The following is a 72,089-nucleotide window of genomic DNA, read 5'->3' on the forward strand; positions in this document are numbered from 1 at the left end:
ACGCCCAAGGCAACCTCTGCTAGGCCGCAAACCTTTTAACCGAACTTAAAATTTCTGAAGCAGAAAGCATACAGGCAGAAAAACCTTGCAGCTCACAGGAAACAATGGCGAATAAGTCATCTATCAAGGGACTGATAAAGTTTAAATGATTTGGTGGTGCATAAAGAAAAAACAAAAACTTGAGGGGACGGAGAATCCACTCAAACGTCCCTCAGGAAACGGGATGTTTACCGAGTAAACAAGCTGTAGCCACACATACACCTGCTACTCCCAGAAGCGGCCAGGGGCCACTATCGCCACCTTCTGGCCACATCCGGGCACTTCTCTACAAACTCGTGACGTTCCGACGTCGGAACCGTTGGGTTTATTTGAAACACACGCACAACCAATCAGTCGGCGCCTACGGGGAGGTGGGCGGAGAGCAGCGGCCAATCACCGCCCCTCTGGAGACTCCAGCCTATGGGAAGGAGGTTGACATCACGCGCCAATCGGCATGGCTTTTAGAGAGAGCGACTCAGTTTTTGAATTGGCCGTGGCCGCCGCGGGCAAGGAATGGCGGTAACGGTGAGGAAGACCGGTGCTTGAAAAGGTGGAACTTCCAGGGCGTCTTTTGAGAGGGGTGAGGGCTCAGTGGGCATAGGTGTGGGTGGCGGAGGTGGGAGCGGGCCGGCATCTTCGGAGCAGTGGGCCGCTCTGCGTGGGTACCACGGCCCCGCCCCGGTGATCGCGAATTCCCGAGCGCCCAGCCCCGGCTTCCCGGCTCAGGGAACCGCCCCGCCGCCATCCCAGCAGCGGGGCCGGGACGCGGAGTCGGGGCCCGAAGTCCACCAGGTTGCAGTGCATCGTCGCCACCCACCGGGTTGGATATTTTTTCCCGAAAGTTTCTGGGCCAAGGGGGTAGTTTTTGGGAAGGGGCGGGGGGGGTCTTGGCATGCTGCAGTGGCGGCCGGCGGCTGCGGCCCTTGGTGGTTTATCTCAGATTACTTAGTGGTTTCACTCTTGGATTCTTCTTGCCGTCTTCTCTGTGAGAAGTTCAGTTTTTGGTATTTACGTAAAAAAAAAAAAAAAAAAGCCAGCCCCTTCCGGCACCCCATCCCGCGTACAAATTTGTACGTCTTAGTGATTAAAGGTGCAGCCTTTGGAATCAGCCTGGGTTTGAAGCCTTGTTTTGCCACAAACAGTATGGCTTGGGGGGTGTTAATCTCTCTGCTCTAGACTTTAGCTGTAAAATGATCTACTACTACTACTTGCTTCTTAGGATTGTTGCAAAGATAAGTAAATAAAAGTAAAAGGTTCAGAACAATGTCTAAAGTTTTAGAACAATGCCACGTATTAAGCGTTAAATAAGTTATTTATTAATCGCAGTGTTATATAATGGTAATACTAATGTTACTGTCAGTAACACCAGCATATTCAGAATGGCATTTAGCTCCTCCACCCTGAAAGATGATTGCTTAAAAAAATAAGCAAAAGGAAACTTAAAGTGAATATTTGTTTAAATAGTAGAATTTACCTTTGTGATGAAAAGAAGTATGTGTTTTAGTGTATTTAGTCAGAAGTCCTTGAGTATGTTCTCAAATGAGAAATGATCTGTATGGATTTGTGAACACTGATCCTACTGTGTTTATTTTAAAAGTGCAGAATACATGAATGTGAAAAAGTGGTTAGTGTATTTCAGTTTGTAGTCAGATTGTTATGTCATTAGTTTACCATGCAGCTCTTTTTGTGTTAAATTTTAAAGCTGTTTTGACAATAAATTGACCATATACAGTATCATCAGAGACAATTTTAATTTTTAATCACTTACCTGTTTTGATGGTCTTTAAATACAGGCATAGGTGAAAAATGCAACCTCATATGATATTTTTATTTATTGAAGTCTCCCTCCTCCTCTATTCCTTAAAGCAGGTTAATTCATCCCTTAATTTTCTTTTTTAACATTTTTTTAAAGGGACTTTGAGTGAAAGCCAGTTTAGAGCCTTTCTTTTTGGCTGTAAACAGTTCAGTGTAAGTGAAGTAAACAGCAAAAAGAAAAAGGGGGAGGGGGGCGCTGATATTATTTATTATTGCTTCTAAATGAAGGCTTTTATTGACAACTATTGGAGCACTCCCTTGGAGAGCCTTAGAATAATGATTGACATGGATGTATGGTAAGAGAGTAAGAAATGTCCACATTGTGAATATTATATGAGAATTAATCATTGTCACTCATTTTAAGATATCATCTATTCAGTTTTCATCACAGTAGGATCTGAGTTGTGCCATTATCTCTTTTACTGATGTGGAAACTGAGACTTAACCTACTAAGTGCAGAACTGAGACAGGAAGCTCAGTTTCTTGACTTTGTGCACCTAATAATTAGGCTTAGGTCTGTTATTTTTAGTTTGTACATCTTCACACTATTTGGTATCACCATGCAGAAATGATGCTGATTATACTTAAACTATTACTTTGCTAGAAACCTGATGGAAGTTACTTGTATATTTTTTTAATCTGAAAAAGTAGGAAAGGGTAAATTAGATCAGGCATGTACCTCCAGTTAAGGTGGGGCTTCTTCTTTATATTTGCCCAATATTCTGAAAATTTATTTCAAGATAATCTTACATGAAAACCCCAGTTTGAACTGATAAAAATCTATTCAACTTTTTCTTTATTCCTTGCTTGTTTAGCTTTTCAACTCTTAAGTCCTGGAAATTTAAAAACAAACACGATTTTCTTTCATAGTCCAGAGTCATATTGACACTTGTTCATTGTCTCATGAAATCTTTTAGAGGAGAAACATTTGAAAAGTAATATGAAAATACAGATAAGGGAACAGTCCAGATATACTTGAGAGGTTTGGAGAAATCCACAGAGGATAAATCGAGAGTGATGGGTCAGATGAAAGATACACTAGGTGGAGAATTAAGCACTATTGAATGCAAGTACATGCGGAGTAAATTGTGATCTGTGTTTGAAAAATCCTGAGAAATGCATTCTGGCTGGTGCATACAGTATATGTGGACTGGGGGAATTATAGAAGATGAAGCTAAATAGGTATGTTAGGACCAGCGTGTAGACTGGATGGTAAACTTGAACTTGATTGTATAGGGAGCAGTGGTTGTGGAAGTTCTAAGCAGGGAAATAATATGGTCACGTTTGTTTTTAGAACCATACCCTGAAAATTATGTGGAGAGTGATCTCTGAAGAAACTGGTGTTAGCGAAACTTATTTGGAACTGTTGTATTTGACCAAGGGGCCACTGTGGCATTGGCCATACGAAAGTGGGCCAGGACCCAGAGATACAGAGATGCTTGAGGGATTGATAGGAATTTTGGGACAGCAAATGAGGTAAAGGAAAGAGGATGGATCCAGTTTTTGACTGGGGTTATTTGGGGGAGGGGTGATGGAGGTATTATAAATGAATATAGGAAGAGAAGTAGGTTGATTGAGGGCAAAGATGTGGAGGAGGGAGGTAAATAGTATTTAGAGTACCTTTTGAGTAGTTTTTGAGTGTTAGGTAATATTCTGGGTACTTTCAATAAAGCATTATTTTTACTATATCCCTATGAGTCAAGTATAGTATCTTTACAGAAGAGGAAGCTGAGGCTCAGAGAAGTTGTGTGACTTAATTACCTTACTTAATTACCTCAGAGAAGTTGAATTAAGTTCGGGATTAAGAAAAATGGGTAATGATACTTTTGATAAATTCTAGGTATAATGCTTGTTTTTGCCCAACGACTATGTTGGTTTCATATGTCTTTATTCACATTTTATTTTCTCAGCCATCATAGAGGAGTACGAACAATGGCTGATAACAGTGTATTAACATCCACTGCTGGGAGGACAAGCTTGGCGGACTCTTCCGTTTTTGATTCTAAAGTTACTGAAACTTCTAAGGAAGACTTATTTATTGGATCTACTTCCTATGTTGAAGGTAAACATGTTATCTGCTTTAAAATACCAAGTCACTATTTTAATCCTAAACTTTCTGATTAGTGACTTTCTTATGATTTAACTGTAATACTGTTCAGCTAGAGTACAGGTACTGAGTAAACATTTGTTAACAGAAACTCTTTACACTAGATTTTTTATTATTGTTTGGATAAATGCTTCCCAGCTTTAGAGGGGAAGGTATCTTGTTGTTGGATATTGCTTTTCTGTATGTGAGGGCCATCCAGCTGCGACACTGCTAGCTAGAATATGTTCAGTTATGACTGGTCGGGTGAAGAGCTACTTCTTCCCTTCCTACTGTGGAAATGGATCTTTCCTAAAGTTCCATGACCTGTTGAGGAGGGTGACTACGCAAGATGGTGAATGCTTTCTTTGGTTAGGAGGAGTGCTGATGCTTGTATACTTTGCTACAGTGCATTTTCTCTTCTAAAATGATACATGGTCAAATTTTAAAAATAAGCTTGGAATTAAGTCATTTTAATTTCAGGGAATGTTATATCTCAAAGATGGAAAACATTCCAGATATAGCCAGAAAAGGGGTTAAGAACTGCTGATTTTGGTGTTCGTGACTAATAAAAATGTTTTATTTAACATTTTTAATTTTAATAGAAGAAATGCCTCAGGTTGAAACAAGAGTGATATTGGTTCAAGAAGCTGGAAAACAGGAAGAACTTATAAAAGCCTTAAAGGTATGGAGTTTTAGTTTTGAGTTTTTCTTTAAAAAGGCTATTTTTCTTCCATCAGTGTGTAAATAATTTTATAGTGTTCTTAATCTCACACCTAAGTCTCTTTTCCACAGACTATTAAAATAATGGAAGTCCCTGTTATAAAGATAAAAGAAAGTTGTCCTGGAAAATCGGATGAAAAATTAATAAAAAGTATTGTTAATATGGTAGGTCAAGCATTTCATTGCATGTGGCATGCTGCACTTCCTTTGATTTATTCATATATTCCACTTGTGGTGATTGGACCTAAATTATGTACAAGGTATACTTTGAGCACTTTGAAACTAGATCAATAGAAACTATTTTATATTTATTTTTAAAATCTGGGTGTTTCTGAAACCCCAAACTGTAATATATTATAAGTAATGAAATCCTTGTAAAGTAATTTGGCATTGTTAAATTTAAGTGACATTCTATGTGTTTAGGGAGATCTGGTACTTTTCTTGAAACTCTTTAGTTTCTTTTTTCTCAATATATTTATTCTAAATTCTTGCTTTATTTTCAGAATTACAAATCACAATAATTGAGTCATGAGAGAATTTGTCAGCATATAAAATATATCTAATTCTCTATATCAGCTTTATTAGCTTGTGAGAGGGCTGCCATAAGAAAATACTACGGACTGACTGGCTTAACAACAGAAATATATTTTCTCACTTTCCTGGAGGCTAAAGTCCAAGACCAAGGTGTCAGCCTGTTAAACTTCTCTTGAGGCTTCCTTCACTGACTTGGAGATGTCTGCCACCTTCTTGCTGTATCTTCACATGACCCATCTTCTGTGCATGCATGTCTCTGGTGCTCTTCTGTGTATCCAAATTTTCTGCTCTTAAAAGGACACCAGTCAGATTGGATTAGGGTCTGCCCATGTGACCTCATTTAACTTTACCTCTTGAGAGGCCCTATCTCCAAATGTAGTCACATTCTGAGGTACAGGGACGTTAACGACTTCAACGTGAATTTTGGGGATACACAATTCAGCCCTCCACATTAGCCTAGTAGATAAAACCCAAATAATTTACTGACCTATTTGACTTTTCTTTTAAATTGTTCTTTTCTTTTTATGCAAGAGTCATAAATATTTAAATATCTTCATTCTGTTTTGTATATGGACAGTACAAAGTGTTAAACAGTAACTTGCCTTTTTATATCCTGTTTGCCATGCTGCATCTGCCTACATATTTTGTATCTTTCTCTTATTTCCCTCATATCTAGTGAAATGATTAACTCCATCCTTTTTGTGGATGTTACATGCCATAGTATTTTTTCTATTTTTCTGAAGATAATTTGTGTAGGAAGAACCATATGTATGGCATCATTTTCTTGGTCAGAATAAAAAGCCAAAGTACATTCTGGTTATCTTTCTAATGTAGTCTATTAAAATTGGTGTACTTAAACAATTCATCATTCTTACTTTATATGCATACTAGATGATTTATAATGACTACCAAGTCATGTCAAAACTTATGTCTTTAAAATAATCATCTTCCGAATTTAAGATCTTGATGTGGTTGGAGATACATTTATATGAAAACAAATAAGTAAAGAAATATGGCTTCACTATTAAGTACAGTGCTCATTGTATGATTTAAAACTTAAGTTTCTACAAATATAAAAATGAGAATGTTGATACTGAATTGATTTTTAGGTCTTATTTAGAGAGATACATAATTTTATAATGTAAATTTTATTTCTTATAACTATGAAAAAAAACAAGGAAATTAAAGTGCCATTTGTAAAGATGGAATCAATTGAAGAATTTAAAAGTTTGGATTCTCCAGAATTTGAAAATGTATTCATAGTCATGGACTTCGAGGATTCTGTCTTTAATGAGTTATACAAGACTGATTGTAGAGTTATTGGACCACCAGTAGTATTAAACTGTGCCCAGAAAGGAGAGGTAAGAAAGAAGATATGCTTATTATGACTTTTCAAGGTTAAATTTGTAATGAATTTTTATGCAGAAAAATCCTGTTAACTATTGAGAGTGTACATACATAAACTTTAATTTTCTTCCACACAGCAGATATCACAATTCCACTTTTATCAGTTACTGCATAATTTAAAATTAGAGAAATTATTTCAGCTTTTTGTTTTTAAATAGCATTTCAGTGTAAGAGTTGTAGTAGAGTTAATCCCTATTCTTTGGTTTCATTACTTTGTTTTGACATTCTTAAGCTTGCTTTATTAACTTAAAATTGCTTGGATTGTTGTGCTTCTTTTGTTATAGATACTAGTAATGAGCACATGATAATCTTTAATTTTCTGTTCTGATTCAGAAGTGTTGCTTTCAAAAACCAAATAAACTTTTTATAGGCCAAAATTATGAAAAAGAATATTCTTGCATAATAGTTGGAGTTAAATATATATCTACTATATTTTTTAACAATTCTCTTTCATATATGTGTAGACAGATAAAATCATTTGTAAAATTATTTACTATCTCCATTTTTTTAGCTCACAAATTGGAATCTTATTTGGTTCCGTATATGTATTATTCGTATTTATTAGAAAATATCTTTGATCTCTTTTAATTTTAAGCATTTACAATAATGTATGGAAGTCTTTCCTTATAGACAATACTTTATATGTGTCTAAGTACATTCTGGGACTAAAGGTTTGGATATAAGTATGTTTTATTTGCCAATAGTGAAGTGTGTTTAGGTTGTGTGTATCAAATACGATTTGGGAGTCATGGGAAATTTTTTATTGTGAAACTGGTTTTTCACTTTTTTTTGTTGCATTTTGAAAGATGCAAGTATATCTTTGGATTGGGAAAGTTGGCAAGAGGGGCAAATATGTTTAGCTTGAGAAAGATGTGTTCTGTTTTTACTATAAAAAGATCTCATAGGTTTAAAATTGTTGTGTCCTTCAGCCTTTGCCATTTGCATGTCGACCACTCTATTGTGCAAGCATGATGAATCTAGTACTATGTTTTACTGGATTCAGGAAGAAAGAAGAACTAGTAAGTATTTTAAAATATTCTATTCAAAGAATATTTTTTCCTAGCAAAATAAATTTACATTAGCTTTTTTTTTTGGGTAGTTATATCATGGTTTTATTTTAAAAATATTGAAGGAGAAATAACTATGAATATACCAGGTCTTAAATTTTGTGAAGAAACACTCTGAAGAACCTTGTAAAGAGACAAATGTTTTGTCTAGGATGGCTGGTATGTGAATTAGAATTATTTCATGATTATCTAGTCTGTTTAAACTGTCTTTTTGTTAAGTATCATATCAGCCATGTTATTTGAAGGTTTTGTTTATACATCGCAGTTTTTTATTATACAGGCCCAGCCTTAAAGCATTCTCAGTGCTCTAGAGAATTTCATAGAAACTTCTTTCTTTAATCAATAAAATTTTTTATGTTGGAGCTAATGGAGTATTTTTGTAATTTTGTGGGAAGAATCTTGGTGTGATGTAACCTGGTATTAAAAAAGTAATATATTTAGGCCATATGAAAGCCAGTTGTTAACTTAGTTTTGTGTGATCATCTTTTCTGGCATATCTCTCTGTGCCAGTAAATGAAATGAATATTTAATTTTTTTTGGCATAAAGTTTATATTTTTATAAAATTCTTGTAAGTACCTTATAAATAGAAAGTATTCAGTAAATGCTAAATGAATTGTAAGCATAGTTTAAAATTTTGTTCAAGTTAGTCATAAAGTCACTGTTGTTTACTTTTTTCTTTTGAGGTCAGATTGGTGACATTGGTTCATCACATGGGTGGAGTTATTCGAAAAGACTTTAATTCAAAAGTTACACATTTGGTGGCAAATTGTACACAAGGAGAAAAATTCAGAGTATGTAAACTTTGGTATTTTTGTGTTATTTCAATATAGCATTACTGGGGTATGGATTTAATAATAGTACTCTTACCTATCTATTCTGCAGTTTATTGAGGATCAGAAATTCAATTTTTGCTGTATGTACATGTAATAAAAATTTTAAACCATAGGAGTGTGGTCCCTTAGGAGGCACTGGAACTTGAGTTAGGTATTGAAAGATGAGTAAGATTGTGGAGGCTGGTAGGTGGATAGCATTTTAGGCAGATGAATAATATTAGCAAAGATTACTGTATGAGCATTGGTGAATAAGGGGGTCAGAAGGTGATGAGAGCAGATATTTCTCCTATATAAGTGGTCTTTATAAAAAGAGAACTATGATCTTATAAAATAGTTCTAGGATTTAACTTGTGAAAATTATCGAAGAACAGGAGAAAGTACTTTTCATCACGATTAAAATTTTAGTTTAAAATTACACTTGAGTATATTAGGAAGAGTTTATCACTTTGTTCCCACCCTCCATCAGTGTCCTTATGTAGCAAATGGTAATTTTTGGATAATGTTGAATTCCTGGAAAATATACTTAAAATTCATATCTAAGGTTTTAGTGATTTAATTATGTTTTCTCTTAGTCCTGTCTTAGGGGTTAGTACTTCCAAGGAGGTAAACGCAAAGAGAAATAGAATATGAGAACAATGAACTTAATCAGCTTCAGAGATGCGTTTATTAAAAAAAAAAAGTGAAATGGTTTGGGCATCATCAAACTTACTTCAAAGTTATTTTAACCCAGATTGTATGATGGAAAGACCATTCTTTTTCTGTTAATTGTTCTTTATATTTTGTTATAAAGCAGATGAATAATAATCTAAGACTGTGGGGAAAAAAGTATGTATAATTGCTTCTAATGTCCATGGATGCATTTATTTAAGGTAAAAATTTATCGTGATTCATGTTTATATTTTTAGATAGCTGTGAGCTTGGGTACTCCAATTATGAAGCCAGAGTGGATTTATAAAGCTTGGGAAAGGCGGAATGAACAGTAAGTGTTTAGAAATTCAGTCGTTAATTATGTAAATTAATCGTATTTATGTTATGTGTTATAAAGATAAACCCATGTGCTCAAAATTCATAGATAATATATAAAAAATTAATCCAGTCTTTGTTTAGCTTAGGGGATAAAGTCTAGCAAGAGCAAAGTTATATAAAAAAATTAAAAAAAACTGAAAATAGAAAGACACTTATGGTATTGTTGGACTTTGTGAAATAATTTTGATTATTAAAAACATTCTAAAATTATTAGGTAACAGCGTAATGCGTCTGGATGTTTGGGTTGTGCTATATTTTTTCTTATTTTATGTTTGGTTACATTTTAAGTATTAATTGCATTCCAATCTCATAATTCCTTGCTGTTGTATTTCATTACTACTTAACATTTCATGAAACTATAGAATCCCTTGAATATATATAAAGTTTCATGTACAGAGCAGGGATTTGGGTTTTATAAGGATTACCCATGATTAAACTTTGTCAGAAGTTACTTATGCGATGACTGAGGACACATCAATTTTTTTTAACTGAAGTTTTTATGAGTATATCAGGACCAAATGCAAAATATTTGCAGTAAATGGATTATGCTAAAACCTTGAGAATTACTGTAGATTTGTAAATTGATACATCTAAATTATTGAATTTAAGTCAAGCTGGTTTTAGAAGAATGTATTTTGTTTTTAGGGATTTCTGTGCATCAGTTGATGACTTTAGAAATGAATTTAAAGTTCCTCCGTTTCAAGATTGTATTTTAAGTTTCTTGGGATTTTCAGATGAAGAGAAAACCAATATGGAAGAAATGACTGAAATGCAAGGTAGAATTTAGCATAATTTAAAGGTTATATATATTTTGTTCCCCACTCCTGCTTGATTACTTCCTGCTGAATATGCCTCTTTAAAAATTTGAGCCTGGAGATAAATAGTTGGGCTTACTTATGCTTCTGTTCATTCCTCTTTAGGAGGTAAGCATTTACCAGTTGGAGATGAAAGATGCACTCATCTTATAGTTGAAGAGAGTATAGTAAAAGAACTTCCATTTGAACCTTTGAAGAAGCTTTATGTTGTCAAGCAAGAGGCGAGTAATTCTAGAATGAGATTGTTTTTTAAAAAAATATTACTAATTGTTTTTCTGATGAGGTAAATTTTTAATTGAAATATTCTTTTCTTTCCTCTAGTGGTTCTGGGGAAGCATTCAAATGGATGCCCGAGCTGGAGAAACTATGTATTTATATGAAAAGGTATGCTTTTTGTCTCTTAGTCACTTGTTTTGTGAACTTACTTGTATAAAGATGACACTTTCTGTCCCAAAAGAACATAGTTTAAATAGCATATGGATCATCTTTTATGTCATGTTTAGGAGGTTCAGAATAATTAAACACTTGGATACTGAGTAATAGTCTTAGTCTATAGAGATTTAATGTATTGAATATTATTTTAATCTAATGTATGTCATTCTGTGCTAATTCTTGGTGAAACCATTAAGAATAATTACATCTCCGTCTTCAAACACTTAGGACCTTATAGGAAAGAGAGATATGCAAACAGTTAACAGTGCAGGGTGAAATGTGCTATAACTAAGTAATGTATGTGTTGTAACTTAGTTTCACTATGAGGGACTCAGGCAGAATTGGAAAGAGCAAATAAATGTGGAAGTTGAGCCAACTTCCTAGGCTAACCTGGTAAAGGCATTCAAGTTAAAGAGCAAGTGAGAGAGGGCATGAAAGGTTGAAAGTACACTAAAATTGCAAGTAGTTTAGTATGGCTTTAGAAAAGAGTATGGGAAAGAAGGCCAATAGATAAAGCTGACTAGGTAGGCAGAATCAATCTTCTAATATGTTAGAAGAATTTGGATTTATCCTGTAAGTTTTGGAAGCCATTGAAGAATATTAAGGGGGGGTGTCATTGCAAAAAATGATTGTAGTAGAAGGAATATAAACAAGGAAAATCGAGCCTTCATGCTGGATCTTGGTGAAGAGTGGTATCATTAACCAAAATGTGACATCAAAGTATAGAAGCAGCTGTCTTTAAGGGAAGATTTACTTCAGTTTGGGATTTAATAATTTTGAATGGAACACTGAAGGTGAGGTGTGGATTTACTGTGTTTTATAAAGTCTTAATATGTACTCTGTTGTGTACTCTTTGGACTCTTTCATCCTCAATGTAAAGTTCTTAACATAAAATTTTAAAAATATGCCTTAGAGTTCAGGAGGGTGCTCTTAAAATCAAGTGGTGTTTGAACAGTACTGGAGAGCATTATGTCCAGGCATAGTGCTAAATGCCACGGATATAGTGAACAAAATATTAATGGTCCCTGCCCTCCTAGAGTTTATGGCCTAATGGGGAGTAGACAGTAAACAAGCTTATAGATGAATATGTAATGGTAAAAGTGCTATGGAGAAAAATAATTAGGTGTTTGGGGTTAGACAGTTACAATGGTCTTTTGTCTGTTATATTTTATGAAGCTTCTGAATTACCTGGAAGAATATATAGTTGTAAAATTACTGTGCAAAATTCAGATTTTGTTAGACTTATAAATATATTTTTCTTTTGTCCCTGTCTCAGTAAAGAACCACGGAAGTTAAATTGAGCTTTTGTGCTTTTGATTGCAGGCTAATACACCTGAGCTAAAGAAATCAGTGTCACTGCTTTCTCTAAATACCCCAAACAGCAATCGCAAAAGACGTCGTTTAAAAGAGACACTTGCTCAACTTTCAAGAGATACAGACATATCACCTTTTCCTCCCCGTAAGCGCCCGTCAGCTGAACATTCCCTTTCTATAGGGTCACTTCTAGATATCTCCAACACGCCAGAATCTAGCATTAATTATGGAGGTAATTCACATTTTAAAAAATTGATCTTTAGAATTTAATGGAATGGAATATGCATTAGAATATTGATAAATCCCTACTGCAGTGAATATAAGACTGTTTTTAATCACCTTTGTTCTAGCTGAGGAGAAAAGGCACATGAAAATGTTTCCATTTAATGATTGCTTGCTATATGCTAAGTGTTTACATATTTTGTGTATTTGTAAGATAGGTTTTATTGCCTCTATTTTACAGATGACTAGACTGAGGTTAGAGAAGTAAAACTTCTCTAGGGTCACACATCTAGAAAGTGGTAGAGCTATTCAAAGAGCAAATTCTTGATACAAAAGAATCACAGATGTCATGAGTTATGGAAAAAAAAATCGGTATAATGAAGTCGGAGGAAGGTGAATTTACTTTCTCAGCTGATACAGGAAGGCACCTACAATTAACTCTTCTCCCTTGATCATCAATTTTCCCTCTATTTTTGTTTTTCATTCTGCATACACATACGTTGTGTTGTCTAGTTTATGAAACAATCAGAGCCTTCCCTTGACCCCATGACGCTCTCCACTTGTTATCCCATTTCTCTCTTCCCTTTCACATAAGTACTCTTCAAAGAATTACCTTGATCCATTGTCTCATTTCCTTGTTTTTCATTTTCCTTTCAATCTATTCCAGTTGAACTTTAGCCCCTACTACATGAAATTGCTCTTGCTGGGGAGACTGACAGTTTTTATGCAAAAACAGCATTCAACATGAGCAGCTAGTTATTCTTTCTTGGACACATTTTCTTGGACACATTTTTTTATTTTTCATTTCTCATTCTCCTTGACCTAACTTCTCTCTCCAGCTGTAAATGTGGAATGTTACTTCTGAGTCATTTCTTCTCTATTGAATTCTTCCTATACGATCTCTTATGATTCCGTGGCTTCTGTATACATAGATGACTCCCAAATTTGAGGTTTTCCCTGTCCAACTTTATACTTGACACCTCCTTGTTCATGTCTAATACACATCCTAAACTTAAGATAATCAAATTAAAACTCTTGTTTCTATCACTCCCAACTCTATTCCTTTGCCACTCTTCCTTAATCAGGCTTTTCTGTAAAAAGAATCTCTTAGACAATTGTAATGGTCCCGTAAATGGTCTCCCTGTATTCATTTTTGCCTTTCTACATGCGGCACTTAGAGAGGTCTCTAAAAACATATAAATTAGTTCATGATGTTCCTCTGCATAAAGTCATTCAGTGGCTTTGTATTACCATAGCTTTCAAGTTCCTATGTAATTCTTCCTCAACTACTGCTAACCTCATGTGACGTTGTCCTCCAGTAACACTCTCTGAGTGTCAACCACAGTATCTTTGTTGCTCTTCACGTTTTTCTTCTACAGAACCTTATACTTGCTCTCTCTGTCTTAAAGAAATCTTATGGGTTCTCTGTAAAGTCAAGTCCCTGACCCACCACTCTTTCCTACCAACCCATTACCTGGTGGTTGTCTTCAGTAGTAGTTATCAATGTTAGAAATGGTTTGTTTACTCATTTATTTTATTTGCTTCATCAGAATGTAAGCTTGAAGAGAACAGGAGCATTGTCTGTGTTATCTCTGCTTTATCCCCAGTGCCTAGTATAGAGTAGGTACTCATTAAATATTCATGGAAGGAGTTGAAAGTCCATTTAAGGTAGGCCCAGAAAGCTGAGGTGGATTTGAGATGATAAGAGGAGCAAGAATACAGATAACAGTACACAGACTGAGTTGTTAGGGAATAGTGAGTAGGTCAGTTTGCTTGAACTATGGTGGGACAGTAATAGTCAAATTAGAACAGTTAATTGGGGACTAATATTAGAGGGCTTTGAAATCATACTGGCATATCTGAACTGTATATTGTCATCAGCAAGGAACTTCAGAAACTAGAGCAGCAGTGTAATTCATTAAGTAATTTGTACTGTATTAATTCTGAAGAATGATTAGAAGTAAGGCAGTTTAGAAATAGCCTGACCATGAAGTACTCTATAGTGGCTTTGTCCACAAGGTAATAAGGCCCTAGACCTGGGTTGATGATGTTTGGAAAGAAAAGTAAGAAGCACTGGGGAAATACTGATAGAACGGAGTGATAGAAAGGGAATAAGAGGAGATGATGGCAAAGTATTAAATAGAGGAAATGCTACCTTAGCAAAAATAGAAAGTTTATATTTTGGAGGAAGACAGTACAGTTTTAGAGAAAATCCAGGTTAAATTGAGGCAGAAATGTCCAGTAGGCATTAGGAAAAGCTGAACCAGCTGCTTGGGTGGGGGGTTATGATTAAATAGTAGATCTGAGAATTTACATGTTTTGTGATCATGATGGAGATAATGGACATGAGATGGTAAGAGGTCATGATCATAAAGGACAAAGCTTGGATGTGAAGTTGAGGGGAGAGAAGAAAATGAATCACTAAAGAAAACAGACATGACAACTATACTCATACATGAGATATTCTGTATGGTAGAATTCCCAGTTTGTAGATCACTGCCTAGATAATAATTAATAATTTAATTAGATCAGTTTAAGTCAGTTTTTTCCCCTAACGTATCCTGTAATGGCAAAGACTCCTGGGTCTGGTGAAAGTAGCCTGAAATAATGTGCGGTGTGTGGGAAATTCTTTGAAGTCTTTTTTCTTTTTAAAACATTCAAAACTCTACAGTACACGTGGTTGTTTTACTAATGCTTAAGCTTATTTGTCACTGAGTAAAACTGATATGCTGGGACTATATATTATCTTTTTTCATGTCATTCTATTGTATGTTATACATTCCTTTTTCTATTGAGAAACTTGCTATTAGGTATGAGGTATTCTTACCTAATTGTTAGTAAGGAAATGTATTTTAAGCTGTTATGAAATTTCATTTAAAATTTTTTTCTTGAAATACATATAAATATACTAATACATCCTCCCTGCCCTTTGGATTAGACTGGGTGTTTTCTATAAAGATACTTAGAACTAATAGAGAATTTGCAGGTAATGTTTGTTTTGGGTTTTTTTTTTTTCTTTTGTCTTTTTGTTTTGAAGGAGCCTCTCTCTCCCCCTCTCTCCCTGTCTCTCTCTCTCTCTCTCTCCCTGTCTCTCTCTCTCTATATATATATATGAAAAATTTTCCATTATTGTAATTGTGTAATCATAACAACTTTTCCCTCCTTTTTTAGCTTAAAGATTTTTCTATGATGTCTATTGTGCTTTTTAGTAAAAGAAAAAAGTTCTTTTTTCTGGCCTTGAGTGCAATTCAGCATCACACACTGTTATGTTATCTCTCTCTAGTCTCTTACCTGAAACAGTTCTTTCTTCAGTCTTTCTTCGTTTTTAATGACTGTGGCATTTTTGAAGAGTACATGATTATCATTTTTTTCTGGCCTTTTCTGTGAGGAAGTTCTACTTTAATGAAAATTTGTATGATGATATATTTGTAAGAGTAGATATCCTTCCCTTTTTTCTGTTAAACCTGTAGTGTTATACCTGACTTCCATTTTAAATCTTTCTTCCTTTTTATCTTTTAGAAACACCAAAGTCTTGTACTAAGTCTTCTAAAAATTCCACTCCAGTTCCTTCAAAGCAGTCAGCCAGGTGGCAAGTTGCAAAAGAGCTCTATCAGACTGAAAGTAATTATGTAAATATATTGGCTACAATTATTCAGGTAAGACTTTGGTTGCAAAATGATCTGTTTTCCAGAGTTCATAAGTAAAAAATCTGAGGTGTTTTTTTTTTAATAAGAAAATTATATAAGCATAGAAATGGAACATAGATATTAAAAATGAAAATGTATAATAAAAACTGCTGTTAGGAAAATACCATAATAGTAATAGTAGCTTTTATTCATGCAGAAATAGCATGATTTTTTAAATAGTGACTTTAAAGAGAGAAAGATCCTCAGTAAAAGATCTTAGAGGGGACTGAGTTTAATTCAGAATTTTGCATGTTTCATATCAAGATACTGCATTTATATATGAAAGTGGTAGATAACTTTTCATGAAAGTATGTGTTCCAGAGTCTAGAGTTCTAGAGTTAGTACTGTATATACGTGAAAAAGCAAGTAGCAATGAAGCATAACAACATGGATGTCAGTAATTTTTTTTTAGTAATCCTTTCATGTGTCAAGTTTTCTTAAAGTATGCAGTAGTCATAAATGTTCATTCATTGCTTACTAATATTAAAATGTACTATGAAAAGTTAATTCTGAGGAAAAACAATTCTAGTGAATCCTTGTAGGATAAGATTGAAGAAGATAATAAGGAATATATCAAAATTCAAGGTTCTGAAAGACATAATAATAGGAGCATTATTTTGGAATTTGTAGGAAGAAGGAATAAATTGTTCTAGGTAATGAAGGAGACAGTTTGTCAGGAAAATAAAGTTGATACCACCAAGCTTGTTTTTGAATAGAAAAAGGATTGGGAGATCTGATTGGGGTTTAATTTTTAACTGACCTCTTTTTGAATTCTTAATATAACTCATTAGGGTCCAATGTAATAGCCTTTAGTTGCTTGTACCATTGATAAAATACATGAATAAGAAATGGAAAGACTTCTTTCTTGGTAGTCATGGAGAGGTTATTCTTCACAGTTAATTTGTTTAGCAGTAGTCAAAGTTTTATGAGGCCCTCTGCTGTATTAAACTTTACTTGTTTTAAGTCAGCTCTGCTCTTCTTCCTCAAGGGGAATCATCCTACAAGAGTTTCTTGTTGAAGTTTTTATAGTCAGCCAAAATGTGGCTGAGTAGCAGAAAATCGCCTTGGCATATACTGTTCATGTACTTTGGTAGCATTTATTACCTAGAAATGAAAATCCTTGTAGGCCATGCTAATGCATTGGAGTTTTCAAATTTTAATTTGCATATCAATTAAATTCACTAAAACTTCTTTTTAAAAAGCACTTGTAATTATTACACTGTAGACAAAGTTTCATACCACTGTGCATAGTAAAAACTCACCTGTTTACTTAAAATATTATGGTCTATTTTGTAAATAAATTCAAAATACCTAATCTTTATTAAAAAAATATTTTGGTCTAAATTCATGATAGTGTTTTCTTTAGGGCTAATGTGTCCTTTTTTTTTTTCTTTTTTGACTTGAAATAATTTGATTTTAACTTAGCTCCCAAATTAAGACAATATTCAGTAGTGACTTCATTTATTCTATATAGTACTTAGGTGCCTACTAATATAAAGTATTATTCCAGGTGTTAAAAGAGGATTCACATTTTAAAGGAGCTTAGACTGGAAGAGGAGATAAAACGTACACACTTAAACATTAGTACGAAGTGGAAAGTTAGGAGTATCACGAGGGAGGTTTAGTTAAGATATTTGGAGATTTGTATGGTGAGAATTTTACTTTTCTTCCAGCTTAGGCAAGGTGTTGGGCTAGAATTTTCAGTGGGTTGAACACTGGAAAAAGTATCACGGAAAAAGAAGGTAAAAATTGAAGTGAGTTTTAAAGCATGATTATGATCAGTGCATGCAAAGAATATGAGTGGGAAGTGTGTTTGAGATTGTTCCAACAATACAAACAATGGAAGATACGTATCATTTAAGGTATTACAGGGTAGTCTAGGGGGATTAGACTTTTGGGTGGGTGAGTTAAGGAGACAAGGCGAGGGGTTGAGGTACGGATACGGTGAGAGTTGAGATAAGACTGCCTGTGTTAGACTGGAGAAGGCCTTTGTACAGTGTGCTGTGTAACTATAGAAGAATTTTTGATGGGAAGGGAAAGATGTTGTGTGACTTGTATTTTAGAAAGTCACTTGGCACACTGAAGGAGATATTGAGGAAGGGGAAATTGTGGAGGCAAGGAGGTTAATTTGGATGTTATTTCAGCAGTCTTGGTTTGGGATTTTGAAAACCTGAACTTCTTAGGATAGTCTCAGTGGAAATGAAAAGAGGATAGATTTCAGAAATGTTGGAAAGGTAGAATCAATAGTTTCTGGCTAATTTTATTTGGGAAATTAAAGCAAACATAGTAGAACTGTTTAGATAGTGTGTCTTCAGACTGCTGAGAGGTTTTAATGAATCTTGATGTATTTTGGTTGTCTGAATATTTTGTTTAGGATTTTAGGATTTTCAAATGTTGACTAGATAAACGAATGCTTATAAATGGTTCCAGATATCTTTGAAATCTCTGTTGTGTTTTTTCCCATTCGCATTCCTTTACCCCTCCTCAGATATTATTATTATCTAGCATTTTGTGCTTATCATTCTTCTTATAGATCTATCACATGTGTAGGAAATCAAACTATGTAAATGTAACAGTATTTATATATTTTCTAGTGTTGCTTTTTTGCTTAATAGAAATGTTCTTGGGATGCATCTGTGTCATTGCGCATAGCAGTAATTCATTTTCCTTAGTGAATATATCAGCTTATTTAACTTATTTTTAATGGACATTGAATTTAAGTTTTAGTGTTTTGTTGCTGGTTTTTTTTGTTTTCTTTTGTTTTGTTTTTTTTTTAAACTATTACTAAAGTAGTGCTGCTGTGAATATTCTTATTCATTGCTCCTTAAGAAAATATTCTGGGCAAAATCCTGGAATTTCTGGGTCATAGGTTAAACACACTTTTAAGTTTACTGAAAGTTGTTAGTATGTTGAAAACTAGCTTTTGTGTTGGTCTTCTTACCCTTTGAGGCTTTTGTAGGTGAAAATTAGCTTATATTGGTTTAGGCAAATGTCTTTGGGACAAAAGTTGGTTTTAGTACTCTACTTTACTTTGACTTAGATTTTGACCTTACTTTCTTGTCACCTTGTTGTTGTACTTAGAATGAGGTTTTTCTTCAGTATTTTAATTGTTTTCAGCAGGTTAAGTTCACTATACTTGAAGAAATGGAAGGCCTAAATATATATGTATTTTGGGATGGATGGAGATAAACAAGTCTAGAATTGTAGTCGTTCTTAAAAATAGGAACAGTTCATAATCTTAACATAGTTTCTTACTATTTATAATGTAATTTTTTTATCTTTTTCTTTTTTTCCTCTTCCATTCATTCCCTCTTGTCCTTTGTGCTATTGTTACTCGTTTTACTTCTGTATATGTTAAGAACCCAATAGTACATTATTATTTTTACTTTAGTCAAATAACTTTAGTCAAATAGTCAATTAGCTATTTAAAATTTAAGTAAAATTTTTATCTTAAATTATACAGTTTTTACTTGTCTTTTTCTTTGATGTACATTTATGTGAATTTTAACACATGTGAAAATTTGTATAACCACCACTACAATCAGGATATAAAACATTTCCATCTCCCCAAAAAACTCCTGGTACTGTTTTTTTTTATGTCACACCCTTTTCTCCTTCCAACTCCTGGTAACCAATGATCTCTTCTCCATCGCTATAATTTTGTCTTTGAAAATGTCATATAAATGGAATCATATAGTATATAACCTACTAAGCCTGGCTTCTTTCAGCCTTTGAGTTTCATCTAACTTGTATGTATCAGTAGTTTGATCCTTTTTATTGCTGAGTAGTATGCCATTGTATGGATGTACCACAGTTACCTATTCACTTATTAAAGGATATTTGAGTTGTTTCCCATTTGAGTGGTTATGAATAGAGCTGTTACCAACATTTGTGTACAAGTTTTAGGTGCATATGTTTGCATTTCTCTTGGGTAAACACCTAGGAGTAGGATTGTTGGATCATATGGTACATATGTTTGACTTTAAAAGAAACTGCCCAACCTTTTTCCAAAGGGGCTATACAATTTTGCACTTCCACCAGCAATATGTGAGAGTTCCAGCTGCTCATGTCCTCACCATTGCTTAGCAGTATTTTTAGCCTTTCAAATAGGTAGGTAGTTGTATCAATGTGGCTTTAATTTACATTTCCAAAATGACTAATGATATTGACTATCTATCCTTGTCCTTATTTGACATTTGTGTATCTTTTTTATTGAAATAACTATTCAAGATTTTGCCTATTTTTAATTGGGTTGTTTCTTTCCTGAGTTTTGAGAATTCTTTATATATTTTAGATACTAGTCCTTTGTCAGATAGGTGATTTGCAAATATTTTTTCCTAGTCTATAGCCTGTATTCTCATGTCTTCTGATAAATTCATCAAAATTAAACACATTTTTATCATTTTTTTTGTCTTATGCATCATGCTTTTGATTTCATATTTAAACACTCTTTACCCAAGTCACAAGATTTTCTCCTAGGTTTTCTAAATATTTCATAGTTTTAGGTTTTTCCTTTAGATCTGTGATCCATTTTGAGTTAATTTTTGTATAAGGGTTATATTTAGGCTGAGGTTCTTTTTTTTGCCAATGGCAGGTGGTGTTTTAGTGCTATTTGTTGGATAGCTGGCCATTTTCCACTGGATTGCTTTTGCACCTTTGTCAAAAATTACTTGGCCATATTTGCATGGGTTTGTTTCTAGACTCTATTCTGTTCTGTTGGTCTTGAATGTTTCTCTCTTTACCAGTACAACACAGTCTTGAGTACTGCAGCTTTATAGTAAGAAGTTCTTTGCCTTTCTACATAAATTTTTAGAATAAGGTTTTCTTCAATCTACAAAAAGTCATGGCATTTTTCATAGACATTGGGGTAGATTCATAAGTCTGTTTTGGGGGGAGAATTGACATTTTTACTGTGTTGGCAGTCCATGACCATATGTCTTATTTATTTAGGTCTTCTTTGATTTCTTTCATGAACATTCTGTAGTTTTCAGCATCATGTACGTGATTTATTATATTTATGCTTAAGTATTTTAATTTTTATTGTAAATGATACTGCTTATAGATTTTGGTTTCAATTTGTACATTACTGGTACATAGAAATACAATTTTTGCAGTGTGCATGCATGTGTGTGTGCATGCATGCATGTGGGTGCTGACTTGGTATCCTTTGACCTTGCTAAATTCACTTACTAGTTGTAGGAGGTTTTTTCCCTTTTATTTTTTTAAGATTAATGCAAGTAGCAACATAGATACAAACAGATCTTCTGGTTTCAAATCCAGTCTCTTTCCTCTAAGCCAACTTTTTTGGCCACCATTTCAAAATATGTTACTTGTATGAAGTATATGTCTGGAAATAACTTATTGCTTTCTTCCTTAGTGACTTGAATAAAAAAATAGAAATTACTCTGTATCATACTAACAATTTTAATGATTTCTAGAACTGTGTGATAAACTGTTTTTAGATTCTAACATAACATTTTATTATAAGAGTATATACATACATACACAGATATATAGATAAGTAGGATAAAATAGAATAGAAAATGTTATGAGAAAAGATTTCAAATTTAGGGAGAAGTATTTTTTTTAATTACTCTTTTCTTTTTCATTAAATCTTATCTCCTTTATCACTGTCTGTTAGATTTAAAAGATTTTTTTTCATTTTCCACAATCTACCTAAACTAGTCTTTTTTTTTTTTTTTTTTTCTTTTAACTTTCTAGTTATTTCAAGTACCATTGGAAGAGGAAGGACAACGTGGTGGACCTATCCTTGCACCAGAAGAGATTAAGACTATTTTTGGTAGTATTCCAGATATCTTTGATGTGCACACTAAGATAAAGGTAAATTTGTATATGTTATGTTGGTGGTAATTCTTTTTTGATTGTGTATATTTATTATGATTTTTCAGATACTTCTGGTTAGCTAATTAAGTTTCACATTTAAAATTTCTTCATTATGCTGTACACCAGAAATTGACACAATATTGTAAACCGACTATACTTCAATAAAAATATATATTTAAAAATTTTCTTATTCTTTCATTTATTCCCTTGAATCATTTTCCCTTGGCTCTAGTACCTTATTAATGTTTGTTGTTTGCCTGTTTTTTGATTTTGATTAATCTGAAAACAAGGAATTTAGACCTTATGAAGTCTTTTCTATAGAGACATGTAGTTGCTAGTACTATTTTTTTTTTCCTACTGTTTTTCCTCTTGGGTTATGTATGTTTGGTTTGCTTTGATTTTTTTTGAAAAACTATGAAGGTGGAAGGGACTTAGAAATCATTTCATTCATTTCTCTTTTCATACATGGTCAGATAAATGCTGAAACCATATAAGAAAATGCTATCCTCTTTTTAATAATTTTCCTTTGATGAGGGGGTCCCTGATTTCCAGGTATCAGTCTCTCATAGTAAAGTAATTTTGGGGCAGGTTTCACTTAACTCTTAAAAGTAGTTTAGTTTTATTTCCATTTATTTTTCTTGTGTGGTGCCTGGTCAGAATTGATCAGTTTTCTTCTCAGAACAATCCATATTAATGGATATTATTCCATATTGTAATAAAAAGATCAATCTGAATTACACAATGTTTTCAAACAAATACATTCACTTTTGATTTTTATTGCACAGTATAGACAAAATATAAGATATGTAAGTTAATAAAAATGCAGTTTATCAAATGTTTATATTTTTTATTTTATCAAAATCCATTATTATATTTCACCTATTTCTAAATTTACAAGTAATTTTGAAGGAATCTTTATTTTCTTAGCTATAGAACCTCAAACTAGTTTATCCTTATTTCCAGTTAGGATTCTGAATATTTGAAGAGGAAAATTTTCTTGAAATGATCTTTTTTCTCATAAGAAATACTAAGAGGCATAGAGGTAGAGTGGAAAGACAAGCAGGTTTTCATCTATGTGTTTACCCCCAATTTGTAGATCATTTTGTGTTGGCTAGTCTGGGTGTGCAAGTTACCTTCCAATATAAAATGTTAAGTGCTTTTTATATGTATGGGATCATAATCTCAACTCAGAAGATCATGTTCTCTAGTTCACTGAAGCTTTTTAAAAAATAATTAATTTCTTATTGAATAAAGGAGTCTTTAAATTCTATACTGCTTTACAATTTTCAAAAGTTACACACATGATTTCACATAATCCCATAATAACCTTCCCCCACCTCTGCCTTTACATTGCCTTCCCCGCTTCCCTCTCCCCACTGGTAATCATTGGTAGTTTGTTTTCTGTATATGTGAGTCTGCTTCTTTTTTTGTTTTATTCACTAGTGATTCACTGGAGCTTTGAAAATGATTATCACCCTTTAGTTATTATAATGCATAACAAAAATTTTTAAGATTCTTCTATAAACTTGGATTACCAATATTTCAATGAGTAGTTATTTTCTGGCTGATTTCAGGTTTGTCATACATGTAAAAATTTTAAAGCCTGTATTTTCTTTTTTTTCCTGCCATGAAATCAATGTGTGCTGTCAAATATTTATTTGTGAAATCAGGAGAAAGGGAAAAAGGAGTTGAAAATACCTATAATCCCATCACTGAAATGCTCCTAAAATTTTGTTTTATTTCTTTCTTTTTTATTGATAGCATTTTTTTCTTTTCTTCTTTTAAATGTAATCCACTATCAATTACTCCCACATCCATTGAACACTACCAAGAAGGTGAATATAATTGTCTGTATTTTATAGATGTGAAACAGCTACATACAGAGATTAAATGATTTTTCTGAAGTCATTCATCTAATAAATGCTGGATACAGGATTTGAGTCCTTTTTTTTTTGTCTAACTTCAGATTCTGTACTCCTTAACCTTAATGTTGTCTTGCTTTCCCCCTCCCTTTTTTAATGAGATAAAATTGACAGGTAACATTGTATTAGTTGTAGGTATACAAAGTAATTGTTTGATACATGTATATATTTCAAAGTGATCACAGTAAGTTTAGTTAACATCTACCTCCACACATAGTTAAAATTTTTCTTTTTTTGTGATGAGAACTTTTTAAGATTACTCTCTTAGCAACTTTCAAAAATGTAACACAGTATTATTAACTACAGTCACCATGCTCTACATTATGTCCGTAGGACTTATTTTTCTCATAACGGGAAGTTTATACCTCTTGACTGCCATTACCCATTTTACCCATCTTCCTCCCCCATATCTCTGGCAACTACCAATCTGTTCTCTGTATCTATGAGTTTGGTTTTTTTTTAGATTCCACATATAAGTGAGATCATATAGTATTTGTCTTTCTCTGAATTATCTCACTTAGCATAAAGCCCTCAAGGTCTGTCCATATGGTCACAAATGTCAGGATTGCCTTCTTTTTAATGGCTAAATAATATTTCATTGTATAATACCACATTTGCTTTATCTATTCATCCATTCATGCACACTTGGGTTGTTTCCATGTCTTGGCTATTACTAATGCTATATTGCTTCTTGATGCTATGTATATAAATACACATATATATACATATACATATATATTTTACTCAATTATATTTGATTGACAATGTTGTGGTAGTTTCTGGTATACAGCAAAGTGATATATATATATATATATATGTATATGTATATATATATATTCTTTCTCAGATTCTTTTCCATTATAGGTTATTACAAGATATTGCATATAGTTCCCTGTGCTATACAGAGGGTCCTTGTTTATCTTTTTGTATATAGTAGTGTGTATATATTAATCCCAAAATCCTAGTTTCTGTCTCCCCTGCCCCTTTGGTAACTGTAAGCTTGTCTTCTATGTCTCTGAGTCTGTTTCTGTTTTGTAAATAAGTTCATTTGTATCATTTTTTTTTTAGATAACACATATAAGTGATATCAAATGATATTTGTCTTCCTCTAACTTACGTCCATGTTGTTGTAAATGGCATTATTTCATTCTTTTTTGTGGCTGAGTGATATTCCATTGTATATACATACCACATCTTTACCCATTCATCTGTTGATGGACATTTAGGTTGTTTCCATATCTTGGCTATTGTAATAGTGTTGCTGTGAACATTGAGCTGCATGTATCTTTTCGGGTTTTCTATGGATATATTCCCAGGAGTGGATCATATGGTAACTTTATTTTTAGTTTTTTAAGGAACCTCCATGCAGTTCTCCATAGTGGCTGCACCAGTTTACATTCCTATCAACAGTGAAGAAGTGTTCCTTTTTCTCCACACCCTCTACAGTATTTATTATTTGTACACTTTTTAATGGTGTCTATTCTGACTGGTGAGAGGTGGTACCCTATTGTAGTTTTGATTTGCATTTCTCTGATAATTAGCAATATTGAGCATTTTTTCATGTGCCTGTTGGCTGTCTGTATATCTTCTTGGAGAAATGCATTTAGGTCTTTTGCCCATGTTTGGATTGGACTATGTGTATTTTTTTTTTTTTTGGGGGGGGCTATTAAGTTATATGAGCTGTTTGTATATTTTGGAAATTAATCCCTTGTTGGTTGCATTGTTGACATATTTTTCCCCATTTTGTAAGTTATCTTTTTGTTTTGTCTGTGATTTCCTTTGCTATGCAAAAGCATTTAAGTTTTGTTAGATCCCATTTGTTTATTTTTGTTTTTATTTCCATTTCTCTATGAGACTGGTCCAAAAACACATTGCTGTGATTTATGTCAGAGCGTGTTTTGCCTATGTTTTTCTCTGGGAGTTTTAGAGTATCTCATCTTACATTTAGGTCTTTTATCCATTTAGAGCTTATTTTTATGTATGGTGTCTTTAATCCATTTAGAGCTTATTTTTACGTGTGGTGTTAGAAAGTGTTCTAATTTCTTTCTTTTGCAGGTAGCTATCCAGTTTTCCCAGCACCACTTACTGAAGAGACTGTCTTTTCTCCATTGTATATTGCCTCATTTGTTGTAGATTAATTGACTTTAAGTGTGTGGGTTTATTTCTGGGCTTTCTGTCCTGTTCCACTGAGCTGTATATCTGTTTTTGTGCCTAAAGATACTACCAGAAAACTACTAGAGCTCATCAATGAATTTGGTAAAGTTGTAGGATACAAAATTAATATACAGAAATCTGTTACCTTTCTATACACTACCAAAGAAATATCAGAAAGAGAAATTAAGGAAACCATCTCATCGACCATTGCATCAAAAAGCATAACATATCTGGGAATAAACCTACCTAAGGAGTTAATTAAGAGACTTGTACTCCATAAACTATAAGATGCTGGTGAAAAAGTTGAAGACAACACAAACAGTTAGAAAGATAAACTGTGTTCTTGGATTGGAAGAATCAATATTGTTAAAATGACCATACTACCCAAGGCAGTCTACAGATTAAATGCAAGCCCTATCAAATTACTGCTTGCATTTTTCACAGAACTAGAACAAAAATGTTTTAAAAATTTGGATGGAGACACAAAAGACCCTGAGTAGCCAAAACAATATTGAGAAAACAGAGCAGAGCTGGGGAAATCACACTCTTTGACTTTAGACTATACTACTAAGCTATAGTAATCAAAATAGTATGGTATTGGCACAAAAACAGATATATTCTTTTAGTATTTAGTGAATAATCTGTGTAAATGTGGCTTACATTTGTGCAGTTTTTCATATCATCTCATTAATACAGTATTCCGAAGAAGTACTGATGTCTGTTTTATAGCATTGCATAGTGGTTACAGATAAGGACTGTGCCCACAGTAGATCTGGATTTGAAGTAAGGTAACCTTAAGTGCTTCAGTTTTTTTATCTATAAAGTGGGAATAGTAGTATGTGACTCATGGGTGGTTGTGAAATTTTTATTCTCAGTTTTTGCATTTTTATAAGTCACTAAGCATAGTGCCTATCACTGAGCATTCAATAAATAACAATGGCAATTTATGTTAGTAATAAACTAAATTCAGAAAGTAAGTAAACTAATGTTCAAAAGTTTTGTGAAGGATTGAAATAGTTTTTTACCCACCATGTTTGCAACTACTGTCTGGCACTTAGATTTCTGTCAGTAAATATTTGCTGAATAATGGTCATTCTACTTTTAAACGTCTGAATCAGGACTGGAACTCAGTGTATTTTCTCATCTTATATATTATGTGGACACCTTTGGTCTAATTCTTTATTTGCCTCCAACTTTTAGCATGCTAATATTTAAATTAAAATGAGAATTTTTGAGATTGATATGAACATCTTTTCCTACATGTGAATTTTTCCTTTTCGGAACTAATCAACGTTAGTCCTTGATGTGCCACTGCCTGCTGTTTTTCGGAACTATGACGAAACAAGAGAGGGAGGGAGGAATTGGAGGGAGTACATTTTCTTTCTGTGTTTATGGTTTGTTAATTTAGCGTAAGTCTCAAAGTACCTTGTACTTACTCAGGGAAAGGTGTATAGTGGGGAATCTGATACCTTGGTGTTCAGTGAGCTAAGTGAAAAAGAAACCCGTCTTGTATAAAAGTAGATGGTAACAGTACAAAAGAAATCTTAACCAGGAGGAAGAGAAGGAAAGAGCTTAGCTTTCTTACTCCAATCTGTTTACAACTTCCTTTACTTTTCTAATAGGCTTTGGGAGCTAGGCTCTATGACTTAGAACTATAGAGTTCTCTTATGGCCATGGCTAGGAGGTAAAGTTGAGAGCATCCTATGGAGAATTGTGTATGGATAAGAAGGAGATATGTGCCAGTGTCTGTCAACCATATTCCCATAGAAACATTGTAAGAAAATAGTGGCACTATGAATAACGCTCTTGGAGGCTCGCCTCGCCTGCCAACCTGACTCTCCATTTCTAATGGGTAGAAACTGGTATAGAGCAGGCAGAATGACATGGGATCTGAAGTCAGACAAGCCTGAGTATGAATAGCGGTTCATTTGGGGCAAATTTGCATGTGATTTGGGGCAAATTAAACTCTCTAAGCCTTAGTTCCTTTATTATTTAGTCCCTAAGCTAACGGTTGATTAAGACAGAAATCTTTATTTCATCAACAGGCACCAGGACTTAAAGGTTGACCAGAAACAGTAGACTTTTTCAGGGTGCCTAAAGGTTATTTTGCTTTCTGAAAGCAATGTTCTTAGGTAAGGATATACAGCCGTCCTGTAGTTACACTTTGGAAATGTGCCACTAGATTATATTGGCAGAGCTGTAAGTTTTTCTCTTTTGCATCACAGTTTCCCAGATGATCTTCCATATTTTATATTAAATACATAGGAAAATATAGTTAATAATAGCTTATGGAGCACTACTATCTGTTAGGGATTCTAAGTGCTATATAAGTATTAAGTAATTTAATTTTTTATGGGGTAGGAGTCATTACTATCCTCATTTTTCCGAATAGAAAATTGAGACACTTATTGAGTTAGGTAAAATTGAGTTAGGTAACTTGGCAAAGGGCACAGAACTAACAAGGCCTAGAGCCAGTATTTAAAACCAGCTAGTCAGTGCCAGAATTCATTATACTATATTGTTCCAAGGTTAGTCTTACTTATAGTCCTTTTCTTCCTTTTGTTGTCTTTCAAGTGCAATTTTAGATAGTTAAATCTAGTTCTTGAGTCTGTGGGCTGTTAAATTATTCTTGCCTGAGTTCACCTTTATGCTACTGGAAGTAATTTTTTCCCCTTTTGATTTTTCTGAATCTACAGAGTGTAGGAAGGATAGTGGTTCTTAAATTATTTGGTCTCAAATAATTCTTAAAAATTATTGAGGTACTTATGTTTATGTGGGTTTTATCTATTGGTACTAAATGTATTTGAAATTAGAATAGAAAATTTTAAAAATATTTTTTAAGATACATCAGTTTTTTCTTTAATAGCTTTATTGAGGTATACTTTACGTCTTTAAATTCACCTTTTTAAAATAATATGATTCAGTGATTTTAATAACTTTATCAAGTGATGCCATCACCATAAATCTATTTTAGAACATTTTCACCTTCCCCATTAAGATCCTTCATGCCCATTTATAATTAATTCCCAATGTTAGCCCCAGGTCCTCCAGGCAGTCACTAATCTACATTTTATCTTACGACTTTGCCTTTTCTGGACATTTCATATAAATGCAAATATACATTATATGGTGTCTTAGGCCTGGCTTCTCTCAGAAAATACTTAGCGTATTTTTGAATTTCATCTGTGATGTAGCATGTTAGTACTTTGTTCCTTTGTATGGCCAGATAATAGTCCATTGTATGGCTATGCCACATTTCTTTATCCTTTCACCAATTGATGGAAGTTTAGGTTGTTTCCAGTTTTTGGCTATTATTAATAATCCTGCTGTGAACGTTGTGTGCAAACCTTTGTGTGGGCATGCTTTCATTCTCTTCCATAGATATTTAGGAGTAGAATTGCTGGGACATATTAGTATTCTTAGATTTAAAATTTTTGAGAAATTTTTTACATCATTTTATATTCTCACCAGTAATGTATGAGGGTTCAGATTTCTCCACATTCTAGCCAATACTTATTCTTCTTTCTTTTTTTTTTTTTTTTAATAGCCATTCTAGGATGTGAAGTGGTTTTGATTTGCATTTCCCTAATGATTAATGAAGCTGAGCATCTTTTCATGTGCTTATTAGCCATTTGTATATTATGTCTGTGAAATGTATACTTAGATCAGGTGCCCATTTTTTGATTGGGTATTGTCTTAGTGAGTTGTAAGGGTTCTCTATAAATTCTAGATGCAAGTCCTTTATCAGCTATGTGTTTTGCAGATATTTCTTCCCAATCTGTTTTTTCTTGTCATTGCATTTTTTAAATGATGTCTTTTGAAGAACCAAAATTTTTAATTTTGCTTAAGTCCAATTTTTCCATTTTTTTAAAGTATAATATGCTTTTAGTATCATATCTTAGAAATTTTTGCCTAACCCAAGGTTTTGAAGATTTTGTCCTATGTTTTCTTCTTAAAGTTGTATTGTTTTAGCTCTTACAGATATCTTGAATTCATTTTTGGCTGAGGTGAGGGTTTAAGTTAATCTTTTTGTATGTGGATATCCCAATTTTTAAAACATATATTAATACACTTAAAGTAGTAATGACTTAACATATGGTAGCATAAATAACATTCTTTGTGAAAAATACCTAATTTCTAAAAAAAATAGTGAGAAGAGTGATGTTGATTTATGTTTTTATTGTCTGGCTTAATAGAAGAATATTTCTCATGTCTGCTCTTAACTCAGTCTGTTGCAGTGTCACATACCACGTAGTCTCTAGAAAACTCTGTAGTATGGTTGAGAGAGAATTAGAGTGAAAATGTCAAATAATGCCTTAGTATTGTAATAAAAATAGTTTAACTCATGGATCCCACTAAAAAGGTGTGTTGGAGGTTCTGCATATAACACTTTGAGAACCTTTGGTACAAGTTTATTGATTAAAATCTATTTAAAGTCACTTTTAGAATTTCAGTTAAAGCATATCATTTGGCATCTCACTATCATCTGATCTGTGTTTTATTACCTGATAAAGCTTTTAAATGTCTTCTAAATTTTTACAAATATGTAGTGTTAGGATGATGATTGAGAAATTTTATAGACTGGGGATTAGCAAACTATGGTCAATGGATGAAATCTAGCCAGTTTTAGGATTTTGGTGAAGTTTTGCTTGTTTTGGTGAAGAAAGTTTTATTGATATACAGGCACACTCAGTCATTTTTGTATTGTCTGTGGCTGCTTCCACTCTGAGTACTTGTGACAGAAACTATATGGCCCACAAGCTGTAAACTTAGTACTTACCATCTAGCCCTTTAAGTTTGCTGATCCCTATTATAGATTACAGTTTGGGTTTTTTTGTTTGTTTTTTGCTCTGTTTTTCTCATTTTTGTTGTGGGCCACTGGGGAGGGGCCTCTCCTTGTCCAAGAAGGTGCTCTCAGTTTCTTCAGCCACTCCAAGCTTGGGCCCTAGGGGTCCTGGGGGTGGCTGGGCACATCAGGCGTGTTCCTATTGTCTTGGAGGGGCACTGGGTAGTTGCAAGGTGTGGCCTCGTTGATCATGATGGTGTACTTTGCGTAGGGGCTGAGTGTGGGCAGAATTATAGTGAGGCCCCCCATGGTGAAGGATGCCATCAGCAGCAGCTCCTTGTCCTCAGCATTCTTGAAGGCAGGGATTCTCGCAGCCCTCTTGGTCTTGGTAGCAGTGGCGGCAACGGCAGGGGCGCAGAGCACCTAGATTACAGTTTCTGATGGCTGAAGTTAAGTAAGATGCTTCAGCAGCAGGATTGAAAGTAGTTTTCTATAATGTCATGTCAATCAGCTTTATAGTTAATAATAATTAGGAAAAATATTGAACTATCACATCATACTGGGAAGTTAGGCTTAGTCTTACTTGACACTCTTTATATTTTCTTAATTATTTTTCAAAGGATATTTTCCTCATAGTCAAAAAGTTATTTAATATCTTGTTGAGGAGAAAGAATGTTATTAATTGTTTTTCACATGAAATCAAGATACTTTGTAAAGTGTGTCTTTCAAATGAATCTTTAAGAGATTGTCAAATTCAATCTTAAATGTTTCCATTTGTGGTTTTTCAGGATGATCTTGAAGACCTTATTGTTAATTGGGATGAGAGCAAAAGCATTGGTGATATCTTTCTTAAATATGTAAGTATTTTATTTCTTTCTTAGGTTTTCAAGTTAGAGTGTCATCTCATCAAGGACTGGCAAGGAATGAAAGTTACATTTAAAATGTGAGAGCTTTTAAAACTTTGACATAGTTGTGTTTGTAAAATATATTGAAAGTGTTCTGGTCTTCTGAAACGTGCTTTCTATATGCTGTCTAACATTTTCTTGACAGCTCAGGTCATCATTAGGAACACTAATTGTACTATGCTACAATCATTTTACTATATATCATGTTATTTGCCCTTCATATATAGCCACAGGGTAATGGTTTTTTTCTTTGAAATTTTCAATGATTGAGTTTTTATTTTTCTCTTTCCTTGTTGATACCACTTTTTTGTGTCATTGTATCTGCTCTGCATAAAAACTTCCAATGAACTGTTTCTTCTCTAGGATAAGAACAACATAGCTTAAGTTTATCAAATAAAGTATATTAATTTTGAATGAGATGCTGTGAATAGAATTCAAAAATTTCTTTCAGTCTCTTTGAATAGGATTTACAGTTTTCAGTGCCTTGGGTTCTTACACATTTACTTCTGTTTCCTGAGGCCTCCTAACTTTCATCCTTACTGTATAGTCCTTAGATGTTTTTTTCTGGTTGGTTGAGAATTCCAAATGTGCAAATTATTGTCTCATATCTTTTTGATACATGTTAGTCTTCTCAGTTAAGATATTTTCCCTTTTTTTTGTTTTCATTTTTGGGTAATAAAAGTTCATCTTTTAATGATTGTTTGGATCCTTCAATAAATAATAGCATATTCTTGGGCTGCATAGATCAACTTTAATTATTATATTCGGAATTTATAGCAGTTTTAAAAATTTGCCATATTTATATCAGTAAAATAAGCTTTGATATACTTTTGTTTCTTTCTGGATCTTTATTTGCTTTTCAGGTTTTAGGCTCTGTGTACCAGTTGGTGCATTGTTTAGTAATTTACTCACTAGTGAGAAGTTTATAAAATGCATTTCTGTATTTAACTTGAGAGGAAACTTACTTTAATCTTTTCTTTCACATTCAGTATGTCAGATTTTGATTATTGATTATTCAACTTTAAGTTTTGTTGACTAAGGGTAACGTGCATTACAAATTAATGTTGGTTTTCTTTTTTCTTGTTCCTAGTCAAAAGATTTGGTAAAAACCTACCCTCCTTTTGTGAACTTTTTTGAAATGAGCAAGGAAACAATTATTAAATGTGAAAAACAGAAACCTAGATTTCATGCTTTTCTGAAGGTAATGTACGTTTCTTTCTAATAAAATTCTGAGAATACTTTTCTGAAGGAGTTCATTAAAATTATACTTGTAAAAATGTGTCCATGTAAGAACACCTTAATGTTATCTGCTAACTTTTTCTTTACCTGAGAGGGACACTGATGTTGAGCTTTGGAAGTTTTGACATGCCTAGGTAGCAGGGTCTCAGAGGCCGTTGAGTGAATAAGAATAATGTTGTCTCTGGGTGTTTGTTTGTTTTTTAAGTTATGCATGTTTTAGTTCTCAAACACCTCTAAAAATTTTCCAATGAGATATTTTTGTTTCACTTTTAGTGATTTTTTTCTTACCAATGCCTTACTTTGTTTTTTTTGATACCAGCATAATTAATATTTTAAATTTGTTTTTTTCTTTTGAATGATGTAGACTTAAGAGAAACTTAAAGTAGAATATATATGAGTGGTTAGAGGAACACACTTTCTGTTTAAGATGTTAATTCTTGGCTTGCCTGGAGGCTCCTTCAGGGCTTGAGAGATTATTAAACCACAGTAACCTGCCAGAGATCAACTGCCACCACTCCTCTCCTATTAGTTCTTATCAGGTCACAAGTAATAAAGTGTAATCACATAAACATAGAGTGTCTCATCTTTGCAGAAAACCTTTAAAAAATTTTTTGTAATTCCTTTCAGATAAACCAAGCTAAACCAGAGTGTGGACGGCAAAGCCTTGTTGAACTTCTCATCCGACCAGTACAGCGGTTACCCAGTGTGGCGTTACTTTTAAATGGTACTTCTCTGATCTGTTTTCTGGCAATTTTGGATGTTCTTAGGGAATTGTTTTGTCATAAAAAATTTGAAAAATTTCTCATTTTCAAAGTGTTCTTAGATTTCAGCTTTAAAACTTATATTTTTACATAGAAAATATCTTTAATAAGGATAATCTGAATAATCACTGGTGCTACAAAAATTCAATCTGGCCAAAAATGCTTTATTTATTTGTTCTGATGTCAATTAGATTGACTGGTATTGTACTGTTTGTCTCTTCCCTAAAAGTCTTCTTACATTTCTTTGTGTCCCTAATTCAAAATCAGTTTACATCCACATAAACATGAAATTTACCTACAAAATCACAAGATGAGAGATGATTAGTATGTCTCAAGTTATTTAGTCCTTTTCTGTATCTTAATAAAGTTCTTTATGCTTGACCTTATGCTTTTTTTTCTTGCATTGTGCAGAATACTCTTCAAACATACATCCATTTATTCTAAAACTTAAACTATAGATACCAATGAAAGGGATTTTCATAGCAAAGATATGTTACAAATAAATTTTGCCCACATGTGAAGAAAAGCATATTTATATGCTTTTACATTTACCTGACTAAAGTAGTGAATAACTTTAGGACAGTGTCAATTTTTATATTTTTAAAATTTAAGTATGGAAATGAAATTATAAACAATAGTGCAATAAAGCATTTTAAAGGTCCCCGAACCTTAACTACAGTAGTATGTGTAGCAGACAAGGAGGCTAATTTTGTGACTGTTTAATGTATTATTGTCTTTAAAATATATTGGAAAAAAAAATATATTGGTTAAACTGTGAGTTATGATAGTAACTACAAAAATTGACAATTTTTGTTCTCTTTGAGGTTATCTCATGTAGTTTAGAATTACTAGTATACAAAATAGTTCCTCCAGTCTTTAAAAGCTTTTGTGTTTTAAGATTATAAGGAGAATATATGAAGAAACAAATGTTTAACTTGACGAAGCAGTGTATTTTTTCTTAAATTTGTTTATCTTAATTATTGTTTCATTAAGTACTTGTAGGAATCCATCAAATGTTGTCATGATTCAATGAACTTGATTTCTAAGCCTTTCTCATCATTCCACTTAAAAGATTAGGTGGAAATGGTATTAGGGAACCATTAGGTAGAAGATTATAAACAACCTAGGTAAGAAGAGTTGAAGTGTATGCATCTCATGAACCTGTAAATGAAACAAAACCTTATCTTGAGGACACCAGCTGCTCCCTGCGATGGAGCCATGGTCCCTGATATGAAATATAGCATATATAATGATTTCTTAGTGCACTGAAGATCATGTGTTTTCATTCAGCACTTTGGAGAGAGTTTGAAGAATCTAGGAATCCCCAAGCTTTACTAAAAGGGAATTGAAATAGCAATGTAAGAAAATCTGTGTTAAATATTCTGAAAATTTAGTCAGTGAAAAAAACGTGGACACTTTAATACATGTTTAAGAAGAGAGCTCTTAAGGGAACATTGTGTAAAACTTTTTTTAAAGTAAAAGTTAGATTTTGTTTTTTAATTAATCAGTCTATTTCTATCAAAGTGGATTGCAGTTTTGTTATAGATGGAAAAAAATCACTGAATTTTTTTAATCTCAGAGAAAACATTTTATCTTTACAGATCTTAAGAAGCATACAGCTGAAGAAAATCCTGACAAAAGCACTCTAGAAAAAGCCATTGGATCACTAAAGGAAGTAATGACGTAAGTACATTATTTCAATTTTTAATCGTTTCTCAGATTTAGAATGGAATTGATAGAACAATTAGAATCATAAGTGGAGGGAAAAATATCAGTAGCAAAATTCTGTAAAATAGTATTTAAATTATTTTTTAGTAGTATAATTTATACTCAAATGTTAGAAATATAGTTGAGTGCAATGATTAATCAAAAACATTTATTTCTGAAAGTATTAAACTATTATACACAGAGTAACAATGGTTTAGAAATTTGAAAATACTGTAAATGCACTAATGGACATTTTCTTCATACACCTCCAGTCATAGCTTGTTTTTGTCTTCATATTCATATCACCTGCCCAAATGTAACTTGGGAATTTGACCATGATGAAGTAAAAAGAAAAGATTTATAATACTTTTCTGGTGTTAACTTAGACTTTTTTTATTTCTTACTTTGAATTCTATGGAATTAAGTTGATGGCGTTGGTTGGAGACATATTGAAAGTATAAACTCAGTGAAATTTATTAGGGGAACTTGATTGTTAAACTTGGGTTGTTTACTGTAGGTCTAACTTGGAGCCATAGATCAGAAATGATTTTTTCTAACTACCGTGATCAGAATTGAAAACTCTGTTGCTGTTAATTGTTTAGCTTCGTAAGGGGCAAGGACATTTCACTTCTTTGAGCTTTACATATCAACATATTTAATAGATTTAATTAAATGATTTCTGAGACTCCATAAGGTGCCTTTATGTGAAATAGAGTTTCTTAAAATACTTGCAAAGGAGCTCCTAGAGAGAAACCTTACTAGGTCTAGAGAGAAGCTGCAGCAGTAGAACAGTGCTCAAATTGGTGAGTACCTGCTTCTGTTGCTGCTGAAAGCATGAGGCTTATGTTTTAGTTTTTGCTTATGTTCATATTTTATATGTTAATCAACCAGCCTTTATGCTCTTGGTTTGTTATTTTGGGATTGGGATGATAGTCTGTTTCAACACTTCATGGTTTAACATACTTAGACACACGTTATCTACCTTGATCCTTTCCACAAATGATGAATTAGGCAGTCAGTGTTAACATATTTTCACAAAAGAGAAAAGCTTTTAGTTTTGTTAGTTTTTCTCTATTATTTTTATAATCTCTATTTCATTCATTTTCACTTTAATCATTATGATTTCCTTTTTTCTGCTTGCTTTAGATTGTTTGCTCTTCTTTTTTCCCCCGACTACCTTAAAGTAGACAGTTAAGATATTGATTTGAGATCTTTATTATATATTTTTATAACTATAAATTTCTCTTTAAGCACTGCTTTAGTTGTATATCCCATAAATTTTGTGTTTTTGTTTATCTCAAAGTATTTTCAAATTTCCTTTGTAATTACTTCTTGACCCATTGGTTATTTTGGTGTGTGTTGGTTAATTCCCATATGTTTGTGAATTTTCAAAGATTCTTTTTGTTACTAACTTATAATTTCACTTCATTGTTTCTGGAAAATATACTTTGTATTATTTTAATCCTTTCAAACTTTTTGAGGCTTGTTTTATGGCTTAACCTGGAGAATGTTCCATGTACATTTGAGAAAAATGTATTTTGCTCTTGTCTGGTGGAGTATTTTCAACATTTTACTTTTCAGCCTATTTATGTCTTTGTATGTAAAGTGTATCTTTTGTAGACAGTATACAGTTGGGCTTGCATTGTTTCCTGTCTCATAGGAATTGACTTCTAGTGATTTGAGAAACCTTTGTTTCTTTACACTTTGACAGTTTTTCAAGTTATTTCAGGCAGAGTATGTTTTTTTCTTCCTTATTCTATCTTGTCTGGAAGCAGTAAGTAGTCTTAGTTTTTATTTCCTTGAAATGATTAACATATGACTTGGGAATGACTTGCATAAAACCTTAACTGAACTTACAGTTAAAACTTATGTTAGCCTGAAGTTTATACCAGTGTAATGTATTTTAGGGAGTGTATAGTGAATATAGTTAAAAAAAGATTATAGTAAGAAGTAAAGCAAAACATTTTTCTGAAGGATTGTATGAAATTTTTTTAATGTAGTGGGATACTTTTAGGGAATATTTTAACTGATACAGTTACCAGTTAAAGACAGACTCACATGGAAGGACTTTTTTTGTGACATGAGATGTATGTATATGCAGTTTTCATAGTCTGTTGTTTTAAAAGTAACCTCATTAATTTTTCAGGCATATTAATGAGGATAAGAGAAAAACAGAAGCTCAAAAGCAAATTTTCGATGTTGTTTATGAAGTAGATGGATGCCCAGTAAGTATTTATTTTTGATGACTGTCAATTTATTTTCTTTTTCTTGTTACAGTTGGCCCTTGAACAACTTAGTAGGTTAGGGGCACCAACACCCCAGCACAGCAGAAAATCTGTGTGTAAGTTTACAGTTGGCCTGTGCTTTCTGTGGTTCCACATTCATAGATTCAACCAACTGTGGATTGTGTTGTGCTGTAGTGCTTGTTTATTTAAAAAAATCTGTGTGTAAATGGACCAGCACAGTTCAAACTTGTGTTGTTCAAGGGTCAACTGTATTTAGATTCTGTAGTTTTATTATAAACAGAATCTCAGGACAACTTTCTTTTAAATTATTTAACTTTTAAAAAAAATTACTTGCTATAAAGTAATCTCTTCTATTAATATTTTCAATCTATTTAGGCTAATCTTTTATCTTCTCACCGAAGCTTAGTCCAGAGAGTTGAAACAGTTTCTCTAGGTGAGCACCCCTGTGACAGAGGAGAACAAGTAACTCTCTTTCTCTTCAATGACTGCCTGGAGGTAAAGTTGGGCTTAATATAGTGTAATAAATAACACTGCTGTTTTGTGTGACTTCACTGAATGTTTAAAACCAAGTACAGTATTGATTGAAGTACAATGGGTTTAAATTAAGTGATTAAAATAAGTTTAAAGTAAAGTGAACTTAAATAATCACATTCTTTGGTCTAATACTGTTAACAGAATGCTTTTAGGAGAAGGCCTAATATTAAGAATCATAATTTTTTATGATTTCAAGTCTTAAGTCACAATGAAAATTTAGTTTATTTCCATGTAAATAAGTGCTTAGGTCAAGAATTTTAGGAACTTCCTGTATCTGCATGTATTTCTTCAAGATTTACAAAATAATTATTAGTTCTTTCTGAAATTTAAGTAGATTTCTCTGGCAAAGGAGAAATCAGAGGGAGATAACTTGGTTATTTAACATAATGAATTATAATCCCCTGATTTCTTCCTTAAGTCTGCAGTTTTTACAGTGATGGAGTGGTCAGTTTATCAGATGGGGTACAATGATTCTACTTCTAAAATTTTTAACTATCTCAGTTAAAGTTTTTCCCTATATTACCCCATGGGAGATTGAATTACGTTTATGTGCTTTTCTAACCCTTTTCTTCCATTCCTTTAGTAGTGTTTTTTAAGAAACAACTAGACAGTCTAATTGGGGAATATAAAGGAGTAAATTTTCCTTTATCCCAGAAATGAGACTTGTTCATTTTGATAAAGCAGTCGTTAACCTGGAAATTAATTTAACATTTCTGTTATTTGGTAACTTTTTGTTGCTTTCATTAAAGTGATTTGTTGGGTTGCCTTTTTCTTTAAAATCTATACTTCCTTTTACTCTTTTCCACTTCACTTCTCTTCTAGTGCGATTTTCTTATATCATGTATATCAGTATTTAATGTATAAAATACAAGGGAATCTTAGAGAACAAGCCAAGCACTGTTACAGCTGCAATAAAATCACCAAAAATTTCACTTGTATTTTATTGTTATGAGGTTAGTGAAGAATAGTATTTCCATTTGGTCAATATTGTCACAAAACACAAAAGTAAAGACAGTGAAAATACTGTACACAATTGACCATACCCTGAACCGAGATAGTTATAAAAAATGATGAGGCAGTTAATTCTGCACTACTTGTCTCCCCCATAATGAGAGCTGTAGCCTGCTCTGCTTTTGAGAATGGGGCTAGGTGGAGTCAATTTTTGCTCATATTTTATCTGAATCTGGATTATACTGTTACACTGAGTGACATTTAATTGCTCAGTACTTCTATTTGTTGGCTTCCATTAAAGCTTTTTTAGGTTTCTCCTGTTGAAGTCCCTAGGTCAGCTGGCTCCATTCATCTAAATGGGTTAGGTTATCTGTATTTCCTTTGTTAATTCATTCTGGTCTTTATCCTCTTAATCCTTAGAGAGTTGTGGCTTACTTAAAAAATTTTTTTTCTTACATCCCTTCAAATTCTATGAAGTCTTCTATAACTGGCTCATTGACTTACTTTCCACTTTAATTGCTGCTGTTGGTCATTCCTTGTAGTTTCCAAGTCCATTATATGATACCCTGGCCTTTCACGTCCTTTACCTTCCTGAATTCAGTGACTTTTTGTTCTCCTCTGTCTTAGTCTCCATGTCAGGATCACATTAAGTGTAACAGCTCTATTTCTACCATTAAGTTTGGACTCCAGATTTATAAATTTGGAGTTTTAGATTTATAAACTCTTATTCTTTAGCTTTTTTTGTTAAGAAAAATAAAAAGACTGAGCAAATTTGGAATGAAAAGTGTGGTAAAAGTTAGAAACATTTGAAATGGATAAAATCTATACTGACTTCTCTTAAACATGACAGGTGATGTTTTACTGAAGCTAAACTAATTTAGGATTTAAGGATATACTTTTCCTGTTTATATTTTATCTGTATTTTGAGTTTTTACCTTAATAAACTAGCATTTGTATCATCAGCATTAATACTTGTTATTGTTTTTCTTTTTTAAAAATGAACCTTAAAGTTATTTTGCTTAGCCAAATTAAAAGTATGTTCAAATATCACCGTGGAAATATTTAAAGAGTCTGCTTATTTTCACCACATTAATGTAGATGAACTTTTAATATTTGATATGTAACAGATCTGTGTCATATTTTGCATCAATGTGAATATGATACTGACTGCCTTTTGATCTTTTGTCACTAGCCAACACAAGGTAGTACATTTTTCAGCCTCACTTTGTCATATTCATGATGATGACCCATCAATCTCAATTCATTAGTAACTTAATCTAAATCATTTTGTGTTAATGTCTTTCAGTTGATGAATATAGCCTCAACAGAGATGTTCTTTTAAAAAGGCAAAATAATATACTAGGCTTTCATGGAAATGAAAGCAATAAATGTAAAGACTATAAAATTCACAGAACTCAAATAGATCACAAATCACAGGGTCCTTTCTGGTTTTGCTCCTATCTTCTCCAGCGTTATCTACCTGTCTCTTCCTTTTGCATGAGTTTCCAGTTTAGGTAAAGTTGTATCTTAACACAGCACCTTGAGTTTATAATTTATATCAGTTTTTAACATATTGTTTAGTTATTTTAATCTTCCTATTTCTCAATAAGTGTAAATGTCCTGAGAATCAGAACCATTTCTGTGTCATTCACTCCTTTATCCTCAGTGCCTTGCACAGGATCTGAGATAGCTGTGAATTCAGCTCCTAAACTGAAATCAATTACCTTTTGAACCAAAGGTTGTGATCCCAGAGCAACTAGTCCCCTTTCTGAATTCAAGGCCTTTAATTGATGATTCTTCTATCCTTTGATCTCATTACTTCTTGCAATGCCTCTAAGTTCTTTCATTCCTCTGGGACCTTTTCCATAGACCCTGTCCTTTTGCCTGTTTTCCTTACTTTGAGCTCTTCTCATGTAAACGTGAGCATTTCTGCTACATAATTACATGTATGAATTTGTTACATAGCAACTCTGCTTCTTATCAAATAGTAGTTCTGGAATGACTGATAGTGAAATGAACTGCATATAGATTTATGTGATTAGTGTCATTTTATTTTTAATCATTTGGTCTTTGTTTTCATGTTACTGACAATGACTTTTTTTTTTTGTTCTTTCTATAATCAGATAGCAAGAAAACGACACAAAGTTATTGGCACTTTTAGGAGTCCCCATGGCCAGACCCGACCGCCAGCTTCTCTTAAGCATATTCATCTAATGCCTCTTTCTCAGATTAAGAAAGTGCTAGACATAAGAGAGACAGAAGGTATGCTCATTGGGTAAACTATTGGCCAAATAAAAATAATTTATATAAATTGAAAGTGATTTACTCCCATACATATTTTTTAAACTGGTAAACTATCTTTATTTATTTATTTATTTGACTTTATTGAGAATTTTATTTTATTCTATTTTTATTTTTCAAATATATTTTTATAGAAGTATAGTCAGTTTACAATGTTGTGTCAATTTCTGGTGTACAGCACAATACTTCAGTCATACAGGAATATATGTATATTCATTTTCATATTGTTTTTAACCATAGGTTACTACAGGATATTGAATATAGTTCCCTGTGTTATACAGTACAGACTTGTTATTCATCTATTTTATATATAGTAGTTAGTACCTGCAAGTATTGAACCCCCAATTTATCCCTTCTCCCCACCTGGTAACCATAAATTTGTTTTCTCTATCTGTGTTTGTTTTGTAAGTAAGTTTGTCTTTTTTTTTTTTTTTTTAACTGGTAAATTATCTTTGAATATTGTTGGTTAGTTCTGACAAAGTAATGATTCTTACATTTCTATCCCAACTACATCTCTAGGAACCAAGTTAATTTTTTTCAAATGAAAGAACTAGATCTCAACCTGTAGGATATCTTTATCTCCTAAGGGACAAAGAGCTTTTAAATGGTTACATGTCAAAATGGTGCCTAACTTATTCCCACACAAAAACTTATTTTTATTCCTTTAGAGTCCAAAAGCAGCTGTAATCTATTAACTGTGTTCCGCATCTTATACCTTCCCTGTTGCCAGTGGCTGTATTGTTAGTGATACATTGAGGATATGACCAGGAATAGATAGGCATGGGTAAATACTCCCAAAGTAACCATGGTAGACTCAACATGGGCTGAAATGTGTATTAAGGAAAGCTTTTACTCTAAACTTTGGGAGTGTTAGAGAAATTTCTCCGAAGGCCTGAAATTAGTAAAAGTTTATACTTAGCAAAAGTAGTATCATTTGTTTAATTGATACCTAGTGATGTGTGTGCCTGGTAATACTTTGCTTATTAGACATACGTTTTCACAGTGTACGCTGGTTCCATTACTGATCCCATAATTTCCCAATGATGGAAAGCTTTTAGTTTATGAGAAGCAATTAAAGAAAACTTGAACAGCAACTTATATTGCTGTCTTTACTCAGTTTTTGAATTCTGGGTTTATTAAGGGTTACATAGAGCATTTCTTTAGATCATCTCTCTATTTTGGGGTTATAATTATGGAAGATTTTGTTTAAAAATAGGTCCTGTTTTAGTATCTTGGTCACAAAACTTTGTAATATTTGAATGTTTTTATTCTTTGAGATTGATTTAAGTAGGTTGAATTATTGAATAATTCTTCATTGTCACTTTAATTTAAAACTTAAATTCTAGAATTCTAAGAAATGATATAGTTTAATTTTTTGAAACTATCAAAGAAAATATTTAATGTAGGGAAAATACTGCTTACTTAATGTCATTATCATTGTTGGTTCCTCACGTGGTACTTATTATAATTACTAATTATAATTCTTTCCATTGTTTCAGTGTGATATGGTTATATTTTTTGCTCAGTTAAAAACAGGGGCAAGAAAGGTGGAAAAGAGATAATCTCATTAGAATTTTGTTGCTCTGAGAGAACTAAACTTGCACAAATCTATCATTTTCTAAGGAGTAACACTTAATGTTTGTGATTATTCTGCAACCCTAGATTGCCATAATGCTTTTGCCTTGCTTGTGAGGCCGCCCACAGAGCAGGCAAATGTATTGCTCAGTTTCCAGATGACATCAGAGGAGCTTCCAAAAGAAAGCTGGCTAAAGATGCTATGTCGACACGTAGCCAACACCATTTGTAAAGCAGATGCTGTAAGTTCTTAAACCACTGTTATAGGGAAAGTTTAAACTCCATGGTAATAACATTCAGACTAAACCTGTATATTTCTAATAACCTGTTAATTATGAATGGAGGAGAGTTTTTGTTTTGTGTGTATTTAGGAAAATTGGCTTAAAAGTTGTTTTGGAAAAGATTTTTAAAAGTCTAGACACATGAAACATTTCTTTGAGTCCTTAACTTACAGATAGATCCTCATAGCCTTATAGTGCCTGTGACTGATTCAGTGAAGCTTTTGGAATTTGTTGTAATGTATTTTCTTCAGTACTCTTTGACTTGGCTATTTGTAAAATACAGGGTATTTTGTTCTGTTGTTCTTTTATCTTATTGAAAGCAATAGGTGAGTTGTAGCAAGTTGCCAATCCAGTTTTCTCAGTTCAACCTCTAAAAATCATAATATATATAAATACCTTTATTCTTTGCAGAGTAAAGTGAAGTAATATGAGAAAATCAAATTACTGAAGTTAAATAATTCACTAGAAATCAGGTAGCTTGTTGTAGATCTTGGATGAAATCTTGGTCCCTTAAAAGATAATTGGACTTTTTCATATACGGGAGAGACATGTGATGGACAGATTTAGATCCCTTCGTCTTTGCACAAATGACTTAAATAAAGGGGGATGTATAGATAGATGACCCTTTTCAATTCAGTAGTACTGTAACTGAGATTGCCTTGGACATTCATTTGGAAATAAAACATTTATTTTATTGTAGTTAAGTCTGATCTTCAAAGACATTGAGGTATAACTATTGTTTATAAATACTTGATTAAAAATATTTAATCTACCTAGGTGTTTAGAAAAATTAAGACTTTTTGATTTCTTTTTTAAAATTTCTATGGGCCAAGACTATGCTGTTAGTCAATAAAGGTTCATAGATGGAAATACAATGCTAGTGCATACAACAGACTGCTGGCTAGAAAAATGATGGAGACAGCTTTTTGTAAAGCCAAAAAACTGCTCATTATAAGGAGGAATTTTTTTTTTCATAGTTCTAAGTATCCATATATAAAATGGATCTCTGCAGTATAGTGATTGCCTGTTGTAGAAATTACTCCTGGATTTATCATGATGTCAGACTAGATGGCTTATGTAGTCCTTTCCAGATTTATAACCATGATTCTGAAGTGTAAACAATTAATGGGAAAATTTCCTTAAAACAAAATTTACTCAATTACTAGCCACAAAATGGCTAATAATTCTAGAACTGAAATATAGACAGTTAATGAAAATATTTCATAAAGTAAAATTAACCACAAGATGGCAGCAAACATTTAACTTTGTCCTGATTTATACTGTCTTAAACCACAAAATTCTTCCAAGTTGTGAGATTTTGTACTAAGAAATGTTTGTAAATTCAGATATTCAGTCACTTCAGTTGAATACTTTTCCTACACTTCAAATGTTGTGCATAGTACATTTTTTGAAAGCCCTGAATCACTGTCTTATCATTTGAGAACATTTGGCATGTTGAAGAGAAGGTATTTCTATACACGCACAATGAAAAAGATAAAAAATCTCTGATTCTTTTAATCAAGTTTTGTTCTATTTGATTTTTGGACTTTTAAATAATTAAAACTTACTTATGAGTAAAGAAATTACAACTATTTTGTTCTATGCCCATTTGTAAATTACTTAAGAAAAGTCTTCAAACTGAAAGGAAACTTAATCTAATCTCATTATTTTACATGTGAAACTAAGGCTTAAGAGCATTAAAACAGACATGAGGATCCAAGTATCCTTATTCTTGGTTAAACCCTTTTAATAATTTTTCTCCCCATGGATACAATGCACCATATTCTGTTATTTCAGAATTTGAAGATTAAAGTTTTGAATCTTTGCAAATTTTCTGTCTCAGAATATTTAGGTGTAAATTTTTGGTTTTGCCAACATGTAACCTTTAATTGCATGGTTGATATTTTTAAGGTTCTTATTGCCTGAGGTCAGATGGTAGCTTTGCTGAAATCATTACAGATTTCTGCCCTCTAATGACAAAAGTGTAATTTTATTAACAAATACATTTAAGCATTGTTACCACTCTTCTTGCACTTTGAATAGTTTAGAAGTAGTAACTTGATAATTAAATGTCCTATGCGACAATTCAATACTTTTACCAGTAATTTTTTTTATATTTCTTTAAAAAATCAAACTCATCCCACATCTTGGTTAAATCACCACTGGCTACTTAAGAGTAGCAATATTCATTCTTAGGTTTTAAATTTGTAACTAGAGGATTAGACTGAAGATACAACTTATAGGAGAAGAGTTCATGTTTGTGAGCTAATATTATTTATAATGGAGTTAATATGATGTGTTTAAAACTATAGTTATTCTGCTGATTATTTGCCATGCATAGTAAGTTGTTAATCTAAGTGTCTGTGATTGGTACTACTTTAATTTGGCCAAATCAGAAGCTCTAAGTTATAAAAACGATTACGGAATTTGAGGAAATCAAAGAGACACAAGCTAAGAAAGGAGGCACAATGAAACTAGATTATTTTTTCTTTCATATCTGAGTTTGAGGAATAGTGGGAGAGGGGAGCTTAAGGAAAGAAGGACCTGGTAACTCACATGTAGATGGGTCCCAATGGCTTTAAGATATCAGAAATGCTAAAAAATTTCCTGTGACTCAAGACCTATAAATAGGCCTCTAAAATCTATAGCTGAGGCTCAGTTTTCTCTTGTAATTAATATTATATATCTCAATGGAAGAAATTGGTCACTACTGTCCAATCTTAAACTCAGATCTTTAGAACTAGTCTTAGATACATGTGAATTTGGGGCTGATTGAAGAACTCCTCCCCCTCCCAAGCTTCTTTAATGCATGAGATACGTTGAATAAGTCATTAAATATTTTTAGAATTATATTCATATGTTATTTAAATGATTTTGGTTATGGTACAAATTTTATTTTTATTTTAGAAATTTAAAGGAATTGATTAGAAAGCAGTTTTTTTGTTTTGTTTTGTGGGTTTCTTTTTCATTTTATTAATGAGAAAAAGTAATAGGAAAAAGCCTAGGAATACTGAAAGTTTCCCCTGCTTCGCCTGTGATTTGTCCTGCTTACCTTCTTCTGGGCAGAGAGAACAAAAGGAAGTATTTCATCTTTATATCTTAGAAAACAACTATATTTTCTACTCAGTTATTAGTGCACTACCTAGATGTTTACCCTTTCAGTCGTTCTGAACCTTCTAGAAATGTAAAAGGCCTCATATGTATGTCCCCCAACCAAACCAGAAGTAATTTATTTGTTCCTTGAGAGAAAACATGAAGCCATCAGCTCCCTTTTCAGTTTGTAGGTGGTTATTATCTGCTTAGTAATTGTTACTGTAGCAAAAGGAAAGACTGAGACTCTCTTTTCTTTATTAACAACTGCTTAGGGATTTAAATTTCAGGGGCCTTTGTTATGAAAAGAGCATGTCACCAAAATTGAACATACTTGGAATTTAGTTTCATTATATAAACATTAATACATTTTGCATCTAAATATTTTATTCAGAATAAATTTAAGTTACCACAATATTTACTTTTATATTCATGCTATGATTTTTACTTTCCTCTCTTAAGTTGAAAAATAATATTTACATATAAGAAAAAACTCAAGGTATACTGCAATATATATTTCTGTCCCACTAGTATTTTCAGTGGTAAAATTTTTGATACTTTCATAGGTATCTTTCCAGAAATAATACATGCAGACTTGCATTTCTTGTTAGATTTTTTTCCTAAGTAATTTTATCTTTGTAATAGTATCATAAATGAGATATTTCAAATGTTTAAGTTGTTTTCTAGTTGTTCTGTATATAGGTGAATCTTTGATATATGTATGTTGATTTTGTACCCAGTCAGTTTTATTAAATTCGCTTTCTTAACGTTTCTAATTGTTTTATGCCTAATTCTTACTGGATTTTTTTCAGATTTTCAGTTTTTAAAAAGTCTTAAATTCACCAGTTCAGAATGAACATTGAGTTTGAAAACAAAGCATAATGAAGGAAAATATGTTTAAATGGAGGAAAATATAAATGTCAAAACATCCTTTTGTTAAATTTGCCTCTGTATTTAGGAACATTAAAAAAAATGCTTGTCAAATAGAAGGCCAGCAATATATATTTGTTGACTGAATGAAATCCAGGTTGAAATGAAATTAAATGAAATTAAAATTGAAGATAGAATGAATAAAAACAAAATTAAGTTCATAAAACTAAGCTGTGCTTAGTTTATGGTGTCAGAAGTACAGCCGTGTAGGAAAATTGATCCCTCTGAGATGTAGGAAATCTTAATGAAAAACCTTGTAGGTGTATGTGTATGGGGATGCCAGGATACTCCGGGATAGGCAGAGCTTGGATTACAGTCCTCACTACTTTGTCTCTCATAGATTGGTGAGAGATGTTAACTATTCACAGTTGTTTTGTAAATTTTTGTCTGGATAATTAACAAGAACCAATTGAGAACTATTAGCACTTATAACAGTTAAGTAGCCAAATAAAACATAAATATGTAAAAATATAGTTCCCTGTGCTTTATAGTAGGCCTTTTTAAAAAAAAAATCTGTTTTATATATAGTAGTATGTATCTGTAAATCTCAAAATCCTAATTTATCCCTCCCCTCCCCCTTTGGTAACCATAAGTTTGTTTTCTATGTACAAAGCAAGCATTTATAATTGTAGAGTATGATATTTAGCACATTGTTTCTCTAGCCACAAAATGGTAGTGCTGGAGGATAGTCTTATGCTAGAGTAGTAAGGCAACTTGCCAATTCATGGCCTGAGTGCTTATTTTCCAGTATCCTTAAATGAATGTATTTCAGAGTAGAAATGATGTCAAATGCATCAAGAATCTAGAGCAGCTTCATGTATACACACTCCCTATGTATGCATATTAGTGCTTAAAGGTTTGATTTTAGGCACAGTTGTGTTTTTTAATTGATTTATTTTAAAATAATAAAAATATTTATTTCCAACAGGAGAATCTTATTTATACTGCTGATCCAGAATCCTTTGAAGTAAATACAAAAGATATGGACAGTACATTGAGTAGAGCATCTAGAGCAATAAAAAAGACTTCAAAAAAGGTGAGTCTTAGTGAAATTATTCAGCAGATTTCCTCCATGCCAAGGCACAAGATAAAATCCCAGAAGAAGACATGTGATGAGGAGATAGGTAATTTATCTGAGAAAGAGTTTAAAGTAATGATGCCCTAGATGTTCAGAGAACCCAAGAGGAGTATAGGGTGCACAGAGTGAAGTTTTTAGCAAAGAATTGGAAAATATAAAGAATACCCAAACGGAGTTGAAGAATAAGGTCACTGAAATGAACAATGCCCTAGAAGGAACCAAGAATAGACTAAATGAGGCAGAAGAATGGATCAGTGAGTTAAAAGACAGATTAGTGGAAATCACTACTTTAGAACAGAAAAAAGAATAAAAAGGAATGGGGATAGTTTAAGAGAATGCTGGGACAACATGAAGCACTCTAATATTCGCATTATAGGGGTCCCAGAAAGAGAAGAGAGAGAGAGAGGACCTGAGAAAATTTTTGGAGATAATAACCGAAAATTTCCCCAACTTGGGAAAGGAAATAGTCACCCAAGTCCTGGAAGCGCAGAGAGTACCACACAGAATCAACCCAAAGAGGAACACACCAAGGCACATAGTCATCAAACTGACAACCATTAAGGATAAGGAGAAAATATTAAAATTCAGCATATCTCCAAAATGTATTTTTCAGAGTATATTAAAATAATACTGCCCTAAGTGTCAGTGTAAAGGTGTATATAAAACAAAGCTGTTTTTTGGTTCTAGGAAATGGCCCACAGAGGTAATAGTTTAGTTCTGTGACTTCTTTGGCACAGTAATTATATGACAACTTGTTATCCTCATTCTTGTTACAGTGATACTTCTATGGGCTATACTTGAGTAGAAAGGTACTGATGGTGTTTTAAATATAGATATGTGTGCATTCATCTTAGAAACTGCCTCAGATATTTTTCAGCAAAGGGCACATGAAAGAGTCAGGAGACCTGGAATCTATTCTTGACCACAAGTATGTTTCAGTCTTCTAATAAATACCTTCCCTACTTATCAGAGTTGCTGAGGACTACATAAGAATGTTGCTAATAGGGCTTTTTAAAAGTAGAACCAGAATTTTATTATTACACATAAAATTTGCAACCAGAGTCTACTGTTAGGTTTACAAGTATTTTGTTCTTGTTTACTTTGCCTTTGAGAGGAGACCTTGTGTTTTATTTAATCATCGCTGTATCTCTGCATTTAACATGTGTGGTGTATAGTAGATAAGTATGTTAAAAATGACTTCAAATGAACTTCACTTTTTCAATGAAAGAAATTGAGGTTCAAGTGGCTTTGGATCAAAGATCTCACAACTAAATTGTCATAGAATCAGGTAACACCGAGGTTTCTTCTCTCATGCCTAATTTTCCCTTCCACCTTTTCCCCTTGGACTGTAGTGCTCAGTGAATGCAGGCTGGAATAGTTTACAGTGTACTACATTTCCTCACTGCTTTGTCCAAAGAGATCCTAATTCTGCCATATAGAAAATGCAGAAAAACTTTTTTTTTGTAGAAAACCTTTTGAAGTTTATTTGGCTTTGTTTACACATAGTTGTTCTTACCAGTTGTTATTAAATTTGTCTAGGTTTGTTAATTAATTGTAACTCATTTTAATTCTAGGTTACAAGAGCATTTTCTTTCTCCAAAACTCCAAAAAGGGCTCTACGAAGAGCTCTTATGACATCCCAAGGTTCAGTGGAGGGAAGAAGTCCTTCTAGCAATGAAAAGCACGTAATGAGTCGTCTGTCTAGCACATCGTCATTAGCAGTAAGTTATTTTGATTTAATGGGCTAAATGGCTTATTCATGTTATGGGAGTTGGTGTGGAATTTGTTAACTTTTAAAGATGGAAATCTTAACATCTCCATCAATTATTTTGATGTATCTAAACCTCTAACCTCTTTATTGGGTAAAGGTAACTGAGAAAACCTCACTTAATGAACTACTTGCTTAATGTGTAGTTTATCTGTTAGGAAATTTTATTCAGATTGAGATGTTAATCTCAAAGAAAACATGTTTCAATCTGGCCCATCACGTTACTAATGCAAACAGTGATGGTCTTGTTTATACAGATTAGCTCCAATAATACAGCAGAGACTGAGCTTTCTTTCATTATATTTCTGTGATGAATGTATAATCTCTGAAGCTGTGAATCTTGGAGGGTGATATGAGTTCTGAATTCATGCGTATATTTTTAAATGTTTTCTGAGCAATCTCAAATGTTTCAGAATTATTAGACAATATTAGGCCATTTCTAACATTTATTACAGTCACTAAGTATATGAGTGATGTATCTGTTGTTTGCAAAAATTATTACTTATCAACTAAGGTCAAGAAAAGCAAGTGACTGTCACTTCTTAGCTGTATGTACTTCAGCAATTGTCTTATTCTTTCTTATACCCATTTTTGCAGATGAGAGAAAAGAGATCAACAGTGCTTACCATGTAGTATTATTGTAAGGACTAAATACACACACACACACTCTCTCTCTCTCTCACAGTTATATACTGAAATATACTCAGAGACAGTTGAGTAGAGGTTAAGAGTGTGAAGTCTGGAACTCACATGTTCAAATCCCGGCTCTGCTATTTACTAGCTGTATGACTTTTGGCAACTTATTAAAGATCTTTCTGTTTTAACTTCACTGTCTGTAAAATAATCTAAAGTAGAAGTTGTAAGGATTAAATCAATTAATATACACAAAGTGCTGTGAACAGTACTTGGCACAGGGAGAGTGCTCTGGTGTTTTATAAATGGTTACTGTTTATTATATAAAATTTATACAGACAAGGCACATAATGTTCAACAACTTATTTTTTAAAAGTGAAGTCTTTAGTGAATATTACATCAGAGTTATAGCTAAATTTATGAGTGTGTTTATACAGACTTTTAATCAAAGTTAACCTTCCAATGGGAGGGAAGTTACACTTAGAAAATAATATAAATTTATGTGAAGAAATTTGATCAGTTAAAAATGTATTGAAATTGACAAAAATATAGTAAGCATTCATTTCTTAAAATCAAATTGTAGGCTTTCTGAAGGCCAGAGTACTATCTCTTATTTATTTCCTGCATCTATAGTAACTATTATAAACATTATTGCTTTTCAGATGAATATAATTAGATAATTAGATAAGAAAAATTTTAGAAAATGAATATACATATATTTATTAATTTTATGTAGACAGTATAAATAAGAAGTACCTAAAATATCTTTAAGACATTCATGTCCTCTTCTCAATTACCTATTTCTGTTCTAACAGATTACCCATTCTGTTTTCACAAGCAGTATAATTGGATTTACTAAGCATCTTTATGTTCAGCGCTCAAACTCTACTGGTGGGCGCTTTCAAAACTCCTGGTTTCGATCTATACGTCATTCTGCCTCACAGGCTAGTTATTCAGAGATGCTAGAAGGAAATACTGATTTTTCAAATTCAAAAAAAAGTTCTATCCAAGTCATCTTTGAAATTTGTGAAGAATTAGGAGATATGCCAACCAGTAATGGAAACAAGCCTCGTGAAGTTTAATGTGAGCTTATTAGCTGTTTGAAATTTTTATTTGTGAAAAAAGAAAGTATTTTTCTCCACTGAATCACTTATTAGGTGGGTGGGGACTTTTGAATTCACAACTTTATAACTGCTTGAATTCACAACAACTTAGGCTTATGGACTTACTCATAAGTCCAGAAAAAAATCAGTCCTATCAGAAATTTTCTTATTTATGAAAATGATTGTTTAAAAAATAGTAATAATTGTCATGTGAAGTATGTTTATATTCCAGATCTGATTCTTAATCTTAGATTTATGGCATTTATATAAAATTTATGCTTTTAATATGGCAAATCATAAAAGTTTTACCTGAGGAAAATATAAAATTTTATGCTATTTAAATCATTGCTTTGCTATGACTTGAATGGTAATACTTTACCAACCCAGCTCTTTAAATATTTCATTTTATTTACTATCTTGTTGATTAAAACTTAATAGCCAGCTACCTTGCTGGCTCTAAATTTAGTTACAGTTAGCCATTCATGTCTGTTAAAATTAAACAGTAGCTTTCTTTATAATTTGTTTTATGTTTTTACCCCCTCTTGAGTTTTTGGTATTCTTGTGCTTATTTCTTTGTAATTAGAAATTCTGATGATATTTAACTTTGACACTCTAAAACAAGTTTAGATAGCTTAGTATATTAATAATCTCTATTATCAGATATGCTATTTTGTTCAGCATTTATATGGAGCAAAATTATACATAAACATGACACATACATACACATATATACATATGCGTTGCACATAATACAAGAACTCTTGGAGCGTATTACTTTTAATTTAGAAAATTATTTCCCATCAAGTAATTTCACTCCTCTTAATTCTACTTTATGATTAAGAAGAAATCACTAAGGTTTGTCTTTTTGCCTCAAAAATTTATTTATTAAATTATAATTTTAAAAAGTAACCTGAAAATCTAAATCCTTAATATCTCTACTAGCAGTAAGCCAATATCTATTTCAATTGAGTTAATATGTAGTAAACTAGTTACCCATTTGTCACTTGTTTTCAGACTTAATGCTAAAATAGTTTTAATTATGTGTCCTCCCCAGCCCTCCCTTTAATTTTTAGTTTTTATTCACTTAAAGAGTTTAGATGTTTCAGATGTCTTAACTGTTATGATAATTTATTAAGTGCAAAAGTGATACACATGATGCTAAACTGTATGCTACAATTTTTTAAAAGAAAAATACTAAATATAAAATATTTCTCTTGTCTTTACAGGGCATTCCATCTCCCTCCCTTGTCAGCCTTCCTTCTTTCTTTGAAAGGAGAAGTCATACTTTAAGTAGATCTACAACTCATTTAATATGAAGTTTTAAAAAAAAATCTTAATTTGTAGAAACTTATGAACACCTCATATTCAAATAAGAAACTGACTTAAATGGTACTTGTCATTAGCACTTGGTGAAAGCTGGAAAGAAGGTAACACTAAACTATGCCCTTTTATTTTCTTCTTGAAAGAGTAAGGTTAACCTCATACATTTTTTGAGTTAATTCATGTAAAAAAATTATATTGATTTTGATGTAATATTTCTTTTTGCTTGAGTCTAATTGAAGATCAATAATTTAAGTTATTCATGATATTAGTAACTTTGCAACATGATACAGTAAATAAATTTTATTGGTGGATGCCAAATAGTGCTTTGAATCTCTTTGTGTAGTGTCTGAATGAATTTTTCAAAACAAATATATGTGTATCTCGATTTGTGCAGAGATTAAATATCACATAGATCTCTGAGTACTGGGATCTTGCTTCACATGCGTTGTTTGAAGTAGTTATTTAATTGCTCCTTTTGAAGTTTATTTTATAATAAATAAAGATATAATAGCATGTGGATTTAAAAAGATTTCCCCCATTAACAAGAATAACAGTTAAAGGAGATGGTTTCAAAACATACTTGCAAACTGAGATAAGAACAGAATGATTAAAAAATAATGTATACCTTGCACAAATGTGATATTGGTGTATACACGTAGCTGTTTCAGAGACAATATACTTATGGTGATTTTAGGCACTAGCAAATCTTGACTTAGCTTGATAGTGTGTAGAATTTAATTTTGAAGGATAAGACCATGTGGAAATTGTGGTAAGGATTGTTTATACTCTTTATGAAATAATTTTAAAGTTGGCATCAGTTTTACTAATCTATTAAATACATAGATACTGTATATGGTCAGATTTTTATTGTAGACTCGTAGTTAAATGTAAAATTGAAATTCATTTATTTGCTGTTGTAAAATATTTTTCAAACCCTGATATTATCTTTCACAGTAGTTTTCTTTTTATAGTCAGTAATACAAAATACTGCAAATGTTTAATTGTCGTTTAACAATTTTCAGTTATTCGTTATAATAGTTTGACTATAGATTTTTTTTCCTATGCCACATATGTGCCACTTTTAAATAGTAAAGGACCCATTATTGCTATATTTTAAAAGCAGTTGTATTAGGAAGAACTTTGTAAATAAATACTTAAAACTCAAGTATTTTACGTTTCATGTTTTAAATAGTTCTTTTAGACAAATTTTCATAGGCCACTGTGAATGCATATACCAGTCTCTGCTCTGTTATCTACTTACATATTTATTTGCTTATTCCTTCCTCCATTAATGCTTTTGAGCATTTATATACTGGGCTATGTGTAGGTTAGGAGTCTTTAATCTGGAATCTACTGCACAATGGAGGTAGTGAATCCTATCATAGTTTATATAAAATATATAAAATATATTTTATTTGCATGTATGTGTGCATTTTTCTGGCAGAAGATGCACTTCTATCGCTTTATTGGGGGGATGGAGCTGTGATCTCCTCCAAAAGTGTAGGTTTTCCAGGGAGAGGAAATAACATGAGATAAGGTTGTGTGAGGTTGGAATGTATTGGATGTTCACTGGCAAAATATAGCAGGTAGTTAATTCTAATTTTAAAGGGAGCTTTAAAATGTGGAAAGGTACTACAGCCCAGGGGTGTGTGGATGCAGAAGGATGTGAGCAAACTGGAACTCATTACTCCCACAGAATACCACAATTCTCACAGATATTTTTAGAAATATATAACTTATTAATACTGATATAGGAAAAAATAGAAAACATAAATGTTCCTATAAACACTAAAGAAAAGGAATCCAAATTTAAAATCATTACTAGAAAGAAATTGGGCCCAGATGGCTTCACTGGATAATGAATGCTATTCAACATTTAATGAAGAATTAACCAATCTTACACAAATTCTTAAGGAGAATAGAGAAAAGAAATACTTCCCAACTCATTTTATGAGTCCTAGATAACCTTGGACATTTTAAGAAAGGTTAGTCTTATTTGTGAAAGTACGTGTAAAATTTTAAAATAAAATATTTCATTTTAATATGTAAAAAATTATATATCATAACCAGGTTTGCTTTATACCAGGCACAAGAGGTTGTTTTTAGATAATTTATCAGTGTATCTTCTACTTTAATAGGGTAAGGCAGAAAAATTATATTACCGCTGTATTTTCAGAAAAAATCTGATAAATGTGTCTATTATTATACTTTTTGCAAATTAGGAGTAGAATGGAACATACTTAAACTGATAAAGGTTATCTATCAAAAAACCCATAACAAATGTCATACTTAATGATGAAGCCTTGGCAACGTCTTCTTTGTGATCAGAAAGGAGAGGAGTGCTCACTTCACCACCTTTAATCAGCATTTTACTGTAGTTCCCCTTCCCCAATGCAGGATTGTTAAGAAAAGGAAATGGTATAAAAATTAGAAAGGAAAAACCAATGCTGTTATTATTCACAGATGATATGATTGTGTAGATAGGAAATCCTAAAGAATATACAGGTAAGTTACTAGGTTAAATTCTGATACAAAATTAATATATAAATATCAATTGTATTTCTTAACACCAGCCACAAACAGGTTGAGAATACTTTTTCTTAAAAGATACCTGTGACAACAGCATAAAACCCACTGAAGTACTTAATAATAAATACAACAAAAGATGTACAAGATCTTACAGGGAAGACTATGGGACTTAATTTATATCAATTAAAGACCTTAATGGAGATATTGTACCATTGTCATGGATTAGTTACTTCAATTTTGAAAAATAAGTTTCCCCCAAATTGAGCCGATCAAGATTTTGTGTGTGTGTGTGTGTGTGTGTGTGTGTGTAACATGACAAATTATTTCCAAAATATATGTGGAAATACAAGAGTTAAGACTAAGAGGTAAGTTGAAGAAGTGAGAGGACTTGCTTTATCAGAAACAAGGTTTATTCTAAAGGTGTAGTAATCAAGACAGTGAGATGTTAGAAGTCTTGGTGTACTGAGCACAGATAAATTAATGGATTATGATTGAAAATCCACAAACAGACAAAAGTGGCACTTTAAAACTGACAAAAAGATAGTCTGTTCAACAAATGGTGCTGGGAAAAAATGGGTATCTTTATTTAAAACAGAAGAGAAGGAAATTTCTAACATGCTGTACAAAAATGAATTTCAAAGGAATTATAGGCCTAAATATGAAATGTAAAACTATATAAGATGTTACTAGATAGTATACGAGAGGATCTTACTCTTTTGGGTTGGAAAAGATTGTTTAAACATGTTACCATGTTTAAGATAATTAATTATAGTGGGAAGGACAGATAAATCTGCATAAAAATTAAGAACTTCTCGTCATGAAAAGACATCATTAAAGTCAAAGAGTAGATGTTTGCAATTTATGGAACTGACATGTCCAGAAGATGTAAATCACTAAAAAAAAAATCTGAAAAATCAGACATCCTTATAGAAAACCAGGTATTTTACAAGTGAGGAAATCCAAATGGCTAATACGCTTATTAAGAAACATTTCTCATTCATAATGCAGAAAATGCAAAAAGACACCCTTGCACATACACCATATTTGCTTAGCACAAATGGGAAGCAGAGGTCTCTTCCACTGCTTGTAGGAGTATAAATTGTATAACCATTTTTACAAGATGCTTGGGCATTAACCAATAAAGATTAAGGTACACATACCTTAAAACCAAGTAATTGTGATTCCAGATATTTATTTCAGAAAAATATAGGCATATGAATACCAGAATCCATGTACAAAAGAATGTTCATAGCTGCATCATTATATGTAATAGCCTGAAAATGAAAAATCAGAAATTTACATCAACATTACAATATATGAATATTCTGTGTTACAGTCATGCACTGAATCAACATGCAACAGCCTGGATAAACTTTGAAAGTATTCAATGAAAGAAAACATATAAAAGAATAACTATTCTATGATTCCATTTATATAAAGTTTAAAAATTGGCAAAGTAATACTTCAGGTTGCAAAGTTACCTAGTACAAGTTTAAAAGCAAGCAAGAAAAATGATTATTCTAAAAACCAACATAGTATAACCTCTGGGTGAAAATGAGGAAGGGGCACATGGGAACCTTCCTACTTCTAGCAATGTTCTGTTTCTTAAGCTGTATATTATTTATGTGGTTGTCACTTCATAGTAGTAATTTACTGTTTTAATATTTTGAGAAGACCAGTAACGACAAACATCTGTCAAGGTTGAGAGGGGGGGAGGTAATATAAAATGTTAGATGTGTTATAATCTAGACACATGCTATATGATACTATGAACAACTTTCTGCCAAATTGAAAAGTTAATTGAAACTAATAAATTTTGAAGAAAATACAAATGAATAAAACTGGCTTAATAAGAAAAAAAAAAGCTGCTTGGTTCTGTAATATTAAAGAATAGAGCCCAAAATTAAAATTCTTTCTTACAGAGAAAATGCTTGGACTAGTTTTACGGTAAGAACACTCCAAATTCAAGAAACAGATTGAAGAGAGAACATTTTCCATTTTTTTCATGAGTTTCACATACCTTGATATGAAAACAAAGAGAAAAGGAAAGGAAAATTATATAGTCTAATCTCATTCAAGACTATCAATGGAAAATTCTAAAATTGCTAATATTGTATTAGCAAAGTGAATTCAGCATTGCATGAAAAAGGTTATGCATCATTAAGTTGAGTTTATCTCTGGAATGCAAGGTTGTTTAACAATACAAAATCAATTAATGTATTTCACCGCATTAATAGATAAAGGGGAAAGTCATAGGATCATCTCAATAAATAAAAAGTATTTGAAAAATTTAATAATGCACAGAAAAGCACTTCCTTAAGGTAATAAAAGACTTTCACCAAGAAAACCTACAGCAAACATCCTTAATGATGAAATGTTGAAAGCATTCCCTTCAAGATCAGCTCATTTTGAAAATAAGTTGTTTTAAAATAAAAAAGCAGTAAAACATATAATAAAATTTAGGGAAATATTTGAATAACCTCAGTGTGTGGGGAAAAAAGCCAAAAACATGAAGTTAGACATGTTTTACTTTATAAGGATAAGCTGTTTGTAAATGATGAAAATTTTCAGGTACAGGTACACCTTGGAGATATTGCGAGTTTGGTCCCAGACCACCACAATAAAGCAAGTATTGAAATAAGGCAAGTCAGAAATGTTTTGGTTTCCCAGTGCATATAGAAGTTGCATTTACGTGATACTGTAGTCTATTAAGTGTGCATTAATAGCATTATGTCTAAAAAAATAATGTACATACCTTAATTAAAAATCCTTTATTGCTAAAAAGTGTTAACCATCATCTGAGCCTTCAGTCAATCTTTTTGCTGGTGGAGAGTCTTGCCTCGAGTTGGTGGCTGGTGACTGATCAGGGTAAGGTGACTGGTAATTTCCTAAAATAAGACAACAATGAAGTTTGCCACATCGATTGACTCTTCCTTTCGGGAATGATTTCTCTGCAGCATGCAATGCTGTTTGATAGTATTTTACCCACAGAACTTACAAAATTGGAGTCGATCCTCTCAAACCCAGTGCTGCTTATCAACTAAGTTTATGTAAATCCTCTATTCTCATTTCAACAATCTTCACAGCATCTTTACCAGTAAATTCCATCTCAAAAAACAAAACAAAACAAAAAACCAAAAAACACTTTCTTTGCTCATCCATAAGAAACAACTCAGTCATCAAGTTTTATCATGAGATGGCAGCAATTCAGTCACACCTTAAGGCTCCACTTCTAATTCTACTTCTCTTGCTATTTCTACCACAACTGCAGTTACTTCCTTCACTGAAGTCTTGAACCCCTTAAAGTCATCCATGAGGGTTGGAAACAGCTTTTTCCAAGCTCCTGTTAATGTTGGTATTTTGTTCTTTTCCCTTAAGACTTGAAAGTCAAAATTGCTCCTTGATCCATGGGCTGCAGAATGGATGTTGTGTTAGCAGGCATGAAAACAACATCAATCTCATTGTATATCTCCATTAGAGCTTTTGGGTGACAAGCTGCATTGTCAATAAGCAGTAATATTTTGAAAGAAATTTTTTTTTTCCTGAGGAGCAGTTTTCAGCGGGCTGAAAATATTCAGTAAACCATGTTGTAAACAGATGTGCTGTCACCCAGGCTTTGTTGCTCCATTTAGAGAGCACAGGCAAAGGAAATTTAGCATAATTCTTAAGGGCCCTAGGGTTTTTGGAACATAATGAGCATTGGCTTCAACTTAAGAGTCATAAGCTGTATTAGCCCCTAACAAGAAAGTCAGCCTGTCCTTTGAAGCATGGAAACGTCAGGTATTGATTTCTCCTCTCTAACTATGGAAGTCCTAGATGGCATCTTCTTCCTGTTTTATGTAGACTGAAAATCTTTGTTTAGTAGAACCACCTTCATTAATTATCTAGATCTTCTGGACTACTTGCTGCAGCTGCTGCATCAGTATATGCTGCTTTACCTTGCACTTCTTGTTACGGAGATGACTTCTTTCCTTAAACTTCGTTAACCAGCCTCTGCTAACTTCATACTTCTCTTCTGTGGCTGCCTCACCTCTCTCAGCCTTCACAGACTTAGGGTCTTGCTCTGGATTAGGCTTTGGCTTAAGAGAATGTTATGGCTGGTTTGATCTTCTGTCCAGATCACTCAGGCTTTGTCCATTTCAGCAGTAAGGCTGTTTGCTTTCTTATCCCTTTCACCAGAGCACTTCAATTTCCGTCAAGAGCTTTTCCTTTGCATCACAGCGTGGCTAACCATTTGGTGCAAGAGGCCTAGCTTTTGTCCTGTCTCAGCTTTTGACACGCCTTCCTCACTGAGCTTAATCCTTTCTAGTTTTTGATTTTAAGTGAGAGACATGCAACTCTTCATTTCACTCAAACATTTAGAGGCCACTGTAGGGTTATTAACTGGCCTAATGTTAATGTTTGTTGTGTCTCAGAGAACAGAGGCCTGAAGGGAGAGAGGGAGGTGGGGAAATGGCAGGTCAGTGGAGCAGTCTGAACTTAAGCACTTACAGATAAAGTTCCTTGTCTTATATGAGCGTGATTTGTGGTGCCCCCAAACAATTACAATAGTAACACAGATCTCTGGTCACAGATAACCATGACAAATATAATAATGAGAAAGCTTGAAATGTGAGAATTACCAACATGTGACAGAGACACAAAGTGAGCAAGTGCCGTTGGAAAAATGGCGCTGACAGACTTGCTTGATGCTGGGTTGGCACAAACCTTCAATTTGTGAAAAATGCAGTGTCTGCGAAGCTCAGTAAAGTCAAGGGTAATAAAGTGAGGTAGGCCTGTATTAAAAAGAATGACGCACTATTCTCAAGGGTATGTGGGAATAGTGCTTTTATGGAGCACTTGTGGTATAAACTTTTTGGTGCATAGTTCTATCAGAATCTTCTGAAAAAAGCAAACCTCTTTTGATAGAGTCAAACTCCTTTCACAAGTTGTTCATAAGCAAATAGGCAAGCATGTGTAGCTGTATTTCAGGACTGTCAATACAAAAATGTTTTATGTCCTTTAATAGGGAATTGGTCATGTAAACTGTGATACAGTCATGCAATGGAATATGACATAGTCATTTAAAATGATGTTTTAGATTTATTTATGAACATGGAAAGACGTTCATTACCTCTTGTTATATGAAGAAAACAGGTTATAAAATGGTATAGAATACGATCACATTTTTTGCTTAAAGTATTATATAGGAATAGGAAAAAGTCTAGAGAGAGACATACCAAAATAATAGTAATTATTATCTATGAATAGAACTAAAAGTGATTTAAAAAAAAATTTTATGGGAGTGTACTTGATTTATAATGTGTTAGTTTTAGGTATAGAGCAAAGTGATTCAGTTATACATACACATACATATATATATTCTTTCAGATTCCTTTTTAAAAAATTATTCTCTATTGTCTGAATTTTGAAATAATGAACAGATGATCTGTCTATCATATAGACAGAGCAGATCTATCCACCCATCCATCTACCCAACCATCTATCATTTATCTATATCCCGGATGGTGGAGGAGAGGAGAGAATTGTTATTTTTTCTGATTCTAAGGCTCTCCCAATCACCCTGTAACCCACTATTTGGCTTTTGCACTTATCTTTCCACTGAAACTTGTTTCCCAAGGTCACCTGTGACTTTCCGTTTGTCAAATCTAATATGAAGAAGGGTTAGGTCAAAGTGGTAGAGTGCATACTTAGCATGCATAATGTCCTGTGTTCAATCCCCAGTACCTCCTCTAGAAAAAGTAAATAATTAAATAAACCTTAAAAAGGAAAAAAAAAGTTATTAAAAAAAATCTTACACTTTTCAGTTCTTATCCATTGGCCCTCTGGTTTTGTTCCTATAAATCATCCCCTCCTTTTAAAAACTCTTTCCTCTTTTGGATTCTGTGTCACTTTTTTTCCCCTACCTATTGAATTACACCTCGGTATATATAGTTGAATATATAGAGAATCATCTCCTATCCCTTATATGTAAATATACCCGAATGTCCACCTTTGTTCCTCATTTCTTTGCATTTTACATACTCACACTATTTTATGCATGTATGTATGTCTTTATCTCTATGTCTCTGTATCTCTCTATATCATATCTGTATATCTATATATATCTATTTATAGAACTGCCTGCAGGATGTTATCCACTGGATGATTTAAAACCATCTCACACTTTGTATATTTAGATCTGAAGTCTCTTCTCCTTCCTTCACGCCTCCAATACTGTTTATTTTCTCTACAGCTTTCTGTGAATGGTATCACCATCCACCCTACCACCAGAACCAGACTCCTGGGAATCACCCTATGCCTGGGCTTGGCTCTTTTCCTCATTCCTCCCGGCCAGGCTGCTGATCCTACATCCGTAAGCTCTTATGAACGAGTCCACTTCCTTGTCTCCATTCCCACTGCCATGCTTTCTTTCAGGCACCCATGACTTTCTCCTGGATTTATGTGGTAGTCTTTAGTCTTAGCCTGAGTTCTACAAAAGCACAATCTGGAACAGAGGCCTGTGTTCAGGATTATTTGGGTAGTTTACCCTGGGGAGTAGGAATGAAGAATGAGAGGAGGAGGGAAAGCCAGCACAGCCTGTTTCACCAAGCTGGCCGTCACCAGAAACCACGCTTGCTCAGTCCTGTGGGAATTTTCCGTCTGTTGTGTGAAGGGAGGAAGCGTCGATTTCTCAGTTTCCATTCCAGCTGTTTGAGGGTGGTGCGCTGGACGTGAACATCAAGTCCCCAGCAATTCCAGGCTGTATCTGGCGTGATGCCCAACGATTCTGACACCCCAAAGCCTCAGAAATCCCTGGTGCAGAAGGTGAGAAGTAGACTGCTGCAGTAAGGGGGTGGGTAGGGCTGAAGGGGTTTCACGTCGCCCACGGCAAGTGTCTGATTTACCTTGTAACTGATATTCCTGTCCTCCTTCTGAAATCCAATCATTAGAGGCAGAGTAATCTCTACCACTTTGTTATTTTTCTGCTTAAAATGTTTCAGTGTCTCTGCTAGAGAACTGCAGATAAATACACGTTCCTTAGCATATGGTAAAGGCCTTCCCCTTTTGATCTGGGTCCTTCTTACCTCCCCAGAACCATCCCTCACCACTTCCCTATATAAACCCTTCCCAAAACATGCCCAACTCTTATTCTGGCTCCTTATCTATGCTGTACCCTCTCCCTAGAATGCCCTTCCTCTCCTTTTTTGCTTAACTAGTCTCTCCTTCAAGAAACCTTATTTGACTCTCCTCTTCTTCCCAGGCTGGGTTAGTTCCCCTCCTACATGTTCCAGCAGCAACCTGTGTTTAACTTCATCGTAGAACTTACTATATTGTTTCATTTTGGGGGGTCTAATATATCTGTTAAACTAGATTGTCAACTCCTAGTGCAAAATAAGTGCTCGATAACTGTTGAAATTGTTCCAAAATCTGTGTATCAGGGAAAGTGAAGCAACTATATCACTGAAATGAAGAATAACCACATTCAGTGTATGTCTAAAATGCCTTTGAGGTTTCAGTTTTTCTCAGAAGGTGTTAATCTAACGTGTGCCTGTCAGATGTGCCGTAGGAAGAACGCAGACTTCAAGCACTGCATGGAGTGTTAGGTGGAGAGATGAGAGGTGGCAGCGCTGACCTGCCAGAGTGGTCCAAAGAGCAGTCTTCGTATTGCTGATGGAAACACCGCTTTGCAGATCACCTGCCTTCAAGAAGCATGAAAACTGATAACCGGTGTAACAGTCTACGAGAGGAGGTGTTTCAGCCCTCTAGATGTGTTGCACCCCTACACTGGAACTGGCAAAGCTGCCACACGAGTCTGGATGAAATTGGGCTGTGGGCCAGGATAACCTTTGTAGAGTTCGAAAATGTGACATACGGCACTAATATTGTACCTCCCCAGGATTTGAGCCTCGCTTCCAAGAGGTGTGGCATTGCTATAACCCTGGAAAGTGTGGCAAAGACCTGGGAAAAATATTGTAGCCTGAGAGATTATTTTTCACTTCCAAATAAATCTGCCAGGCTGAATTCATTTGCAAAAGAATAGATTCAGCTTGGTTTGTCTGGCTTTTGTGGTTCAGCTTTCATAGAATTAATTTGTGCCAAATATACTATAGCTTTATTTTTTAAATGAATAATTATATAATTCTTTACTTGATTAGAAAAATAATAAGTGCTTATAACTATTTCTGGTTTTAGTGTTTCTCATGGTTGCCTTTCTAACTTTAAATAATACAAAACAGCACTGTTTTTTTCAACTGTCGACTTCAGGCATTATTTATTAGCTGAACCTCTGAGAAGCTAAAAAGTATTGAGTCTGCTTAAGCTACACTTTCTCTCCTTCCCTTCCACCTCCAATTTAAAACAACTGTTATTTTTTTTTAATTTTACCGAGACGGCATCTCATAACTCCAAATGATGTCAGATAACATTAAACATTAAACATTTATTGAGTGTTTACTGTATGCCAGGAACTGTTCTAAACACTTATATATTAACTCATTAATCCTGACATTGGCCCTATGAAATAGAGATTATTATCCCCATTTTTAAGACATGGAGGCACTGAGCAGTTGCATACCCTGTGCAAGGTTACCAGTTGATAACTGGTAGAGCTGGGGTGGCTCTACTATCTGTGCTGTTAATTACTATGCGCTACAGTTCCCCACCCAGGAAGCTATTAGAAACCATGTGTCTTTCGACTCCCCTGCATCTAACAATTCTTTTTCCCTTTTCACTCCCCACAAAAATCATGTTTACTTTCTAGAGTGGAAGTTATCTTCCTTCTTTTCCCTCTGTGGCTCTTCTCCTTCAGCGAACACACTCTTCTTTCTTCCCGTACATAGGTCCCCGAAGTGAGAATCCTGGCACTGGGGGTAGGAGAGGTGGTGCTGATGGTAGGCCTGCGCTTGTGCACAGGTCTAGGCTCCAGCTTCTGTTACAAATACTTTTAAAATGCACATGCCTTCCACACAGTAATTTTTCAATTCTCTACCTCATTTGTATAATTTAAACAAATTTAGAATTTTTACAGCCACAAATCAGTATGTCACAACTTAACCATCCATATCCAAACAACTCACTGCTCACTGGGGCCACCCCCTCTGTCTTCTCTACTGTGTCCCACTCTCTCATTCTGTATAGCTAGCTCCCTATTTCTCTCTCTCTCTCTCTCTCTGTTGCTCCTCTCTATTCTCTTGATCTTTCTGCCCTTCTCTTTATTTCTTCCTTACACTTGTCATGCCTCACTCGGCAAGTTTGTTTTCCCTCTTGTTGCTCTTTCTCCCCAAGCTTTCTGATGGGACATGACTTTCTTGTAAGGTTCCTTCCCCTCACCTGTCCCCACAAACACAACCCCTCACCACGGCCACTTCCCAGGGTGGTGTTTATAGAATAATTTTAATTAATCCCTTTTCAGCCACTATCTTTTATCTGTCCCCTTACCTCTGACCTTGAATTTGGAGTCTCTCCAGGGTTCTGCCCTCAGAGTTCAAGGTTAACAGCCTCCTTTTTGCTGCTTTTCTTCCTTCTACGAATTCTGTCTGGGTCTCTGCTTCCTCAGCTTGTTTTATCCTTTAACAGGCTTTTGTTCTCTTTCCATTCTTTAGAAATGTGTTAAACATCTCCTCTACTGATGTTTTCCCTTCTGCCCCCTTTCATTACATCATTTCTTCACTCTTTTTGGAGTCTTCACTGGGTAATCATTTGTGCTTAAGCTGCATTTTGAACTAGAAATCATACTTGGTCCACATAATAAATGTAATAGTCAACGCGATATGTATATATAAATCTTAAAAGTACAAATTGCATTGTCAGACAAAAACAACATTTGTTTCTTTAAAACTAAATGCCTTTGGGGGAGGTTCTCAGAGGGCAGAGTAGAAGGATGCATAGCTCTCCCTCTCCCACGAATACACCAAAAATTTACATCTAAAAAACGGATTAATTCACACAGAATAGCGGCTGAACTTCAGCAGAATATCTCTCACTTCGGAAATACAAGAAAATTCTCACAAAACGAGGTAGGAGAAGAAAAGAAAGAAAAAGGAAATCGGTGTGTGATCTGTCCCCCAGGAAGGAGTGGCAGAGGAGGAAAAGCACCCTCACCCTGGGAAGCCCTCTCTCTTCAGTGAGGAGGTCAGCGTGGTCAAAAAGGGAGCTACAGAGGCTCAGAAGAGAACTCAGTAGCTGCCTGGCAGACAGAACTGAGAGAAATGAGCACAGAGGGTCCCTGCGATCCCTGGCCTGAGATGGAAGCTGGCGGGGGCAGGCCGGCTTAGGCCACTGAAGCTCGGGCTTCTGACAGCCCAGGAAGAGGACTGGGGCTGACTGCACAGAGGCTTTCCTCAAAAAACAAGAACAATCTCAAATAAACAACCTAACTTATCACCTAAAAGAATTAGAAAAAGAAGAACAACAAAATCTAAAGCTAGCAGAAGGAAAGAAATAATAAAGATCAGGGAGGGAATAAAATAGAGATTAAAAAAATTGAAAAATCAATCAAACCAAGAGCTGGTTTTTTGAAAGAGTAAGCAAAATTGATAAACCTCTGGCCAGGCTCACCAAGAAGAAAAGAGAGAGGACACAAATGAACAAAATAAGAAAGGAAAATGGAGAAATTACAACCAACACTACAGAAATACAAAAAAAAAAAAAAATGTATGAACAACCATATGGCAACAAACTGGACAACCTAGAAGAGATGCACAAGTTTCTAGAAATATGCAGTCCACCAAAACTGAATCAAGAAACAGATCACCTGAACAGACCCAATCACTAGAAGTGAAATAGAATCAGCAATTAAAAAACCTCCCTGCAAACAAAAGTTCAGGACCAGATGGCTTCACTAGAGAATTCTATCAAACACACAAAGAAAAGCTCATACCGATCCTTCTCAAACTCTTCCAAAAGATTAAAGAGTAGGGAATACTCCCAAACTCATTCTATGAAGCCACCATTACCCTGATACCAAAGCCAGACAAAGACACTACCAAAAAAGAAAACTACATGCCAGTATCGTTGATGAACACAGATGCAAAAATCTTCAACAATATATTAGCAAACAGAATTCAACAACACATAAAAAAGATTATACACTATGATCAAGTTGGGTTTATTCCAGGGACACAAGGATGGTTCAACATACGTGAATCAATCAATGTGATTCACCACATCAACAAAAGAAATAACAAAAATCACATAATCAGAAAAAGCATTTGATAAAATTCAACACCCTTTATGATAAAAACTCTTACCAAATTGGGTATAGAGGGAACATATCTCAACATAATAAAAGCTATATATGACAAACCTACAGCCAGCATTGTACTCAACAGTGAAAAGTTGAAAGCCTTCCCACTAAAATCTGGAAAAAGACAAGGATGCCCACTCTCACCACTTCTATTCAACATAGTATTGAAAGTCCTGAGTGTAGTAATCAGGGAAGAAAAAGAAAAGAAAGGAATCCAAATTGGAAGAGACAAAGTAAAATTGTCACTATATGTGGATGACATGATACTATATACAGAAAACCCTAAAGGCTCTACACAAAAACTACTAGAGTTGATAAAAGAATTCGGCAAGGTAGCAGGATACAAGACTAACGTACAGAAATCAGCTGCATTTCTTTACACTAACAACAAATTATCAGAAAAGTATAGAAACAATCCCTTTTAAAATCACATCCAAAACAATAAAATACTTAGGAATAAATCTGATGATCAAGGAGGTGAAAGACATATATGCAGAGAACTACAAAATCTTTATTAAGGAAATTAAAGATGACTTAGAGAAATAGATAGATACCCCATGTTCTTAGATTGGAAGAATTAATAGTTAAAATGGCCACGCTACCCAAAGCAATCTAACATTTGCAAAAGATGAGACTGACAAAGGCTTAATTTCCAGAATATATAAACAGCTCATATAATTTAATAAAAAAAATAAACAACCCAATCCAAAAATGGGCAGAAGACCTAAACAAGCAATTCTCTAATGAAGACATACAAATGGCCAAGAGGCACATGAAAAAATGCTCAATATCACTAATTATCATAGAAATACAAATCAAAACCACAATGAGGTATCACCTCACACCAGTCAGAATGGCCATCATTTAAAAGTCCACAAATGATAAATGCTAGAGAGGCTGTAGAGAAAAGGGAACCCTCCTACACTGCGGGTGGGAATGTAGTTTGGTGCAGCCATTATGGAAAACAGTATGGAGATGTCTCAAAAAACTAAAAATAGACTTACCATATGATCCAGGAATCCCACTCTTGGGCATGTATCTGGAGGGAACTCTAATTTGAAAAGATACATGCACCCCAATGTTCATAGCAGCACTATTTACAATAGCCAAGACAAGGAAACAACCTAAATGTCCATCAACAGATGACTGGATAAAGAAGAAGTGGTATATTTATACAATGGACTACTACTCAGCCATAAAGAAGAATAAAATAATGCCATTTGCAGCAATATGTATGGACCTAGAGATTGTCATTCTAAGTGAAGTAAGCCAGATAGTGAAAGAAAAATTCCACATGATATCACTTATATGGGGAATCTAAAAAAAAAAAAAAAAAAGACAAATGAACTTATTGACAAAATAGAAACAGAATCACAGACATAGAAAATAATCTTATGGTTACCAGGGGGGAATAGACATGGAAGGGGATAAATTGGGAGTTCGAGAATTGCAGATGCTAACTACTATATATAAAATAGATAAACAACAAGTTTCTTCAGTATAGCACAGGGAACTATATAGTCAATGTCTTATAACCTGTAATGAAAAAGAATATGAAAAGGAATATATGTACATATATGTATGACTAAAACATTATGCCGTACACTGGAAATTGACAGAACATTGTAAACTGACTATACTTCAATTAAAAAAGTATCTGAGGAAAACTGCAAAATTAAAATGAAAAAGAAGACAGAGTGGCTGAATGGAAACAAAAACAAGACACATACATATGCTGTTTACAAGAGACTCACTTCAGATCTAAAGACACACAAACTGAAAGTCGAGGAACAGAAAAAGTATTCTGTGAAAATGAAAAGAAAGCTGAGGTTGCAATACTTGTATCAGACAAAATAACTTTAAAAGAAAGACTGTAACAAGAGACAACGAAAGACATCATATAATGACTAAGAGATCAATCCAGGATGATGTAACAATTGTAAATATATACGAACACCAATGTTCACTGCAGCATTAATTACAATAGCCAAGATATGGAAGCAACCCAAGTGCCCATTAAGAGATAAATGGATAAAGAAGATGTGGTATATATTCACAACAGAATATTACTCAGCCATAAAAAATGAAATCTTGACATTTGCAACAACACGGATGGGCCTATTATGCTCAGTGAAGTAAGTCAGACAGAGGCAAATACTGTATGATTTCACTTATACATGAATCTAAAAAACAACACAAATGAATAAACATAACAAAGCAGAAACAGCGTCATAGATACAGAAAACAAAGAAGGGGTTGCAAGAGGGGAGTGGGTGGGGAAAAGAAAGAAAAAGTAACGGAGATTAAGAGGTACACATTTTTAGCTGCAAAATAAATGAGCCACAGGTATGAAATGTACGGTGTAAGGGAATATAGTTCCAATAACTATGTAATGTTTTTGTTAGGTGACATATTGTAACTAGACTTATAGTGGTGATCATTTTGAAATGTACAGAACTACCAAATTACTACATTGTGTAACAGGAACTAGCACAGTGTTATGGGTCAACTATGCTTCAAAAACAGAGAGAAAAAGAAACTCATAGGAAGAGATACCAGATTTGTAGTTACCAGGGGCGGTTGGAGTGGGGACGGCAAATTGGGCAAAATGAGTCAAAAGGTACAGTCTTCCAGTTATAAGCTGAATAATTACTAGGGATGTAATGTACAACATGATAAATATAATTCACAGTCCTATATGTTGCGTATGAAGGTTAAGAGAATAAATTCTAAGAATTCTTGTCACACACACAAAATTTTTTTCTTCTTTAATTTTGACCTATACAAGATGATGGATATTCACTAAACTTATTGTGATAATTACTTCATCATGTATGTAAGTCAAAGCATTATGCTGTATACCTTAAACTTACATAGTGCTGTATGCCGATTACATTTCAATAAAACTGAAAGAAAAAAGAACTAAATGCCACTGATATAGATGCATGTTAGCTTATAAATACCTAAAAATTAAAGAAGATGATTTCAGAATATGATTCTCCACCTTCCACCTATCCCAGGCTAGTAATACAGAGAAAACTCCATTATTGGACCCACTATTAATTAGATTCCTTATCAGCTTAATCACACTTATAGCACAATAATAACTGATGCTCATATTGATGTCCTTAAGGCAATGCAAGATACCAAAGCACCTTCAGAACTATCAGAATGAAGTTAAATTATGTTCAAGATTAACTTTAGTGCAAAGTATTTTAAGCTAGATCTGTAGACGTTTGTGACAAATGTATTTATTGCTCTACTATATTACAGAAAGGATTTGAGGTGGTTTGCATAAAAGCATACTACACAAAAAGGTAAAAGAAAACCATGGGGAAAAGAGTGGGAATGGTAAGTTGAAGCTAGGACTGAGGTCGGTACTTAGAAGTGCACCACACGCGACCACAGGTTTTATTCTGAACGCTCGAACAGCTGAACAAGAACCAGTTCCACTGCCAGCAGGACCAGTTCCTTGATTCCCAGTGAGCATAATATAAAAACAAACACTCTGCTGTGGAGGAGAGCTACTGGTGGTACAAGGGCTGGGGCAAATGATTTCCTGTGGGCCCTCGTAAAGAAGACGCTTAGTGTAGAGTATGAAGTACGCCGTACCCTCTTCACAGTGAAGGTAGCAGCAGGACACGTGGGAGCTTTAGTAACACGAGCAAATGGAAATAAGCAACTTCAGCTCCCACTGTCACGCCACCATCATTTACTGCCTGATGATTTTCCCCACTCTTTTCATGAAATTTAGGACAGGTCCCTGGGATTTGCTTAACATTCGCAGAAGATGAAACGTTTCCACTCACTTTTAGTCACAAGAATACTCTCCTCTTGGTCTTTATTATGTTCAGTCCACTAAAATAATCAAAACTCCGAACTTCATTTGAAGTTGAACTTTCCTCCTCCTTTCAGATCAGGCTGTATGTCTGTGGTGGTAAAAGGACAAGGTCTTGTATCGTGCTTCTTTCCAGGTTTTGAAATTCTCTTTCCTTCCTGACTGCGCCCTCCCGATCTCTATGACTCAGTTACCCTGGATTTCTCTGCTGCGGGGAAGACAGAAGTCAGCGTCGGGAAGCATCTCACTCGGCTGCTTGCCTGGTGGTGCTGTGCCCTGGCTAGCTGGACAAGCGCAGCTAGCGCCCCCTGCTGCCTGGCTCTTCTACCTCAGGTGGTGGATTCTTCAGGATGTGCCAGACCCCAGTCCCCTGTGTCTCAACATCCTACGTTCTCTAAATGTTCTCCTTCAAGCCCCTTTCTCCAAGCTGAGGTAAAGCTGCAGGAAACACCCTTCTTCCTCCCAAAGGTGGGAAAAGGGAAAATGTCACAACACTGCAAGTTTTCTTTCCCACCTCTTCTACAAAACCTTTTTATAACCTTTGACATGGGGTTCAACTAAAGGCTGAAAAACCAGTTTTCTGACACCTCCTTTGTGAGTCTCCTTTGTCATCTATTGTTTGGCTCTCAGCTTTGTGGTGGCTTCTGCTGAAACTGATTCAAAACAGAGTTCCATTTTAGTATCTTGTTACATTTTAAATAAAGTTTTGCAGTAGAAGCGGATTGGAAATATTGTTAAAGTGCCTTTCTGGTTGGAGGACCAAAACAAGGTGTGGTTCAGGTGGGACTGTACTCTGCTAAGCCAGGTAGATGGCATGTTATTCTACTGATTTATCTGTTTTCTCCATTTAACTATAAAATTGATACATATTTATTTTCAGCAGGTTAGAAGCACTGATGAACAAAAAGAAAAATCATTAAAATTACTTTGCCCCATCTTTTGGGGATAGTTATTCTTAACCTTGGTTTATATCCTTGTATAGTCTTATAATGGATAATTCTTGCCAACTGAGTGTTGTTCAAACGACGTATAAATTTTTTTCCTAAATCTGAAAGGAAAACTTGTTACAACAAATTCACATTGTCACAGCAACAAAACTGATTTGTGTACAAATTCAGGAGAGAAAATAGACAAAGTGCAGCAGCAGATTCTCAGCTCTTCTTTGGGCAACACTGAATCCTGTGCCTGCACAGTTTACACACGTGGTGCATTATCTCCTCAGACGCCCCACATCATTGCATGAAAATGCCTTCTAAGAATACTGGAAAGCCTGTGAAGAAACTAGATGAGCCCACGAATTGCAGAGAACTACTGACAAAGGTGACTGAACTGCAGAGCAAATTTTTAATGTGGATGAAATTGGGCTA

At 33.7% G+C, this 72,089-nt stretch overlaps 1 protein-coding gene and 1 pseudogene across 4 annotated transcripts; one reads left to right on the forward strand and one right to left on the reverse strand.

The window, feature by feature from the left end:
- Positions 1–486: 486 nt before the first annotated feature.
- Positions 487–54,256, forward strand: ECT2 (epithelial cell transforming 2). 4 transcript variants are annotated; one of them, XM_010976278.3, is made up of 25 exons: positions 487–619; positions 3,765–3,916; positions 4,543–4,622; positions 4,733–4,825; positions 6,373–6,555; positions 7,531–7,620; positions 8,353–8,460; positions 9,408–9,481; positions 10,174–10,304; positions 10,449–10,564; positions 10,665–10,727; positions 12,099–12,321; positions 15,831–15,967; positions 21,719–21,838; positions 31,492–31,560; positions 32,699–32,809; positions 33,475–33,571; positions 35,210–35,291; positions 37,462–37,540; positions 37,937–38,056; positions 41,170–41,308; positions 43,010–43,164; positions 48,152–48,259; positions 49,876–50,022; positions 53,032–54,256. In XM_010976278.3, the coding sequence occupies exons 2-25, from the start codon at positions 3,787–3,789 to the stop codon at positions 53,119–53,121; spliced, it is 2,745 nt and encodes a 914-aa protein (XP_010974580.1). In that variant the 5' UTR covers positions 487–619; positions 3,765–3,786; the 3' UTR covers positions 53,122–54,256. The 4 variants fall into 4 exon arrangements, with proteins under 4 accessions (XP_010974580.1, XP_031307135.1, XP_064348919.1 ...); XM_064492849.1 differs by having other exon boundaries at positions 499–589; XM_064492851.1 differs by lacking the exon at positions 487–619 and adding an exon at positions 782–859.
- Positions 30,728–31,477, reverse strand: LOC116155818 (NADH dehydrogenase [ubiquinone] 1 alpha subcomplex subunit 3-like; annotated as a pseudogene).
- Positions 54,257–72,089: the final 17,833 nt, after the last annotated feature.

This window comes from Camelus dromedarius, chromosome 2 (genome assembly GCF_036321535.1).
Source record: "Camelus dromedarius isolate mCamDro1 chromosome 2, mCamDro1.pat, whole genome shotgun sequence".
Lineage (NCBI taxonomy): Eukaryota > Metazoa > Chordata > Mammalia > Artiodactyla > Camelidae > Camelus > Camelus dromedarius.

What these genes read in the sequence shown, in the direction of transcription:
- ECT2 (XM_010976278.3), top strand. Translation starts at nt 3,787, where the DNA reads ATGGCTGATAACAGTGTATTAACATCCACTGCTGGGAGGACAAGCTTG. An exon ending in TTTATGTTGTCAAGCAAGAG is followed by an intron (nt 10,565 to 10,664) that starts GCGAGTAATTCT and finishes TCTTTCCTCTAG; the next exon opens with TGGTTCTGGGGAAGCATTCA. An exon ending in CTAGCACATCGTCATTAGCA is followed by an intron (nt 50,023 to 53,031) that starts GTAAGTTATTTT and finishes TTGTCTTTACAG; the next exon opens with GGCATTCCATCTCCCTCCCT.